Genomic DNA, 72,089 nt, shown 5'->3' with positions numbered 1-72,089 from the left:
CAAGCTCATTCTTATGAAGTCAGCATTATTTGATATCAAAGCCAAGCAAGGGCACAATAAAAAAAAAAAAAAAAAGAAGAAGACAACTGCAGGCTACTATTCCTGATGAACATAGATGCAGAAATCCTCAACAAAATATTTGCAGACTAAATCCAACAGCACATTAAAAAATTATACACCATAATCAAGTGGGATTTAGCCCCAGGAATGCAAGAGTGGTTCAACATATGCAACTCAATAAATGTGATACCTCACATCAACAGAATGAAGTACAAAACTTATATGAGTATCTCAATAGATGCAGAAAAAGGATTTGGTAAAATTCTACATCCCTTCATGAAAAATCTCCCAACAAATTAGGTACAAAAGGAACATACCTCAACTTAATAAAGGCCATATATGACAAACTGACAGCTAATATCATACTGAATGAGGAAAAGTTGAATGCTTTTCCTCTAAGCTTTTTGGAACAAGACAAGAATGCCCACTTTCACAAACTCTTATTTAACACAATACTTAGACAAGACAAAGAAACAAAGGCCATCCAAATTGGAGAAATGGAGGTCAAACTGTTCCTGTTTTCAGATAACTTGATCTTATAGATAGAAAAACCTGAAAACTTCACCAAAAAAAATCTCTTAGAACTAATAAACAAATTCACTAAGGTTGCAGGATAGAAAATCAACATATAAAAATTAGTAGTGTTTTTATACACCAATAACAAACTAGATAAAAATGAAATCAAAAAAGGAATTTTATTTGTAATAGTTAAAAAAAACTTAAGAATAAATTTAATGAAGAATGCGAAAAATCTCTACAATAAAAACTACAAAATACTGATGAAATAAATTGAAGAAGACACAAACAAGTGGAAAGACATTCCATGTTCACGGATTCAAAGAATTAATATTATCAAAATGGCCATACTACCTAAGCAATCTATGGATTCAGTGCAATTTCTATGTTCACAAAAATAGAGAAAAAAATCCTAAAGTTTGTATGGAATGACAAAAAAAAAAAATCTAAAGGAATTCTAAACAAAAGGAACAAAGCTAGTGACATCACACTTACTGGCATCAAAATATACTACAAAACTATATCAAAACCATATGTACTGGTATAGAAAGAGTCACATAGACCAAGGGAAAAATAGAGAACCCAGAAATAAATCCACAAACTTACAGAAAACTGATTTTGTAAAATGGTGCCAAGAACATGTATTGAGAAAAGGACACTGTTTTCAAAAAATGGTGCTGGGAAAACTGAATACCCATATCCAGAACCAAAAAAAAATTAAATGAAATGAAAATGATACCTTTTTCCACGCATAAAAATGGACTCAAAATGGATTAAAGATTTAAATGTAACCTCTGAAACTATGAAATTACTAGAGGAAAACATAGGGGACATGCTTTAGGACATTGGTCCAGGAAAATGTTTTATGAATAAGACTTCCAAAGCACAGGCAACAAAAGTCTATTTCAACCAGTGGATTCATGTCAAGTCAAAAGTTTCTGCACACCAAAGGAAGCAATCAACAGAGTGAAGAGATAACCTGAAGAATAGGGAAAAATATTTGTAAACTATTCCTGCAACAAGGGATCTAAAATATATAAGGAATTCAAATGACTCAACAGAAAAAAAGAAATCCCATTAAAAAAAAATGGGCAAATGATCTGAAAAGACATTTCTCAGAAAAAGACACACAAAGGACCAAGAAGTATATGAAAAAATGCACAATGTGACTAATAACCAGGGAACTGTAAATCAAAACCACAGCAAAATATTGTATTTCCCCAGATAGAATGGCTGTCAACAAAAAGACAAAAAGTAACAAGGGAACTTATGTATTGTTGGTTGGAATGTAAAGTAGTACAGCCATTATGAAAAACAATATGGAGGTTCCTCAAAAAACTACACATAGAACTTCCATATGAAACAGCACTTCCACTACTGGGTATTTATCTAAAGGAAGGAAAATCAGTATATTAAGGAGACATCTGTACTCCCATGTTTGTTGCAGCACTATTTACAATAGCCAAGATACAAAATCAACCTGTAGTGTCCATCAACTGATGAATGGATAAAGAAAATGTGATATGTATACACAATGGAATATTATTCATCCATAAAAAACAATGCAATCTTGTCATTCACGGCAACATGGAAGAACAAGGAGTGCATTATGTTAGTAAAATGAGCAAGGTACAGAAAGACTAGCATCACATGTTCTCATTCATATGTGGGAGCTGAAAACGTTGATCTCATAGAAGTAGAGTAGAATTGTGGTTACTAGAGGCTGGACAGGGTAGAGTAGGGATAAGAAAATGTTGGTTATGACTAGAGAATTACAGCTAGATAGAAAAAATAAGTTCCAGTGTTCTATAGCACTGAAGGATGACTGCAGTTAACAAGAATTTGTTGTATATTTTCAAACAGCTGGGAGAGAGGATTTTGAATGTTCCTATCACAAAGAAATGAAAAATGTTTGAAATCATGGGTATGTAAATTACCCTGGTTTAATCACTACATATTGTATACCTATATTAAAATATCACTCTGTACCCCATAAATAGGTCCAATTATTACATGTCAATTAAAAAAATTTTTTGGCGAGGCGCAGTGGCTCACACCTGTAATCCCAGCACTTTGGGAGGCCAAGGCAGGTGGATCACATGAGGTAAGGAGTTTGAGACCAGCCTGGCCAACATGGTGAAACACCGTCTCTACTAAAAATAACAAAAATTAGCCAGGCTTAGTGGCAGGTGCCTGTAATCCCAGCTACTCAGGAGGCTGAGACAGAAGAATCATTTGAACACAGGAGGTAGAGGAGGTTGCAGTGAGCTGAGATTGTGCCGTTGCACTCCAGCCTGGGCAACAAGAGCAAAACTCTGCCTCAAAAAAATAAATAAAAATAAAAAGTTTTCAAACCCTCCCAGATCTTGTAGGGGAAGTGCAAAATGGTCTTTTTCACTAGATTGATCGCTCCATGAAGGCCGAGGTCATGTCTTTATTTGTTGCTCTAACTCCAGGTCTTACCACAGAGCGTGGCACATAGAATGCAATACTTATATACATACCCACACACATATATACACATACATCCCCCCACATATACATATACACATACACGCACACACACATATATATATTTCATATACGTAAACTCTCCAGTCCCTAATCCCTGCTTCAGTTAGAGAATTTCTGTTTTTATCAGGCATCTGAATACGAGTCTTTCTGAAAAAAGAGTTCTGCTGTGCCACATAAATTTGACCGTCATTCACTGGACTAGATAATGCCTTAGTGCCCTTCCAGCTCTGACAGTCATCAAATTAACACCTGGTCTCATTTGTATAGGTGAAGGATCCACCGAGGATAGGTTTATAGTAATTTGTTATTTATATTATCTTGTGATATTCTTTTCCGATAGTCAAGTAATCCCAAAGAGATGACAAAAACTAAATGTATTTTATTTTCAATCTTCTCTTGAGCTCTTGAGCTTCTAAACTTGGAATCTGTGTGCTTGAAGCGGTAGAGAAATCTCCAAAGAGGCTCCTGTTTGGCCCGTGTTGATCTGTTCCGCTCCAGCTCAAAGGCAGTAGCAGCAGATAACAATCAGCAATGCTTGCAATTCATAGCCATTGCCACATGACTGTTGCCCTAACTGGCACCAGCGTTCAGGCTGTAAAACATCTCCATCCATTTTTCTGTAATGGAACAGACAAAAAATGTTATCTTCCTAATATTGACACCAGAATTCTTCTAAGGGAGGGAATAGCCTTTGTTTGAGAAAAGTATCTTTGTCAGTGTTTGTGAGAAGTTGAGGTGTTGAAAGTCAAAATATTGGCTGGCTGAAAGTTCCAGAGGCATGTGTATGTGTAAGTATAGAAAGTTGTTCTATATACGACAAGGAGTGAATTTGTTGCTCCAAAGTGGGAAGTTGGAGGGATGAGAGAAGAAAGAAGAAAGAAGTGGGGAGAACCAGGCGCTGTGGCTCATACTTATAATCTGAGCACTTTAAGAGGCCAAGGTAGGTGGATCACAAGGTCAGGAGTTCGAGACCAGCTAGGCCAATATGGTGAAACCCCATCTCTACTAAAGATACAAAAAATTAGCTGAGCTTGGTGGTGCACACCTGTAATCCCAGCTACTTGGGAGGCTGAGACAGGAGAATCGCTTGAACCTGGGAGGTGGAGGTTGCAGTGAGCCGAGGTCATGCCATTGCACTCCAGCCTGGATGCAAGGACAAGACTCTGTCTAAAAAAAAAAAAATCAAAAAAACAAAACTGGGGAGGAATGGTGGAATGGTACAAGCCAATAATATTGAGAACAACAGTGACTTACTGGTGTGATAAGTCACAGAAACACCCTCAGGAAATAAAGTGGTCAAAGCACCTTTTAAGAGCAAGGAAGCCTGCTGCTGTATTTGATGTGATTTGCCCTTCTGTGAGATAAACCCCTGCTTTGCATTCTCTCCCTGATCCATAAACACACACACAGGATGTTTTAAATAAATTCTACTGTTGTAACATTTTTGCACAGACTTTTCATTTGTGTGTGCTTTTTCTTTAAACTCAAAATTTCATCTTAAAAGGACGGAGTGCAGAACAGTGACAACATCCAAGGAGATAAAAACTCAAGGAAATGGAGGAGGATGAGGAGGAGATGCGAATTAAACCCTTAGTGATGAAGCTTTGGACTTCTACAGGCTCTGAAGAAAGAAAATTAGGACAAAAGATACCTGATTTTAAGGGAGCATGAAGAACTACCTGACTTCTAGGTTGCCTGTCCTCAAAACATTTCATCATCCCCATCTGGCATAGAAATAAACTGCAATGAGATGGTACCAGGGACACTCGAGGACTTCTCTTGAGGCCACATTACTTTTCCTTAGACTCTAAGTTTATTTGGTGCAGCCGAGAGTGTCTAATGGAGCTAAGGAGGATCACTGCACCAACCCCTCAAGCTAAAAGTTGATGGTTCTGGTCAGTAATTCCCTCAGACCCAGGCAATGGTGCCCTGCTCTGTACCCTGAACATCCCTTTATAGAACCTTACATGTAAAAGGATGCCAAAAAATTCCAGGTGCAGCGCATGCTCCAAACCCCTCAACATCCACTTCATTACGAACACCGTTCAGGCCCTTGGGAAAGGCTATTCCGTGTCTTTTGCCTTCTGTCCTTGAAACAAAAGGTAGACAGGTTCAAATGCTGGGAGCCTTTGTGCATTCCACCCTTATCAACACTGAGGTTGCCGCAGCTTCAAAGAGCAGAGAGCATGACAGCTGCAAGAGGGCTTGGGTAAGAGAAAAATAAATTAATATACTTGCCCAGTCGTTCTTCTTGGATACTATGAGTGTATGGTTCCACACAAAAAGGCCAAGTTTTCTGTTTTATTACTTGCTTTGCTTTCCAAATCAGGGACTGAGATGAATTTATGCACTGCCATAGGGTTTGCAACAGTTGCACGTGAAGGCCGAGGGACACTCTGCAATCTTAAGCAACCGGCTTTACACTCAAGTTTGTAGGTCTACATATAACATGCACGAAGCATGATACTGACTCCATTTCAGCAGCTAGGTGGATATTGAAGCAATTTCTTAAAATGTTTAAATGTGAAAATATTTAAAATGTTTAAAAATTCAGCCTTTTAAAGAAGGAAATTCTGGTACATGCTATGATATGGATGATCCTGGCACACTGTCTTAAGTGAAGTAAGCCAGCTGCAAAAACACAAGCACTGCGTGATTCTACTTCCATGAGGCAATTACAGTTGTCAGATCTGTAGGGACGGAAATTAGAACGGTGGTTGCCAGGGGCTGGGGGAAAAGGGGAATGAGGCGTTATTATTTAGTAAGTACAGAGTTTCAATTTTGTAAGATGAAGTGTTCTGGAGATAAATGCTGGTGATGGTGGTACAACAATGTGAATACACTTAATTACACTGAACTATATTTAAAAATGGTTAAAATGGGGCAAGCGCGGTGGCTTACACCTGTAATCCCAGCACTTTAGGAGGCTGAGGCGGGCAGATCACCTGAAGTCAGGAGTTCAAGAGCAGCCTGGCCAACGTGGCAAAACCTCACCTCTACTAAAAATACAGAAATTTAGCCAGGTGCGGTGGCGGGCGCCTGTAGTCCCAGCTACTCAGGAGGGAGGCAGGAGAATCACTTGAGCCCGGGAAGCAGAGGCTGCAGTGAGACAAGATCTCGCTACTGTACTCCAGCCTGGGTACAGAGTGAGACTCTGTCTCAAAAAAAAAAAAAAAAGAAAAGAAAGAAAAGAAAAATAAAATAAAATATGGTTAAAATGATAAATTTTATATTATATATGTTGCCGCAATTTTAAAATATATATATACACAAAATTAAATAAATCATATCTTAACATTCTGCTCTTAAAAATAATTCCGAATATTTTAGAAGAAATTTCTTTTTAGAAAAAAATATAATGGATTTTTTTTTTATCTTTTAGCTTTTTTTAGCTTTTTATTGTTTAGCTTTTTTCAGTGACTTTATATTTTTGATAAAATAGACCCACATTTTAAACACTTTGAGTAGAAATAGTTTACTTAACAGTTAAGCTGATTCTCAGCTTTTAAACGTTTAGACGCAGGATAAGCTGCCCTCCATCTGGCCTCTGTTCTGGGTCCTGTAGACAGAGGAGCCTCCTGCTGGTCTGATCATGGCCCTGCCTCAGGACCCAGCTGCTTCCCAGGCAGCCTGTTGATGTTGCTCTTGATATTTATAAGTCTTCCTGGGCATTCTCTGCCTCCTGAATGCCTAACCATACCTCAAAGCCCAGCTCTGATGTGACCTCCTCCAGGAAGCCCTCAGTCATTCCGACAGAATAAATGTGCCCATCTGTGTCACTGCATAATATGTCTACCCCTCTATTACTACACACATTTCATGCAAATATTTGCAAAGTTCAGAAAACTGTATTATTTTATTTTTGTTTTAGAGACAGGGCCTCATTCTGTCATTCAGTTTGGAGTGCAGTGATGTGATCATAGCTCAATGCAGCCTCATCCTTCCGAGTTCAAGCAATCCTCACACCTCAGCCTCTTGAGTAGCTGGGACTACAGGTGTTCACCACCACACCTGACTAATTTTTTAAAATTATTTTTAGTAGAGATGAGCTTTCTCTATGTTGCTCAGACTGGTCTCAAACTCCTGGGCTCAAGCAATCCTCCTACCTTGGCCTCCCAAAGTGCTGAGATTATAGGCGTGAGCCACTGCGCCCGGCCCAGAAGCTATATTCTTAGAAGTTACTGGAATGTAAGCTTTTGAAGAGAAAGTAGTATGTGGTACAACTTTGCCAAGGTGAATAATATGGGGTGGAATAAATGTGAGTCTGAAAAACAGTCTGTTTGCGACCTGAACTGACACACTTTTTCTTAGAGGTGTGTGAGGAATGCATTGCCCAGAGCTCGTTCAGGGACTACCACCCAACCACTGGGCCTCCTCCAAGCTCTCCTGGATGGATCTTTCCACTAACCCTCTCACGAGGGAGGAATCCTGCCAGCGGCTTCCTTTCCTGCCCACATTCCTCTGTGGTCTAATAAGCGCGTACCCTTTGATTCTTCTGTCGCTTTAAGGGATGAGGAGAGGGGAACGCTGAGGAAAACACCAATTCATACTGTACCTTTACAAAAGCAAAAAAGAAGAAAGAGGGAGCCATAATTAATCCCTGCCCCCAGGTCCTGACGGAGTGGTGAGTCCCTCAGACACTTTCAGTAGGCGCCACACATTGCGTAAGCTGACCTGGCGGCCTGCCTGGCCCAGATGACAGCCATATCTGATAATTTTGGCAAGGGGAGGTGGGGTGGCGAGGGGCCAGGACCCGGGAGGCAGAGAATGGGGCAAGGAAGGGGACGATAAAAGCCTAGCAGATGATGAATAAGAGGGACATGGGAATATTGATCCAATGGCATAGCAATATTGATCCCTATTCCAATTCCATGAGCTGGGGGCCCTTCTGCCTCGTGCCTTGCTCTGGGCTGCCTGGTGCAGCATGAGGCCGCTCGCCCATTGCCCTCATTCCCGGGCCGCAGTCTTCATGCTCTGCCTATGGAAAACTATGAATTACCCCTTCCCCTCTTGCTAGTAGGGCAGCGCCTCCCCCTTCTGAACTGGGATTTTGAAGATTCCTGCTTGCAGGGGTGGGTGGGGGACATGGGAGGCAAAACTGGGCAAAGGAGTCCAACACTAGCTCCTTCCCCCTCCTCTGTGCCAGATGTGTCCCCACACGGTCACATACTTTTTCCTTGTGTCATTCTTACCAGAACCGAAAGTGGTGATTTTCTATTGCTGTTTTGCACAGAAACACAGACGCTCACAGAACACAAAAAGGCCAGCTCAGCTTTGCCCGTGAGCAGCAGAGCTGGGGTCTGAACCCAGACACATCTGGGCCTCTCCAGAGGGTCCAGCACATGTTTAACCCTAGGTGCACAAAGGCCCTCTCGCCACACTCACCCTCCCCTCTTTCGATTTCTTGCCAGTTCTCATGTCCAAGCCTGGACTCATGCTGCCCCCTGCCCCACCCACTGCTCCTTCTCTACCTGTGGATTTCTAGGCTACCCCTCAAAGTCCAGTGCTAAGATTCTGTTCTCTGACCACTCCAGTCTCAAAGCTGCTAGTGTTTTCTTTTCCCTCAGCCCTTTGTATGTCAATGATGAGATACACTACGTTTTTTAATGCTAAGATAATTTTTCCATATTTTATCCTTTCTGATATCAGAATATGAACGTGTAACATACTAATGTATGTTCCCTAAAAAGATGCTTTTAAGTCAATCGCATTTCTCACAGTTGATGGGTCATAGTAGTGAAGACGGTTGGCTGCTGTGAAAGTTAGTCCCTCATGCATCTGTCTCCCTCCCACCTTGGTGAGCTTTCAGGCAGGAGCCTAAGTTTGGTCACCTTTGTGTCTCAGTAGCAGCCCAGGGCGGGAACCCTGGGCTTCTCAGTAAACGCACTTGGAAAGTAAAAATGCTTGCATGTGTTACTAACAGAAGGGTCTTATTTAATCCTTAGATAGACCTTGTGAAGCATCTATTATTATCCCCTAAGAAGGTCATTACTTTCCCCATTACGGATGGAAATGGAGGCTCAGAGAGCTTTAGTAATTTTCCCCAGGTCACATGGCTAGGAAGCAATGGAGTTTATTTGCACTTGCACAGTCTGAGCATGTTGGTGTTGGGAAACAAACTCTATATGATACGGAAAAAGGAAGAAAGAACACTCAAAGTAACTGTAAATTAAACAAGGCATATTGGAGCTCAATATAAGCTTCAAAGTCCATTTCTTGACTGTGATATTCATATATGTGTATTCGATTGTCTGCACAGACAACTACAACTACAATGATTTTACAGGTATAATTACAAGTACAGCGCCAGCTGGCTACATCTCATTAACAATAAAGAGACAATTATAGCCTTAATCTGGCTAATGCAGACCAAAATCCTGGCTTCTGGGGGGCAGAGGGGAAGAATTTTCTCTATCTCACTTCCAAGCCCAGAACTCTGCTTGGTTCCAAGGCAAACGTGCCAAATGTGCAGCTTTGCTTAGAATTGATGGCCCATTGGTTTGAAACTGTGCCAGGTACTGCTTCGTACTTTATATGTATTTTAATTTCCTGGTGTTCTTTGGCACTGTATCATTTCACTAAGGGGACTCTGCCACATTTTCAAATAGTTCAATAAAGGGCAGGTCATTGTGCTGACTGGTTGGAATTCCAGTGTTCACATCTGATCCTCTCCATGCAGCCAGGGTCAGGAGAAGTAGAACAGGTATTTCAAGGTTCTTATCTCCCAGGACAGTGAAAATGGACATATAATGAACATACAATGAACAGAGCCTGTTGCAGAGAGGGAGTCAAACAACTGCTGACCAATGCAAGAGAGCAAGCAAGAAAGAAAAAAAGAGAAGAAGGAAGGAAGGAAGGAAGGAAGGAAGGAAGGAAGGAAGGAAGGAAGGAAGGAAGGAAGGAAGGAAGGAAGGAAGGAGAAAAAGAAGAAAGAAAGAAAGAGAGAAAGAAAGAAAGAGAGAAAGAAAGAAAGAGAGAAAGAAAGAAAGAAAGAAAGAAAGAAAGAAAGAAAGAAAGAAAGAAAGAAAGAAAGAAAGAAAGAAAGAAAGAAAGAGAAAGAAAGAGAGAAAGCAAGCTGCCAATTTTATATGGACCTATACCAAGATGGAATAATGACCTGGATTTCAAAGAAAGAGTCTAGCACAGTGGTTAAATGGCCCGCATTCCGGAGTCAGGACAACCTGAGCTGGAAGATTGGATCTGGCTTCTCTTGTAAGAACTTGAGGGAAGCTCCTTCCTTAATCCTTGAAAGCCTCGATTGCTCCATTGATATAAGAAGATGATGATCACAGTACCTGCCTCCAAGGTTTATTTTGAGGACTAAAGGGAATCCAAAGTCCTCAAACCCTGCCTAGCTGATAGTGAGCCTTGGTAAATATGAACAATTATTACATTCTCATTTTCCTGTTTTTTTAATAGCCCTCATTTTTTTTAGAGCAGATTTAGGTTCAGACCAAAATTAAGCAGCAAGTACACAGATTCCCATATAGTCCCTGTCACAACACATGTACAACCTTTCCCACAATTAACATCCCACACCAGAGAGGACATCTGTTGTAACTGATGAGCCTACATTGTCACATCATTATCCCCCAGAGTCCACAGTTTACATTAAGATTCACTTTTAGTGTTGTACATTCTGTGGGGTTTGACAAATGAATGATGGCATGTATTCACGATTGCAGTATCATACAGGATAGTTTAACTGCCCTGAAAATTCTCCATGTTCCTCCAACTTATTCCTCCCCTACCCCATCTCTGGAAACCTCTGATCCTTTTACTGTCCCCATATTTTTTCCTTTCCAGAATTTCATTGAGCTGGATTCACAGTATGCAGCCTCTTCAGACTGGCTTCTTTCATTTAGTAAGAGGCGTTTAAGGTTCCTCCATATCTTTTCATGACTTGATAGCTCATTTCTTTTTAGTATTGAATAACATTCTGTTGTCTGGATGTTCCACAGCTTATTTATTCATTAACCTACTGAAGAACATCTTGGTTGATTCCAAGATTTGGCAATTATGGATAAAGTTGCTATAAACATCCTTATGTGGGTTCCTTTGTGGACATAAGTTTTCAACTCATTTGGGTAAATACCAAGGATTGTAATTGCTGAATCACATGGTAAGAGTGTGTTTAATTTAATAAGAAATGGTCCCATTTTCTTCCAAAGTGGCTGTACCTTCTTGCATTCCCATCAGCCATGAATGAGAGCTCCTACTGCTCCACATCCTTGCCAGCATTTGGTATTGCCAGTGTTTTGGATTGTGGCCATTCTAATAGGTGTGTAGTGGCATCTCATTGTTGTTTTAATTAGCAATTCCATAATGACATGCAATGTTGAGTCGTTTTTTATTGATTTTTATTATCCTATAAGGTTTCTGTAGGAATGAGATGAGCTGATAGAAAAGAGATTAGCACAGTGCTTGGTCCAAAATAATTGTTTAGTAACCTGGAAGTTTAAAATAGGAAGCATCATTATTGACCTGGAATATTGGGGTATCTTTTTCTCAGTTTGATGGATGTAGGGTCCATTTGGTGCCCATGATTACCTCCTACTCAATTACTATTCTTCTTCTTTTTTTTTTTAAGATGGAATCTCACTCTGTTGCCCAGGCTGGAGTGCAGTGGCATGATCTCTCACAGCAACCTCTGCCTCCTGGGTTCAAGCAATTTTCCTTCCTCAGTGTCCTGAGTACCTGGGATTACAGGCACCCACCACCATGCCCAGCTAATTTTTAATAGATATGGGGTTTCACCATGTTGACCAGGCTGGTCTTGAATTCCTGACCTCAAGTGATGCATCCACCTCGGCCTCCCAAACTCCTGTGATTACAATCGTGAGCCACCGTGCCTGGCCTCAGTTATTACTCTTGCTAGATACTCTTTACATACCCCAATCATCACACTCACCAGATTACATAATGATTATCTGTTTTTAAATCTGTCTCCTCTACTTCAGAGGAGCTCCTTGAGGACAAAGCTATATCTTCCTCATGTGTCCACCCTGGCAACTGGCACAGGGTAGGGGTATCCGGCAGCTGCCAGGTAAATTTTTTAAGCCAAACTGACAATCTCGTATGAACTGTCCTGTGCTGGACTTTGGCCCAGTGTAAGGACTTGAGTTTAGGAAAAGTGAGCCACAGAAAGTATCATGTGGCCTGTAGAACTGGTCACTCTCCCCTTGCATATCATCTGTACCTTCCATGGCCTCTGCCACTGCTTATCATTTGATGACAAATTAGAGTGAGCTCCTGTCTTTCCTATTGAAATGTGAGCACCTTGAGAGGTAGAGAATTATCCCCGTGTCCCTGTGCAGAGCAGGGCTGACGGACACCTGCAGCATTAAGTGAACGAGCAAGGCCCTGACTGGTCTGTGTGCTCGCCCTGAGCCTGAGTCTACACCTCTGCTTAGCCAAAAACCCAGAAAATCTAGACCTGGCTAGAGATGGCCAGCCCCTGAAGCAAGCTCAGACTCCCTTTCTCTGAGACATTAAACATAATGGAACACTAACTCCAACACCACTCCTGAGTCTGGATAGGATTCATTGTAGCTCTGCAGTGGTGACAGTGCCAGGGGGTTTATGGTTGATGGCAGATGTCAGGGATGCCTCTTTTGACCTCCTTTCTTATCTGCAGCCATGATGACTAGGTATGGAAATGAATACTAGAGGGTATTAAAATAAGAGTTTTTCCTGTATGCCCTGAAAATCCAGGTCCAGAGCCTCCTTCCTCCTTCCAGAACCACTCACTACTCCTCCCTCAATGAAATATAATAAAATGGGATTGGGGTGTGGGGAGAAGTGATGTCAGCAGGATGGTGAAGTAGAAGGTACCAGGCCTTGTACCCTACAAAAACAATGATTCCATAACTATCCACAAATAAAAGTAGTTATGGGAGAGCTCTGAAGCCCAGTTAAGAAGCTGTAGCAACACAGTGGAGGCAAAAAAAGAAAAATGAAACAAACAAACAAAAAAATCCTGAGGATTAGTAAATAGAAAAGCATAGGAAAAACAGTTGCATTGTAGGAAAACTATTTAGAGAGCCAGAAGACGCTAGAAGCTCTGGCTACTGAGGACCACAGCAGCCCAGAAGGCGGCACAGACTATGACAGCCTTTGTCAGCAAGGACCCCTGCAATCTTTACCAACATGGGCTCCACTTGCCAGAGTTGCTTAGAACTCACATTCCTGAGCCTCCCAAGCCAGATACACCATGACCCCCAGCTGAGACTGCCTAGTATCCTCCAGAGCTGGTGCTGCTACAACCTCCTCACAGCTAGCACCACTGGGCACACACCAGACCCAGCACTACTGCAACCTCATCAAACCCAGTGTTGCCATGCACTCACTAGACCTGGCTCTGCTGCACACCCACTGATCCCAGCTTCCACTGGACCCAGCACACCTATGCATCCTGAGACCTGATACCCTGACATTCTCCCGGAGCTAATGCCCATGCATACTCTGCCCACTTGATGCCCTTGTACCCATATTCAAGTGGAGGTCTTTCATCCCAAAGCCAGTCTATAACGCCTGGAAGAAGTGACTGCTTCTTCAAATGAGCAAACACCAATGCAAGGCTATATGGAACACAAAAAGTCAGGGAATGTGAAACCTTCGGAAGAACAAAATTAATTCCCAGAAACCAATTCCAAATAAATGGTCTATTAATTGTCTGACAAAAAAAATCAAAATAATTGTTTTAAAGAAATTCAGAGAGCTGCAAAAGAAGTAGATAGAGAACTCATTGAAATCAGGAAAACATATACAAACAAAACTAGCAGTTTGACAAAAAGATAAAAATCATAAAAAAGAACCAAACAAATTCTGAATCTGAAGAATACAATGATTGACATGAAAAATGCAGTATGGAGCTTCAACTACAGATTTGTTTGAGCACAAGAAAGAATTAGTGATCTCAAAGACAGGTGATTTGGAAATTATTTAGTCAGAGAAGCAAAAACGGGAAAAGAATAAAAAAGAGTGAAGAAAACTTAGACTTATGGGACACCATCAAGCAAATGAATATGTGCATTTTGGAAGTTACAGAAAGTTAAAAGAAAAAGAAAAGAACACAAAGTTTATTGAAAGAAATAATGACTGAGGTTGCTTCCAAGATGGCCGAATAGGAACAGCTCTGGTCTGCACCTCCCAGCAAGATTAAAGCAGAAGACGAGTGATTTCTCCAGTTCCAACTGAGGTACCTGGTTCATCTCATTGGTACTGGTTGGACAATGGGTACAGCCCATGGAAGGCGAGTCCAAGCAGGGCGGGGTATCACCTCACCCAGGAAGTGCAAGGAGTCAGGGGACTTCCCTTTCCTAGCCAAGGAAAGTTGTGAGTCACTGTACCTAGGGGAACAATACACTGTTGCCCAAATACTGCACTTTTCCCATGGTCTTTGCAACCAGCAGACCAGGAGATTCCATCCTGTGCCTGACTCAGCAGGTCCCATGCCCACGGAGCCTTGCTGGCTGCTAGCGCAGCAGTCTGAGGTGGACCTGGGACACTGGAGCTTGCTGGGGGAAGGGGCGTCCACCATTGCTGAGGCTTCAGTAGGTGGTTCTATGCCCACAGTATAAACAAAGTGGCAGGGAAGCTCGAACTGGGCAGAGTCTACCACAGCTCAGCAAGGCCTATTGCCTCTCTAGATTCCACCTCTGGGAGCAGGGCATAGCTAAATAAAAGGCAGCAGACAGCTTCTGCAGACTTAAATGTCACTGCCTGACAGCTCTGAAGAAAGCAGTGGTTCTCCCAGCACAGCGTTCGAGCTCCAATAATAGACAGACTGCCTCCTCAAGTGGGTCCCTGACCCCCGTGTAGCCTGACTGGGGGACAGCTCCCATTAGGCACCAACAGAAACCTCATACAGGCAGGTGCCCCTCTGGGATGAAGCTTCCAGAAGAAGGATCAGGCAGCAATATTTGCTGTTTGTTCTGCAGCCTCCCCTGTTGATACCCAAGCAAACAGGGTCTGGAGTGAACCTCCAGCAAACTGCGACAGACCTGCAGCTGAGGGGCCTATCTCTTAGAAGGAAAACTAACAAATAGAAAGGAGTAGCATCAACATCAACAAAAAGGACATCCACACCAAAATCCATCTGTAGGTCACCAACATCGAAGGCCAAAGGTAGATAAAACCACAAAGATGGGGAGAAATCAGAGCAGAAAGGCTGAAAATTCCAAAAATCAGAACTCCTCTTCTCTAAGGGAACACAGCTCCTCACCAGCAAGGGAACAAAACTGGACGGAGAATGAGTTTGACGAGTTGATAGAAGTAGGCTTCATAAGGTCAGCAATAAAAACTTCTCCGAGCTAACAGACCATGTTGTAACCCATCACAAGGAAGCTAAAAACCTTGAAAAGGGGTTAGAGGAATGGCTAACTAGAACAAACAATGTAGAGAAGAGCTTAAATGACATGATGGAGCTGAAAACCACAGTACGAGAACTGTGTGAAGCATACACAAGATTCAATAGCCAATTTGATCAAGCAAAAGAAAGGATATCAGTGACTGAACATTAAATAAATGAAATAAAGTGAGAAGACAAGATTAGAGAAAAAAGAGTGAAAAGAAATCAACAAAGCCTCCAAGAATTACGGTACTATGTGCAAAGACCAAATTTATGTCTGATTGGTGTACCTGAAAGTGACAGGGAGAATGGAACCAAGTTAGAAAACACTTTTCAGGATATTATCCAGGAGAACTTCCCCAACCTAGCAAGGCAGGCCAGCATTCGAATTCAGGAAATACAGAGAACACCACAAAGGTACTCCTCAAGAAGAGCAACTCCAAGACACATAATTGTCAGATTCACAAAGATTGAATTGAAGGGAAAAAGGTTAAGGGCAGCCAGAGAGAAAGGCCAGGTCACCTACAAAGGGAAACCCATCAGACTAACAGTGGATCTCTCGGCAGAAACCCTACAAGCCAGAAGAGAGTGAGGGCCAATATTCAACATTCTTAAAGAAAAGAATTTTCAACCCAGAATTTCATATCCAGCCAAACTAAGCTTCATAGGTGAAGGAGAAATAAAATCCTTTACAGACAAGCAAATGCGGAGAGATTTTGTCACCACCAGGTCTGCCTTACAAGAGCTCCTGAAGGAAGCACTAATCATGGAAAGGAATAACCAGTACCAGCCACTGCAAAAACATGCCAAATTGTAAAGGCCATTAATGCTATGAAGAAACTGCATCAATTAAAGGGTGAAAAAACCAGCTAACATCACAATGACAGGATCAATTTCATACATAACAATATCAGCCTTAAATATAAATGGGCTAAATGCCCCAATTAAAAGACACAGACTGGCAAATTGAATAGAGTCAAGACGCATTGGGTTGCTGTATTCAGGAGACACATCTCACATGCAAAGACACACATAAGCTCAAAATAAAGGGATAGAGGAAGATCTACCAAGCAAATGGAAAACAAAAAAAGGCAGGGGTTGCAATCCTAGTCTCCGATAAAACAAACTTTAAACCAACAAAGATCAAAAGAGACAAAGAAGGTCATTATATAATGATAAAGGGATCAATTCAACAAGAAGTGCTAACTATCCTAAATATATATGCACCCAATACAGGAGCACCCAGATTCATAAAGCAAATTCTTAGAGACCTACAAAGAGACTTAGCCTCCCACACAATAATAATGGGAGACTTTAATCCCCCACTGTCAACAATAGACAGATCAATGAGACAGAAAATTAACAAGGATAGCCAGGACTTGAACTCAGCTCTGGACCAAGCAGACCTAATAAACATATACAGAACTCTCCAACCCAAATCAGCAGAATATACATTCTTCTCAGTACCACATGGCACTTATTCTAAAATTGACCACATAATTGGAAGTAAAACACTCCTCAGCAAATGTAAAAGAACAGAAATCACAACAAACTCTTTCTCAGACCACAGTGCAATCAAATTAGAGTTCAGGATTAAGAAACTCACTCAAAACCGCGGAACTACATGGAAACTGAACAACCTGCTCCTGAATGACTACTGGGTAAATAACGAAATGAAGGCAGAAACACAGATGGTTCTTTGAAACCAATGAGAACAAAGACACAACGTACTGGAATCTCTGGGACACATTTAAAGCAGTATGTACAGAGAAATTTATAGCACTAAATGCCCACAAGAGAAAGCAGGAAAGATCTAAAATTGACACCCTAACATGACAATTAAAAGTATGAGAGAAGCAAGAGCAAACAAATTCAAAAGCTAACAGAAGACAAGAAATAAATAAGATCAGAGCAGAACTGAAGGAGATAGAGACACACACACAAAAAAAATCTTCAAAAAATCAATGACTCCAGGAGCTGGTTTTTTGAAAACATCAACAAAATAGACTGCTAAGAAGACTAATAAAGAAGAAAAGAGAGAAGAATCAAATAGACGCAACAAAAAAAAGATAAAGGGAATAGCACCACTGATCCCACAGAAATGCAAACTACCATCAGAGAATACTGTAAACACATCCATGCAAATAAATTAGAAAATCTAAAAGAAATGGATAAATTCCTGGACACATACACTGTCCCAAGACTAAACTAGGAAGAAGTTGAATCTCTGAATAGACAAATAACAGGTTCTGAAATTGAGGCAATAATTAATAGCCTACCAACCAAAAAAAGTCCAGGACCAGAAGGATTCAGAGCCGAATTTGGAGATACAAAGAGGAGCTGGTACCATTCCTTCTGAAACCATTCCAATGAATGGAGAAAGAGAGAATCCTCCCTAACTCATTTTATGAGGCCTGCATCATTCTGATACCAAAGCCTGGCAGAGACACAACAAAAAAAAAGAGAATTTTAGGCCAATATCCTTTATGAACATTGATGTGAAAATCCTCAATAAAATACTGGTAAACCAAATCCAGCAGCACATCAAAAAGCTTATCCACCACGACCAAGCTGGCTTCATCCCTGGAATGCAAAGATGGTTCAACATACACAAATAAATAAACATAATCCATCACATAAACAGGACCAATGACAAAAACCACACAATTATCTCAATAAATGCAGAAAATGCCTTCAACAAAATTCAACAGCCTTTCATGCTAAAAACTCTCAATAAACTAGGTATTGATGGAACATATCTCAAAATAATAAGAGTGATTTAGGACAAACCCACAGCCAATATCATACTGAATGGGCAAAAACTGGAAGCATTCCCTTTGAAAACTGGCACAAGACAGGGATGCCCTCTCTCACCACTCCTATTCAACATAGTATTGGAAGTTCTAGCCAGAATCAGGCAAGAGAAAGAAATAAAGAGTGTTCAATTAGGAAAAGAGGAAGTCAAATTGTCTCTGTTTGCAGATGACATGATTGTATATTTAGAAATCCCCATTGTCTCCTCCCAAAATCTCCTTAAGCTGATAAGCAGCTTCAGCAAAGTCTCAGGATACAAAATCAATGTGCAAAAATCACAAACATTCCTATACACCAAGAACAGACAGAGAGCCAAATCATGAGTGAACTCCCATTCACAATTACTACAAAGAGAATAAAATACCTAGGAAGCCAACTTACAAGGGATGTGAAGGACCTCTTCAAGGAGAACTACAAACTACTGCTTAACAAAATGAAAGAGGACACAAACAAATGAAAGAACATTCCATGCTCATGGGTAAGAAGAATCAATATTGTGAAAATGGCCATACTGCCCAAGGTAATTTGTAGATTCAATGCCATCCCCATCAAGCTACCAATGACTTTCTTCACAGAATTGGAAAAAACTACTTGAAATTTTATATGGAACCAAAAAAGAGCCCACATAGCCAAGGTAATCCTAAGCAAAAAGAACAAAGCTGGAGGCATCATGCTACCTGACTTCAAACTCTGCTACAAGGCTACAGTAACCAAAACAGCATGGTACTGGTACCAAAACAGATATATAGACCAATAGAACAGAACAGAGCCCTCAGAAATAATACTACACATCTACAATGATCTGATCTTTGACAAATCTGACAAAAACAAGCAATGGGGAAAGGATTCCCTATTTAATAAATGGTGCTGGGAAAACTGGCTAGCCATATGTAGATAGCTAAAACTGAATCCTTTCCTTATACCTTATACAAAAATTAATTCAAGATGGACTAAAGACTTAAATGTAAGATGTAAAACCATAAAAACCCTGGAAGAAAACCTAAGCAATACCATTCAGGACATAGGCATGAGCAAAGAATTCATGATTAAAACACCAAAAGCAATGGCAGCAAAAGCCAAAATAGACAAATGGGATCTAATTAAACTAAGGAGCTTCTGCACAGCAAAAGAAACTATCATCAGAGTGAACAGGCAACCTGCAGAATGGGAGAAAATTTTTTCAATCTATCCATCTGACAAAGGGTAATATTCAGAATCTACAAATAACTTAAACAAATTTACAAGAAAAAAACAAACAACCCCATCAAAAAGTGGGCAAAGGATATGAACAGACACTTCTCAAAAGAAGACATTTATGCAGCCAACAAGCATATGAAAAAATGCTCATCATCACTGGTCATCAGAGAAATGCAAATCAAAACCACAATGAGATACCATCTCATGCCCAGTTAGAATGGCGATCATTAAAAAGTCAGGAAACAACAAATGCTGGAGAGGGTGTGGAGAAATAGGAATGCTTTTACACTGTTGGTGGGAGTGTAAATTAGTTCAACCACTGTGGAAGACAATGTGGTGATTCCTCAAGGATCTAGAACTAGAAATACCATTTGACCCAGCCATCCCATTACTGGGTATATACCCAAATGATTGTAAATCATGCCACTATAAAGACACATGCACATATATGTTTATTGTGGCACTATTCACAACAGCAAAGACTTGGAACCAATCCAAATGTCCATCAATAATAGACTGGATAAAGAAAATGTAGCACATATACACCATGGAATACTATGCAGCCATAAAAAAGGATGAGTTCATGTCCTTTGTAGGGACATAGATGAAGCTGGAAACCATCATTCTCAGCAAAATATCACAAGGACTGAAAATGAAACACTGCATGTTCTCACTCATAAGTGGGAGTTCAACAAGGAAAACACATGGACACAGGAGGGGAGCATTACACACCGGGGCCTGTTGGGGGGTGGGGAGCTGGGGCAGGGATAGCCTTAGGAGAAATACCTAATGTAAATGACGAGTTGATGGGTGCAGCAAACCAACCTGGCACATCTATACCTATATAACAAACCTGCACGTTGTGCACATGTACCCTAGAACTTAAAGTATAATAATTCAAAATGATTATTGAAAAAGATAAAAGTAAAACATCTGTGGATTACAAGAGTCTTAGAACAGTCATGGTTAAAAACACATTTCACAAGGAAATTTGCTTACTTCTATGGCATACAACAATTTTACTTAATAATCATAATTACTACTAAAAGCATATGCTAAGACATATTAGAATAACAGGAATCTCATGCAATCCTGGAATACACACTAATAATACATTTGTATGAATGTAATCCAAATAAGGTTAAACCCCATTTCATATTTGACAATACTATCAGCCTGAAGTTCAAATGAGATGTATTCAGCTTTGTTATAGTAAAATTATTTTATTTGGTAATGATTTTATTATATCAAACAAGCCAAATGTGTCTCTCTTTTTTTTTTTTTTTTTTTTTTTTTTGAGACGGAGTCTCGCTGTGTCGCCCAGGCTGGAGTGCAGTGGCCGGGTCTCTGCTCACTGCAAGCTCCGCCTTCCGGGTTTACGCCATTCTGCTGCCTCCGCCTCCCGAGTAGCTGGGGCTACAGACGCCCGCCACCTTGCCCAGCTAGTTTTTTGTATTTTTTAGTAGAGATGGGGTTTCACCGTGTTAGCCAGGTTGGTCTTGATCTCCTGACCTCGTGATCCGCCCGTCTTGGCCTCCCAAAGTGCTGGGATTACAGGCTTGAAAATGTGTCTCTTTTGGACTTCAAGGGAACCTAATATCAAAAGTTAATGAGGATCAAAGCTAGAGTTTGATGTTGGAAAGTTTGTCAAATATAAAAAGCTTAAAACACTTGATTCCACAAAATAGAATCACAGGTTATTGTAAAATGAGTCATTCATTTAGCCAAAGTGATAACTCAAAGATTTTTTTTAAAGGCAAAAATTTTCATTCTTTGAGAGAGGAGACTTAATTTCCCAAACTATAAGCCCTAATAATAAACACAGCATGAGGCCAATTAAATGTGTTTCTCAAAATTTTGTAAATAAAATCTATTAAAGTTTAATCATCTTGGTCATAAGACATAATTTTCATAAATCTTTTTAAAATCTTTATAATTATTTATTAAGGAGTGGGTTAATGCTCCAAGAAAACCTTGTTAATCTGACACAAGGGGCCAAATGTTGGTTTTGTACCAGTGTGCCTTTGAAATTAAAAGTTAATTTATTTAAAAACGGAAAGAAAATGACTAAAAAATTTCTAAATCTGGGGAAAAAAATAGATATCTACATTCAAGAAGCCCGGAGGACCATAAATAGATTGAACATAAAAAGTTTTATACCAAGACACATTGTAATTAAATTTTCAAAACTCAAAGACAATCAGAATTTTTAAAGCCACAAGAGAAAAGTAACTCATCACATATAAGGGAACCCCTAAATGATTGTCAGTAAATTTATCACTAGAAACCTTGCAGTTCAAGACCGTGAGATGATATAACTAAAGTATTAAAAGGAAAAAAAAAGCTAACAACCAAGAGTACTATATACCCAGAAAAACTACCCTTTCAAAATGAAGGAAAGATAAAGTCTTTCCTAGGAAAACAAAAACTAAGGAAGTTGGTCACTACTAGATCTGTCTTACAAAATGACATGCCTAAGGGGATTCTTCAAATTGGAAGAAAACACACCAAACAACAATAGCAAATCATTTAATTAATTTATTTATTTTTAAGATGGAGTCTCACTCTGTTGCCCAGGCTGGAGTGCACTGGCATGATCTTGGCTCACTGCAACCTTCGCCTCCTGGGTTCAAGTAATTCTCCTGCCTCAACTTCCTGAATAGCTGGGATTACAGGCGCCCACCACCACACCCTGCTAAGTTTTGTATTTTTAGTAGAGACAGGGTTTCATCATGTTAAGCAGGCTGATCTCAATCTCCTGACCTTAGGTGATCCTCCCGCCTCAGCATGTCAAAGTGCTGGGATTACGGGCGTAAGCTACTGTGCCCAGCCCCAGAGCGTTTGAAAGCACAAATCTTACCAGTAAAAGTAAATATACAGGCCAGGTGCTCACGCCTGTAATCCCAGCACTCTGGAAGCTGAGACGGGCGGATCATGAGGTCAGGAGATGGAGACCAACCTGGCTAACATGGTGAAACCCCGTCTCTACTAAAAAATATACAAAAATTAGCCAGGCATGGTAGTGGGTGCCTGTAATCCCAGCTACTCAGGAGGCTGAGGCAGGAGAATGGCGTGAACCCGGGAGGCGGAGCTTGCAGTGAGCCGAGATTGCACCACTGCCCTCCAGCCTTGGCAACAGAGTGAGACTCCATCTCCAAAAAAAAAAAGAAGTAAATATACCGAGTAATGCATAATAATATAACACTTTAATAGTGGTGCATAAATTATAGTCAACTAATATAAAAGTAAAAAATATTTAGAATAAGCATAACTGCAAATATTTGTTAGTGGATTCATAACATTAAAAGAAGTAAACGTTGGCCAGGCACGGTGGCTCATGTCTGTAATCCCAGCACTTTGGGAGGTCAAGGTGGGCGGATCACCTGAGGTCAGGAGTTCAAGACCAGCCTGGCCAACATGGTGAAACCCCATCTCTACTAAAAAATAAAAATTAGCCAGGCATAGTAGTGGGTGCCTGTAATCCCAGCTACTCAGGAGGCTGAGGCAGGAGAATCACTTGAACCCAGGAGACAAGTGTTGCAGTGAGCCGAGATCATGCCACTGCACTCTAGCCTGGGCAACAGAGCAAGACTCCGTCTCAAAAAATAAAAAAAAGAAGAAGTAAATGCTGGCTTTAAGAATACAAAGTATGTGTGGGGAGGAGTAAAAGTGTAAAGTTTTTGTATATGATTAAAATTAAAGTATTATCAACTTAAAGTAGATGGCTATAACTACAATTTAGTTAATGCAAGCCTTGTGCTATCACAAAGAAACAATTATAATAGATACACAAAAGGTAAACAAAAGGCAAATCACTCCAAAAAATAACAAATATTAAAGGAAGACAGTAAGACAGAAAAGAAGAATAAAATAATTTTAAAAAGACAAAAAACAATTAGCAAAATGGCAACAGTAAGTCTTTATTAATAACGTTAAATGTAAATGGATTAAACTTCCCATTGGAAAGACATAGAGTTGCTGAGTGGATTTAACACACAGACACATGCACACACACACACACACACACACAAGATCTAGCAGTATGCTGTCTATAAGAGACTCAGTTTAGATTTAAGGACACACACAGCCTGAAAGTGAAGGGATGGAAAAATATATCCATGCAAATGGTAGCCAAAAAGGAAGCAAGGGTGACTATATTTACGTGAGAAAAAATAGACTTCGAGTCAAAAACTGTCACAAGAGACAAAAAGGGACACTATATAATAATAAAAGGGTCAATCCACCAGGAAGAAATAACAATTATAAATAGATGTGCACCCAACACCAGAGCACTAAAATATGTAATCAAACTATTGATATATCTGAAGGAAGAAATTGACAGCAATACAATAATAGTAGGAGACTTCACTACATAACTTGCAATCATACCCAGAACAACCAGATATAAAATCAATAAAGAAACTGACTTGAACAACTTTATAGTTCGAATGGATCTAACAGACATATACAAAGCTTTCCATCAAAAAGCAAAGAATACATATTCTCCAGTGCACATAAATGTTCTCTAGGATAGATCATATTTTAGGTCACAAAATAACTCTTAACAAATATAAGAAGATCAAAATTATACCAAGTATCTTTTCTGATCACAATGAAATAAAACTAAAAATCAATAACAATAAGAAACTGGGAAAATTTACAAATACATTGAAACTAAACAAACCAATTGAACAACCATTGGGTCAAAAAAATACAAAGGGAACATTAAAATATGCAGAGACAAACAAAACTGAAGGAATAGCACACCAAAACTGATGGGATACAGTAAAAGCAGTAGTAAAAGGACGTTCATAGTGACAAATGCCTACATTTAAAAAAGAAGAAAGATTGCAAATAAACTAATTTTACACCTCCAGGAACCAGAAAAAGAACAAAACAAGTCCCATATTTGCAGAAGGAAGGAAATGGTAACAATGAGAGTAGAAATAAATAAAAGAGGGAATAAAAAACAGTAGAAAAGAAATCGAGGAAACAAGATTTGGTTTCTTGAAAACACAAACAAATTTGACAAACTCCATAGCTAAACTAACTTAGAAAAAAAGAAAGAAGTCTCAAGTAAATAAAATAAAAAATGAGAGACACTACAGCAGATGAGTCAGAAATAAAAAAGGATCATAAACGATCATTATGAACAATTATTCATTAACAAATTGGATAACTTGGAAGAAATAGATAAATTCCTAGAAATATGCAACCTACCAAGACTGAATTAAGAAGAACAGACACATTTTACCACTGAGATTGAATCAATAATTAAAACCTTCCCAACAAAGAAAAGCCCAGGATTAGATGGCTTAATGGGTAAATTCTGCCAAATATTTAAAGAAGAATTAGTACCAATTCTTACACCTTTTTCAAATAATTGAACTCATGTTTAGGCCAGGATCACCCTGATGTCAAAACTTAGCAAAAACACCACAAGAAAAAAAAAAAAAAAAAAAACAACTACAGGGCAATATCCCTGATTAACATAAACATAAAAATCCCCAATAAAATACTAACAAACCAAATTCAAAAGCACATTGAAAGGATCATACACCATGACCAAGTAGGATTTATCCCTGAGATGGAAGGATGGTTCAACATATCAAATCAATCAGTGTAATATACCACATTACCACAGCGAAAGATAAAAACACATGATTATCTCAAAAGATTCAGATGTTGTTTACAATATTTTACATCCATTTATTATTTAAAACTCTCAAAAAAAAAAAGGAACGAAGAAACTTACTTCAACATAGTAAAGACCATATATGAAAACCCCACAGCTAACATAATAATGGACAGGGAAAATTTGAAAGTTTTTTCTCTCAGATATGAAGCAAAGCAAGGATGATCAATCTTACCACTTCTATTCAACATGGTACTAGAAGTTCTAGGCAGAACAATCAGACAAGAAAAAGAAATAAAAGCTATCCAAATTGAAGAGAAATAAGTAAAACTGTCTTCCCTTAAAGGTGACATGATCATATATGTAGAAAATCCTAAAGACTCCATACAAAATATTATTAAAACTAATAAACAAATTCAGTAAATCTGCAGTATAAAAAATCAACTTGCAAAAATCAGTGGCATTTCTATATGCTAATAACAAACTATCCAAAAACGAAATTAAGAAAACAATTCTATTTACAATAGCAACAAAAAGAATAAAATACTTAGGATAAATTTAACTAAAGAAGTGAAAGACTTGTACACTGAAAGTTATAAACCATTGAGGGAAGAAACTAAGGGAGACATAGAAATGGATAGACATCCCATGTTCATGGATTAGAAGAATTAAAATATTTAAAATGTCCACAGTGCCCAAAGAAACATACAGACTTAATGCAACCTCTATCAAAACCCCAATGGCATTTTTACATTAATTTTAAAAAGCAATCATAAAATTCAAATGGAACCACAAAAGACTACCATATCCAAAGCAATCTTGAGGGACCAAAAAAAAAAAAAAAAAAAAAAAAAAAAGCCAGAGTCATCACACTTCTTCATTTCAAAATATATTACAAAGCTATAGTAATCAAAACAATGTGGTACCGACATAAAAACAGACATGTAAACAAATGTAACAGAATAAAGAGACCAGAAACAAATCCATATATTTACAGCTAACTGAACTTTGACAAGGATGCCAAGAGGACACAATGGGGAAAGGATAGTATCTTCAAAAAATGTCATTAGAAAAACTGGATAGTCATACACAGAATAAAATTAGACCCTTATCTCACATCATATACAAAAATTAACTCAAATAGATTAAAGACTTTGACATGAAGACATGAAACTGTAAAACTACTAGAAGAAATTATAGAAAAAAGGCCTCGACATTGGTGCTGGCAATGATTTTTTGGACATAACACCAACAGAAGAGGAAACAAAACCAAAAATAAACAAATGGTATTATATCAAACTAAAAAGCTTCGGTCACATGGTGGCTCATTACTTGCTTTGAGGCAGGTGCGGTGAGTCTACTGTGGGCTGGTCCGGATTCCTCAGGTTCCGCCCCCCAACCACTACCCAGCCAGTTCGTGGAGAGGAGAGGTACCCTTTACAGGTCCTTGATGAACCAAGAGAACACTCCACCATATCCAGGCCCTGGTCCATCAGCCCCATACCCACCTTATCCACAAAAGCAAATGGGCCCAGGACTATGGGAGGGGGCCCTACCCACCTTTTCAAGGGTACCCTATCAAGGATACAAGGATACCCACAGTACGGTTGGCAGGGCAGACCTCAGGAGCCTCCTAAAACCACAGTGTATATGGTAGAAGACCAAAGAAGAGATGAGTTGAAACCATCCACCTACCTCACAGCCTACTGGACTGCTTTCTGTTGCTGCTGTCTCTGGGTCATGCTCACCTGACCAGCCCAGTCATCCTGTTCTGCCAGCTCTGCCACACCTCTGATAGGTGTACCTGCCCCTGTCTCTTCTGATTGCTGTAATAAATGACTAGCTCTGCACAGACACCTATACCTTCGGCACTATGGGATTCTAGATTCGTGAGGGCTGCTGCGGTTTAATTCAGTGACTTGATCTCTTTAATGTCCAAAATACATTTCTTATTGATCTTTGAAAATGTGCTAAGTGACTTTTTTTTGGCCAAAGGCTTAGTTGTGGAAAATATATTTATAATTTTGTAATTATACATTCACGGTAGTGGCAAAATGTAACACACCATGAATGATTTCTCTGTTTACAACTTGTATGTTTCAATAAATTTGTTCAAACCTCAAAAAAAAAAAAAAAAAAAAAAAAAAGAAAGAAAGAAAAGAATCAACAAAGTGGAAAGGCTACCTATGAAATGGGAGAAAATATTTGCAAATCATATATCTGATAAGGAGTTAATATGCAAAATACATAGGGAACTCATACAACTCAGTAGCAAGAAAACAAATAACCAATTTGAAAATGAGCAAAAGATCTAAATAGATATTTCCCATTTGTTTATTTTTGCTTTTGTTTCCTGTTCTGTTGGTGTCATATCCAAAAATTCATTGCCATCAGCAATGTCAAGAAGGCTTTTTTCCATGCTTTCTTCTAGTAGTTTTACAGTTTCAGGTCAAAACTTCATTTTGAGTTTATTTTTGTGTATGATGCAGTGTATTTGTATGACTCAACAGAAGGCATACAAATGGTCAGCATGGAAATGAAAATGTACTCAACATCAGGAAAATGCAAATCATAACACAATGACATATCACCTCACACCTGCAAGGATGGCTCTACTATCAAAAAAGACAAAAGTGTTGATGAGGATGTGGAGAAAAGAGAACCCTTGTACATTTTTGATGGGGATTTAAAGTGGCACAACCACTATAAAAAACAGTATGGAGATTTCTCCAAAAGTTAGCAATAAAACTACCATATGATCCCACTTCTGGGTGTACATCCAAAAATAATGAAATCAGGATCTCAGAGATACCTGCACTTCTTTGCTCATTGCAGCATTGTTCACAATCACCAAGATATGGGAACAACCCAAATGCCCATGGATGGCTGAATGGATAAAAAAAAATTGTGGTATATTTCTACTATGGGATATTATTTAGCCTTTAAAAAGAAGGAAATTTTGCCACTTGTGACAACATGGATGAACTTAGAGAACATCATGTGAAATGAAGTAAGCCAGACACAGAAAGACAAATATTATATGATCCCACTTACATGTGGAATCCAAAAAAGTGAAACTCATAGGAACAGAGAGTCAGATGGTAGTTGCCAGGGGCTGAAAGGCGGGGGAGATGTTGGTCAAAGTGTAATTACAGTTCTGCAGGATAGATAAGTTCTGGGGATCTAATGTACAGTGTGGTGACTATAGTTATAATACTGTACTGTATACTTGAAATTTGCTAAGGGGGTCGATCTTAGGTATCCTCACCTTAAAGAAGGGAAAGAAGGAAGGAAACAAGAAAGGAAGGAAGGGAAGGAGGAAGGGAGGAAGGGAAGAAAGAAGGAAGGAAGGAAGGAAGGAAGGAAGGAAGGAAGGAAGGAAGGAAGGAAGGAAGGAAGGAAGGAAGGAAGGAAGGAAGGAAAAATAGAAAAAGGGAATTAGTGAGGTGATGGGTGTGTTAATTGTCATGATTGTGGTGATTATTTCCCAATGTGTGTGTGTGTGTGTATATATTCACATCAGTTTGTACACATTAAGCATATATAACTTTTGTTAATTAAACCTTAAAAACTGTTAAATATAAAATAAATCAACGTATTAAAATAAAATATTAAAATAAACACTGCCCTCTTTCTCCAATGAGGAACTTGGCTTTTGATGGTAGCAAAAATTCAGAGAAGAAAGCCAAATGCCACTAAGGAAAAAGTTGTTGAGAAATTATTCATTATATATTTGCTATATTTGCTAGTATTTTACTATATGTATTTGCTATAAATATATATATTTGCTAGTATTTATTTTTGCTATGTATTTGTTAGTATTTTAGTCATTCATTAATCAAACCATCTCAGGGTCCCTTGATGGGAAATGACAGTGAACGCAGTTCTGTCCATTTCAGAGGTAGAGTAATTTGGGTCACTCGGGGTCCAGGTTACAGTTTCAATGTTAACAGGATTAACAGAGATAAAGGAAGCCTGTCTCAAGGCAAAGCTTAGGAAGAAAGATGATGCCCCCATTCCCAGTATCGTCACTAATATCATGTACTTCCCACCGTTTACTCCCCAGCACATTTTGATCAGACATCTTAGTCCACATTTGATTTATTGTTCAGTTGACATGAAACCCAACAATGGTATAATTAGAAGGCTCGCATGAGGGTGCCTGCAGGGAGAGTAATTATTTGCCAAGAGATGAACTTCGATAAAGGAGTAGCGTGGGTGCAGGTTTCCTGTTGTGCCCAGAACCAGCTGTTCATACATTGTTGAGACCAAAATATAAAGGTGACTGCACTCTTTTTCCTTAGAATATGCAATTTATATTTTATCTGCTTGAGACTAGGTTTGCAGGACTGTGCCTAACTCCTTTCCCTCCCTCCCACGTTCCACAGAGAGAGAGCTGTGAGTGAGCCTCTTGGGACTAAAACTTGTTAGGAGGCCCTGCCATCTCCACGGTTCCTTCCTCCCAGGACAGCACCTGCCTGCCCAGGATGTTACTGCCCTTCCCAATGGACCCTAGACTTGCTGCTGGAATCTAGCTGGAGAGCTTCTGGGAAGGATGGTGCTCTGCAGGCAGGCTCTTGGGGAATGGATAAAATAAGGGAAATTGACACTTATTGAGCATCTACTCCATTGCCTGCACTAATCCGTTTGATCCACATGGCATGTTGTGATTCATACCCGCATCTTACAGATAAGGAAACCAAAGCTTGGGGAGGTGAAAAAGTGCATCCAAGACAACTCAGCCAGTAGGTAAGGAAGGCCAGGATTTGAACCCAGGGATGTTTGGTGCTGACGCCCTGCTGTTTCCTCAGGTTCGATCTGCCTCCCCACAATGGGAGGAGAGCCCCCAGAGGGTCCAGGGAGAACAGATCAAAATGCTGTTCCCTTCCACGCTGTTGACGTCCTCCCTGTACTAGTCCTTGGTTAGATCCTGGTTAAAAGACTGCTGGTTTTGTAATCGTGATTCCTTGTCCTGGCTTGTGTTGACCTTATAGAGTATTCTGGCCCAGGTCACGGTGACCCTGTTGCTCTCTGGCTGTAGGTGTGGTCCCTCCAGAGAAAAAAGACCTAGCTGTGGGATTGAGGTGTGTCTAGGAATGGGCTGAGTTTCCAGTAGACGCCAGGTCAGGGCTTTGTGCTACTCCAGCTGAGGCCCAACCTCTCTCCGTTACACTGCAGTGAAGAGGCCTGGATTGCTAACATTAGCCCATGCAGCATTGTGTCAGACACAGTCTACTGGGGCCCCTGTCTTTTTTAATGATCTCACTCAACCCTCAAATGTGCTCTTCCAGGTGGAGATCAGCAGCCCCATTTTACAGACGAGGAAGCTGTGGCTCAGAAAATCCAAGTGACTGGTTGTGCCTGGTAGTGGAATGGGATGTGGTGTCAGGGAGACCTGGCTTTGAATGCCAATCCTGTTTCTTTAGAGCTTTGTGCCTCGGGAAATGCCACTTCAACTCTGTGATATATGATTATCTTGTCTGTAAACCAAGGTAAAGAAGAAAACTGTCTCCTCAATTTGTTGGGACAATTAAGTATATTTTTATTTAAAATACCTCGCATAGTAGGAACTCAAAGAATAATGGTTAGTGTAACTACAGGAATAGTCACTGAGTTTAATATCACATGTCATTTCTCGTGGTTGTCAAGAGACCTGTGCTGAAATATATTCTGAGCTCACATCTGGGAAAAAAAAATGCTGGTATTGATGAGCCACATTTGCTTTGGCAGGGGAGGGTGAGTGGCTGCATATGTATTTCCCATGCTGGTTTAATATTATTGCCCAAGGTCATATCAGGAGGGATTTGATTTGAGTTCTACTTTTATCCAAAGCACTCACTCTTTCTGCTATATCCATTTTAGCCTTCTCTACTGTAATTTCCTAGTTATTTTAATTTCTTATGGTTTCTGTAACATATTACTACAAACGAGGTGGCTTAAAACAATACAAATGTATTCTCTTGTAGTTATGGAGCCCTGAAGTCCAAAATCAGTTTCACTAGGCTGAAGTCAAGAGCTTCCAAAGGCCCTAGGGGTGAATCCATTCCTCACTTCTTCCAGCTTCTGTAGCTGCCAGCATTCCTTGGCTTGTGGCTGCAGCACTCTCCCATCTTGGCCTCCATCGTCACATGGCTTCCTCTGTGTGTGTCATCCACCTCTTCCTCTCTCTTAGAAGGACGCTTGAGATTGCGTTTAGGGCCCATCTGGATAATCTCTCCATCTGAAAATCTTTAAGTTAATCATATCCTCAAAGATCCTCTATTTCCCTATAAGGTAACATTTATAGGTTCCAGGGATTAGGACTTGATGTGTTTAGGGGGCTACTTTCCAGCCTTCCACATTAGGCTTTATATCCCTATTCCCAAAAACCTTTTTAGCTGAGCAACTCAACAGCCACTGAAAGGTTATGTTTCATCTTAGAAAGGTAAATTATAAGAAATTCTGAAATAGAGGGTCAGCCTGACTCTTGCTGTCACTCGGATTTTAGACCCCAGACTTAGTACCTAAGCTTTAGCCTTTTCTCTCAAGACCAAGTCCCAGCCAGGCATTTATGCCCACATTTCTTTTCTTTTCTTTCTTTTTTTTTTTTTTTTTTTTTTTTCTGAGATGGAGTTTCACTCTTGTGGCCCAGGCTGGAGTGCAGTGGCATAATGTTGGTTCACTGCAACCTCAGCCTCCTGAGGCTCAAGCGATTCTCCTGCCTCAGCCTCCTGAGCAGCTGGGATTATAGGTGCCCTCCACCACACCCAGCTAATTTCTGTATTTTTAGTAGAGATGGGGTTTCGCCATGTTGGCCAGGTTGGTCTTGAACTCCTGACCTCAGGTAATCCACCCACCTCAGCTTCATTTCAAGCCTGCAGTTTAAACTTCCCATCTTAAAACACTCCTCTGGATCCTGCATGGAGTGCATGCCCCTAATCCTGGTTTCAAGTCTTGTGTACCCTCTGCAGTCTGGCTTCTTGAATAGTAAGGTTCAAGTAAGGCAGAGCTGCTGTAACACTAGACCTTAGCACATAATGGCTCATCACTGTAGAAATTTCCTTGCTGATGTATATGAGCAGAGTAACTGACTCTCCTCTACATGATCTTTAGGGAATTAAACTACTTTCACTTTGTGGCTCCATCTCCTCCTACCAGGGTGAGTAGAAGCATGAATAGTGTGTAATTGCTCTTCTCACATTTAATGTCAGTTCTTGGAGCAGGTTTGGTCAATCAGATGTCCCTGCCTAGGATTTTGACTTTTAAGGGAGTGTGACCTGAAGATACTGGACTAATTAAGATGAATTCTGGCAACATCACCAGCGCCATTCAGTGGTCTGTGGCAGCAACGTCTTAACCAGGCTGTTTCTATAAAAACTTTGTGAGGTCGTGCCACTCCTAGTTTCCTATAGTCCCTCCTTTTCCATGCCAGGCTGTCCAGTCTTGCCATTGACATTGTGAGCTCTGAATATCACTCCATTTCCTTGTCTGCTTGAATTCATTGAATTCATAAGTATCAGTTTCTGGTTCCTGAGCCAAGAACTCTGCTGGATTCACCTACCTCACAAGGGCTCCTGTGCAGATTCAAATAAATAAGAGATGGTGAAAAAGAAATGCTTTTTTCATTTAAATGTTATGTCAGGGAAAAGAGATTAAAAATAACTGCAACACATAAGATCCAGCAATCCTACTTCTAGGTATTTACCTAAATGATTTGAAAACTTAACCAAAACCTGAACACATATGTTTGAAGCAACTTCTGTAATCATTACCAAATTTTGGCAAGAATCAAGGTGTCCATCATTAGGTGAATGGATAAGCAAACTGTGGTACACCCATGCAATGGGATACTATTCAGCAATTCACAGGAATTAGCTATTAAGTTATGCAAAGACATGGATGACTCTTAAAGGTATATTATTTAGGTAAAAAAAAACTAAAAAGGCTACATACTATATGATTCCATTTATAAACATTATAGAAAAGAGAAACTATAGAAATGATAAGCAGATCAGTTGTTCGGGGGCTTGAGAGGATTGAATAGACAAAGCATGGGGGACTTTTTAGAGAGGTGAAACTGTTCTATATAGCACTTCAAGGATGGACACATCACATTGTGCATTTGTCAAAAGCTTCAACTGGGCGCACTGGCTCACGCCTGTAATCTCAGCACTTTGGGAGGCCGAGGCCAGTGGATCACATGAGGTCAGGAGTTCAAGAGTAGCCTGACCAACATGGAGAAACCCCGTCTCTATTAAAAATACAAAATTAGCCGGGTGTGATGGTGCATGCCTGTAATTCCAGCTACTCGGGAGGCTGAAGCGGGAGAATCGCTTGAACCCGGGAGGCAGAGGTTGCAGTGAGCCGAGATCATGCCATTGCACTCTAGCCAGGACAACAAGAGCAAAACTTCATCTCAAAAAAGAAAGAAAGAAAGAGAGAAAGAAAAGAAAGAAAAGGAAGGAAGGAAGGAAGGAAGGAAGGAAGGAAGGAAGGAAGGAAGGAAGGAAGGAAGGAAGGAAGGAAGGAAGGAAACTTTGTAACAGAAACAGTGAACCTTAATGCATGTAAGTTTAAAAAAAAATCATTCAGGAGGTTTGACAATCCTGGAATGGAATGCAGATTGTGACAAAAGAATCTAACTGTGTTTTAAATGTATGAAACGATCTGACTGAAGAGGGTGGGGAAATAAAGGCACTGATTTATGTAACTTCAGAAATGAGTTGGCAAAAGGAACGAATGGCAAAAGGAACTGCACATAAGCACTGTACTCTAGTTAATAAATCGTTTCCCATGGAGGTACGGGCTGACAGTTCTGAAGCCACTCTGCACATGGACCTGAATTGGACAATTAAGTAAATGGATGGTGGATGATGGTAGGTTTCTCACTATTGAGTGTGAGGTTATAGATAAGCAGACCGATAATCTCCTCTCAAGGAGGAGGGGTATAACTCTCACTCCTTTAGTGTCCGTGTCACATAGTCACTTCCTTCCAAAGACTGTGGTACAGAAGGGGAGGAAAGACGGCAGGTGACTCCACCGTGGAGGAACTTGACAAATCGCACCTCGGCCGGATGATTGAGGTCAACATCCACAGTGATAAATCATGTTGATAGTGCATGCCCTTGATATGATGTAATGAAAATGGCACTTCACTTCCAGGGACTTCCCCCAAAACTCACAATTTAACTTTAACAATGAGAAAACATCAGCTAAACCCCAATCAAGTGACATTCTGCAAAATACCTGACCAGTACTCTTGAAAATTGTCAAGATCACCACAAATGAGGAAAGTCTGAGAAACTACCATGTCCAAGAAAAACCTAAGGAGACAGATGATTAAATGTAATGTGGTATCTCTAAATGAGATCCTGGAATAGAAAAAGGACATTAGATAAAAACTGAAGAAATGTGAATAAAGTAGAGGCGTGAATTACTAATAAAGTATCAATGTCAGCCCCTTGGTTGTGACAATTGTGCCATACTAAGTTAGGTAATACACTACTAATAAGAGAAACTGGCTGTGGAGTCTATGGGAATATTCTGTACTGTCTCTGCAATTTTTCTGTAAATCTAGATCTATTCCACTTTTTTGTTATTGTTGTTTTTTAAAAGTATTTAAAAAAATAGCCCAGAAACTGTGGCTTACGCCTGTAATCCCAACACTTTGGGAGGCAGAGGCGGGCGGATCACAAGGTCAGGAGTTCAAGACAGACCAGCCTGGCCAATATGGTGAAACCCCGTCTCTACTAAAAATACAAAACTTAGCCAGGCATGGTGGTGTGTGCCTGTAGTCCTAGCTACTCAGGAAGTTGAGGCAGGAGAATCGCTTGAACCCAGGAGGTGGAGGTTGCAGTGAGCCAAGATTGTGCCACTGCACTCCAGCCCTGGGCAACAGAGTAAGACTCCGTTTCAAAAAAAAATAATAATAAAGAAAGTTGCAACTTCAGACTCAGGAAGGTTGCCCAGGAGCCAATGTCTAAAATAGAACTATTACTGCAGTATCTCAAGGTATAAATTTGAACCCTACTATACAGATGACAAGACTGAGCTCTGAGAGAAACAGTAGGCTTCCCAAGGCCACAGGATGAGCAGAGCTGGGCTGTGAACCCAGCATGACAGCCATGGATTCCCACATTCTTTACTGTATCAACAGCACATCCACCTGCCTCTGGCTGCTGTGTTTGTATAGGCAAGACTCTTGCATACACACACACACACACACACACACACACACACACACACACACACACACACACACATAGTCTTCAGCTCCAGTCCAGTGGGCCTCGCAAATCACCTTCAAGCAGCCTCAGACCTACAGGATTTGCATTGGCTTTTCTTCCATTCCCAGTATGCCTCCATCTCGCCTCTTGGCAGGCTGGGCCGCCATTTCCCAGCCAGCTTCCCCTAAGAGCCTGGTGTGCTGCAAAGACACCCTGAAGCCTTTGTCTACATCCTTGCTGTCCTTGGCCAACTTCCACCCTGCAGCGGTAGGAAGGAGGATGGTGCAGGAGGCGCTTGGCCAGGAGTAAAGGGGTAGAGGGAATGGGTGAAAGTGCTTCAACCTGGCAGGCGTGGCTAGGAAATTTATCTCCCTAAGTGTGATACACACACAGCACTTAGCATGGCATCTGGCATGAGGGATGTGCTACAATTTTAGAGGTAGACATTTTATAGACATTATGTGACTGCTGATAGGAGCCTACACTTAGATGCCTACCCTATCTGCTCCATAAGCCAAGCTCACTTATTTTTATGCCATTTGAGAGCATTTATTCATTTATTCATTGAATATTTTCTGAACGCATCCTATGTGCTGGGAACCTGTCTGGGTAATATTACAGACACAAAGACATCAGGGATGCCAGAGGCCAGCAGGCTGGGTTTCTATTAGATCAGAGTTCATTGGCCAGTGTTTCCAGGGAATAAGTGACTTCTGAGTGAATAGATCTCAGGACTCAGGGAAAGACCCTAAGCGCTCCTTTTCAGGTTACTGTGGGCTATGGTTCCACTATCTTAGCTCCAGGTTGTTGAATGTTGTCCTTGAGCTATAGAAAAGGTATTGCAAAGAGAGGTACGAGCCCCAGGGACTCAAAATATCACCCAACACCTGGCGGCTGGCCTGATGCTGAGCATGGTGGAAAGGCCTAGTTGCAAATGCCTTTCCTGAACTTTCGAAATCATTTGCAAATGACCCTTCCCATCTTATGCCTCCAGTCCTAATTTTGTAGACTATCATCATAAACCGGGCAAGGAGTCTCTATGACAGGATTTGTTAAATCCAAGGCTTAAATTAACAATAGCTACCATTGGCCACGCATCTACTGTGTGTGAGATGCTGCATGGTGAACTTTCTTGTATGCAGTTTCGTTTCATTTTATCCTCACAAGACGGTGATGTCAAGCTAGAAATATCAGACATGAGGCACATACCCTTTGATTTGTGCATAAGGCCCAAATCCTAAATGATCTGACCCTGACATACCTCATTTTTGCCCTGATGGAGACAAAGAGGAAACTGGTGGATATTGAGATAACCAGGCCTGAGCGAGGACTCAGTAGAGAAAATTCTCAGGAGGACAGAGAGACAGAGGTGTTGGCACCGTGAAGCTGTTGGAATTGCAGCTGCAGAGGCACAGAATCTTGGCCCCAGTGTAGGGGTCCCCCTCTATTGGAATCAGCTGGGGAGTCCCATAAATGCAGACGGCAGCTGGCCTGAGTCAATGAATGGCAATGTCCACTGGGATAGTGACACCTGCAGAGGCAGCAGCAGGGCTGAGGGAGCCTGCCAAGGAAAAACCTTCTAACAAGAAAAAGCATGTGTGCTGCTCAGGTGAGGCAGAAGGCTTGGGGAGGTCACCTCCCTGCCCTCTCAGTGATCCCAACTTAAGTCTGGCTCTCAAGGCCAGACGATGTGTCTCATTCCTGATGTTGCTTAAAACTTCAAATCTATTCAACCAATGACAATTTAGAACCTCAACATTTAATTCACTTTGTCATTTTCACATGGGGAAAAAAAAAAAAAAAAAACATAAGGCCACCCTGACTTTCAATCAGTGGGACACACATTTGAGATTTGTTTTTTTTTCTTATAGACGGGGTCTTGCTCTGTTGCCCAGGCTGGAGTGCAATAATGCAATCATAGCTCACTGCAGCCTCCAACTCTTGCGCTCACGCAATCCTCCTGCCTCAGCCTCCTCAGTAGCTGAGATTACAGGCATAAACCACCACACCAGGCTCCATATTGGAGATTTATTTTTCCCCCAGAAGCCATATGATGGATAGGTGCCAAAGACAGTTCTACAATGTGAGGAATGACCCTTCCACTTCTGTCCTTTTCACAAAAGTCATCCAGGCAACAGGTGAGAATGAGGAAGTAGATGTAACCACAGGAACAGAAAGAGAATGGGTCCCTGTTGCTTATAACTCACTGAAGGGCCTGCTGGCTATGTGGAAATAGAGGCCCATCGGCAGGGAAAGTTTATGGGAACTGACATAGCAGCAAGAGAGACAGGACATAGGAACACTGTGTGACACAGGAATGAGGCAGTGTGGTCCTTGCACCAACAGCACTGTATCCTACGTGCATTAACCAGCCCTATCTCCTTCCCTTCGCATCTCCCTGTATGCTTTAGATGCATACCAGAAGCTCCACGGTTTGAGCATCTTCATTTGGTCCATCAGCCTTTCTATTTGGTGGCCTCTCAGAGAGCCTGTCAGGCATCATACGCGAAGGCTACCATTGCATCATCGAATTTCTCTTCACAACACTTAAAAACAGGAACTGGATGAAGTGGCTCCCCTGTTTAGACACTTCTGGTGGTGCCCATTGTATTCATTGTAAAAGGTAACCTTCTTCATGTGGTGGTGAAGGCATGAACAAGCTCGCTGCCTGCCTCTCAGCCTCACCTCTTGCTGTGCCCTCTGTTGCTCAATGCCTATTAACACCCTCTGAGCTAACCCCTTCCTGCCCCTTCCAGTTCCAGACATTTGCAGCAGCCATCCTCCTTTGCAGAAAGCACCCCTCCCACCTTCACCTGGTTCTTCCTGCTCCTCTTTGGTCAGGGAGTCCTGACCCATCTGGGTCAGGCTGCAGAGGGTTGTGTTCTCATTGCAGCATTTAGCACAATTGATCATTTCTATATTTGCCTGTTTAATGTCTCTCTCCCCTACTAGATTTAAGCTCAAGTGAGACCAGAGACCATGCCTACTTTTTTCTGGCATGGTCCCCAGCACATAGCATAGCATGTGCTGTGATAGGCACTCAATAAGTATCTATTGCATTAACAAATACGTAAGCAAGCCCCTGCCATCTACTATCTGCAAAGCACTTTACATGCATGTTCTCAAATCTCAGCGTTGGAAGCTCAGCTGCACGTCTCCCAGCCGGTAAACAAAAGAACCAGGATTCTAACCTAGGTATTTCGGACCCCAAGGCCTTGTGCTTAACCATGGCCATCCCCATTTAGAAAGGGTCAGAGCTGCTGGGAGCCTGAGACCTGATCAGCTTGTGGAACAGGAAGCCGTGAGGCTGAGTCAACAGAGAATGCCTCTGTCCTCTGAAACACTCTCTCCAGATCTTCCCATGGCTGGCTGCGGCTCAACATTCAGGTCTGTTATGTGTATTTCTTGCACTAATAAGAACATTCAATTTTGATTTACTGAGAATAAAAAAAAAAAAAGAAATAAGGTGGTGGGGTGAAACTAAATAAGAATAGTAAGTAAGCAAGAAGCTCATGAGTTATGTTAGACAAAGCTGAAGTGAGTAGAGCATCTGTGTGTGACTGGGGGAGAAAAGGGTAAAGGGACGCAAGAGCAACCAATCGTAAATATCCATGGGCACTCAATGTCCACACGGTTTTAAATTGCCCACCATTAGTGACACCCTTTCTGGCCAAATGTATCCTGTGTCCAAAACTGTCAGATAGAAACACCAACTTCCACTGGCAAGCCACAGCTCAGGCCAGGTGGCCTGGTCTGCCACCTGTCAGGAAGAACAAGTGTGCTGGCTCCAGGCACCTCCCACCTGCCAAGCCCCCTAGCTCGCCCTCAGTTCTGGTGTTCACAACCTCACCATCAGCAGAGTAGGCTGACAAGACAGAAAGAGGGGCAGAGAAAAAGACAGGATGTAAAAGCATTGCGTAGCCCAGGACTCAGACAGTGTGGGCTTCTGTCCCGTGGCATCCTGTCCCAAGTGTATTAACCAACCTCCTTTCTTCCCCTTGTTTCTCACTGTGTATTTTAGATGCATTTATTAAACCATTTGGTTGAGCATCATTGTTTGGTCCATGAGTCTTTCTGTCCGGTGGCCTCTGGGAGAGCCTGCATGGAGTACACCTGACATTGCACCAAGGATGCTCCCCCATGACAAGGTCTCAGCTCAAATGTCACTATCTCGGTGAGGCTTCCCCAGCCTCCCTAGCTCCTCTCCTCCTACCTCATTCACTACTCCATTGCTTGCTTTATTTTCTTGGTGCCACTCACCACTCTCTAACATCTTCTCTATGGAGTGAACGTATGCATTTCCTTGCGTTTTGCTGCCCAACCACCCTAGAAAGTAGGCTCCAGGAGAGCAAGAGGTTTGCCTTCTGACTGCTGGATCCACAGAGCCCAAACTCAACCTGGCACACAGGAGATGCTCCACGTAGAAGTGGCCACTCAATGCACTCAGCAAGGAGGCCCTAGCACTTCCCATGCGCCATGACTGTGCCAGGGTAGGGCACTAACATGAATAAGCTATTCTCGGCCCTAGGGGACTTGAGGTTGAGAGGTGGTGAGAAGAGACCCACACGCCACAAGCAGATGATAATTCCGTCACAGAAGGAGAAGAAGGGGCCTGGAGGAAGGCTTGTCTCATCCTGGCAACCAACGGTTTTCTTTCCCGGTGTGGCCCAGGAAAGCGAGAAGACATTTCCTCCCAGCTATAGTCATGGAGCCACAGAGTCCGGATTCAAGGCAAATTAGGCTGCTGATTTGTACGTTAAACAAGGTTAATTCCATCCATTAGCCAAAGATGTTTTCAAAGCGCCTGGCACAAGAGTGCAGAGCAATTAGTGTCTTTGTATTAGTGGATGTGGGCGTGGGGCCAGGATGTAAAGGGGAGGGGGATGCAATTTCTGCCCTCTTCATGATATCATCAAAAGTAAATGAATTATGAAAACAAAAGAGGCAATATGAGGCTGCCAGTACTAATTACTGGGTAGGACAGAAAGTTCACAGCGAAGGAGGAAAGAATGATCAGAGAAGGACAAGGGTGCGGATCATCTGGCCTGCAGGTGTCTTTAGACAAGGTGGGGCTTCCGCGACTCCACCTTCCAATCGCAGGGAAATAGCTCTGCTTTTGCTCCAAATAAAGAAGCTGGATCATGAGGAGTGATTTCAGCTGTTTTTCGGTTTTGGTTTTGGTTTTTAGTTTTCTTTCTGATCTTAGCCTTAACAATGCTGCACAAACTAATCAACTTGATTCAGAGGCGACTTTAGGCCTTCAGAGAAGTTCACTAATAACAGCCCTGGAGCTGGTTGCTTTGGGAAATGACCACAGAGCTGGTTGCTTTGGTAATCATATTTCCCCTCAACAAAGGGCTGGCCACTCTCTGCCACGCACTGCAGGGTAGGATCTGATGCAGTCCACAGAGCCAGTCCCGGGGTAGATGGAGGCAGTGGGCTCACATTGATATGGAAAAGATGGTAGTACGGGTGCTAAGGTGCATTCATGTGACTTTAAAGGACATCAAACTTACCCAACAGAAAATTACTTCTCTTTCATTTTCCTTCCAGTTCTTCTGATTAGATCAAGGAAAAGGATTCAGTTAGGTGCTAGCCTGTCTTAACACCTCCCTCAGCTACGGATAGGCATATTTTTAAACAGAAGTCTGGTAGACAACGGCATCAAACTAAAATGTAATATCCTTTTGTTTTTAATGTTTTTTTTTTTTTTGAGAGGGAGTCTCGCTCTGCCGCCCAGGCTGGAGTGCAATGGCCGGATCTCAGCTCACTGCAAGCTCCGCCTCCCGGGTTCACGCCATTCTCCTGCCTCAGCCTCCCAAGTAGCTGGGACTACAGGCACCCGCCACCATACCCGGCTAGTTTTTTGTATTTTTTAGTAGAGACAGGGTTTCACCATGTTAGCCAGGATGGTCTCGATCTCCTGACCTCATGATCCGCCCGTCTCGGCCTCCCAAAGTGCTGGGATTACATGTTTTTAATGTATTAATTTGTGCAATTGCCTTCTGTTAACATGAAATGATTATGTTTTTCCATTTATGATGATACAGTTTTATGCAAAAATAGTGAATTGGTTTTTTAAAAATTTTTAAGTACATAATTCTCTGAATGATACAACAATACAGCAGAAATTATGAAAGTGGTGCTTGAATAACTGATGTCTGAAAAACACTCGTGTAAGGGAAGGAGTACTGGCCAGAGGGACAAGGGGGACAAATTCTTAGGTCCTGTTCCACTACTGTGTAATCTTGGGCAAGTCCTACAACTTCTCTGGACCTCAGTTTCCCCAAACATGCAATGCCAGTTGAACAAGATGCTGCCTCAGAGATGAAAGAGCCGTGATAGAATATTCCTTCTATCCTCGGAGTTTAGTTGAGAAAACTGAGGCTCAGAAAGGGCCAGAACAGTCCTGGGACATAGTAGGTGACTGACAAGCTGGTCACTTCCTCCCTTTCTGCTCTCCCTCCCTCCCCTCCCGATCTTGCCCGTCACTAGAGAGAGAACTCTGACTGTGTTACCCATGGATAGAAGTTCCACAAACACTGACAAGGGAAAACTAAGGGGCAGTTTCATTGAAACAACAAGTTATTTTGAAAACTATTGGTCCCTGTTACAGTTGATTGTTTGGAAACCAAGAGATGTGTGACCCACACAGAAAATTTCTGGGAAATGTTACCAGTCTTTAAAAACATTTGGTAACAGTAACTGTTTTCAAAATAATTGGCTGTACTACAGGCAGAGGGGGAGAAGAAGTCAAGAGAAGTACACTGTATGTAGAAAATTGGTAACAAGGGGCATGAAGTCTCACAGCTGGGGATTGGAGTGACATTTTACGTTTTGATTACATTTTCATATATTAGTTTTTGTAATTGAAGGAAAAGACCCAACAACATAGACATACATATTTTTATATATTTCTAATGTTTGGGGAATAGTTTGGGTGGTACGGTATCTTCAATAGGGATAAAAACTCGAATATTTCTGAGGTTCACATAGAAAATGTAATGAATAAGCCTAAATAAATAAAGCAGGCAGATAGAAATGGGGGAATTGAGGGGACCAGCAAGCTTCAAACAATTGCAATATTTGGATTGTGGGCCCAGAGATGTCAGCTCATTCCATTGTTCCCCTACTCAAAAAAAAAAAAAAAAATAGAAATCCAAATTTTAATGTGAAACCTTCCATTCTTTTACTGGTAGCTTATATCTTAAAGACTGGATGAAAATTAAACAAACTGACCTGAAGATCACCAGTTGGCAGTGTCTCCAAATCCCTTTAAATCCATTCGGAGGCTCCACTTTGGGTCCCTGGGGAGGTGGAGCGTGGCTCAATCTCTCTGTGGACTTCCTGGCTTGTTCAATTTATGGCGGGGTAGGGGAATGTCTAGTGATTATCCAGAAGTGTCCTCCTCTGTGTGTCCCCAGATTTCTAGTCCCCAGCTTCCAAACTAGCCCCTTTCACCCTGGGGTGCCCCTTTCACCCTGGGGTGCCATTGCTGTCCTACTCTCTATTCCCCTCTCGGGCTGTGAGTGCCACAAGGACTGAGCCTTGAGGGCGCATCTCTGTCTCCTGGCATCTGCACACAGTAGGTGCATAGTAAAGCTCTGCAGAATTCATGAGCAAATAAATAAAGAGAATAAATGAGTTGCTTAAGAGGAACTTCATTGAACTCAGATTAACATAGTGGATGAAGGACAAAAAATAAATCATGAAATTACGGGTGTGTCTGTCTTCATGTCTGGGCCATGTGTCTTTCTTAATAGGCCTACTTAGTGTTTCACCTTTGAATGCCTCTAGAATTCCCCTAAACATAGTCTGTAGATGTTACATGGAAAAAGACCCATTCTCACAGAAGTTTTGAAAATCTTGGGTTTAGCTACATTAGACATGCTTTTTAAATTGCGGGACTTCTCTGAGCCCTTAAATGCTAATGATTTCCCAGCCTTATTTCATCTTTTGATTGAGGAGTAACTAATGGGACAAGTGTTCCAGGGTAAACAATTTCTAAAATGCTGTTCTAGGAAATGATAAGTCTAAGATCGAAAAATATATGCTTGTGTTATTCTCAGCTCTTAATCAAACTGCCAGCTCTCACTTGTCAAAGCCAAGGCCTCGAGTTTGGCTGGAATGGCATGGCAGGGCCAGGAAGAAGACACCAGCTCCCAACTTTTTTTTTTAATTTATTTTAGAATCAGGGGTTACATGTGCAGGTTTGTTACATGCGTGTATTGTGTGATGCTGAGGTTTGGGCTTCTATGGATCCCATCACACAAGTAGTGAACATAGCACCTAATAGTTTTTTAACACTTACTCCTGACTGGTTCCTGTCCAGGGATGTTCCTCCAGCATTATTTCATGGAGCCTCATAACAGGCTAAGTGTACATTCTTACTACCATTTGTGGGTGAGACAACTGAGGCTCTGGGAAATCAAGAAGTAACCATTTTTCTAAATTGTGGTAAAATAAATATACCCTGAAATTTACCATTGTAACCATTTTTCAGTGTACAATTTAGTGGCATTAACTCCACTTATGATGTTGCGTAACCATCACCACTATCCATTTCCAGAACTTCCCATTATCCCCAAAAGAATCCCAAATTCTGTATCCTTTAAATAATAACTCCCCTTTCACACCTCCTCCAGCTCCTGATAACCGCTAATTTACTTTCCTCTTTATAAATTGACTATTCTAGGCTAGGCACTTCATATACAGCATTTGTCCTTTTGTGTCTGGCTTATTCCACTTAGCAAATTGTTTCAAAGATTCATCCATGTTGTAGCATGTATCAGAATTTCATTCCTTTTTACAGCTGAATAACATTCTGTTGCATGGCTATAGCATAGTGTGTTTATCCACTTATCCCTTAATGAACATTCGGGTTGTTTTCACCTTTTAGCTGTTGTGAATACTACTGCTATGAACATTGGTGTACAAGTATTTGTTCAAGTCCCTGCTAGTAATTCTTTTGAATATATATCTAGGAGTGGAATTGCTGGTCATGTGTTTAATTTCTTGAAGAATTGCCACACCTTTTTCCACAAGGGCTACATTGTTTTACATTCCCACCAGCAATGCATTAGGGCTCCAATTTTTTCATGTCTTCATCAACACTTTGTGTTTTCTGTTTTGTTGGTTTTTTTTTTTTTCAATTTATTATAGCCTTAGGTATGAAGGGGTATCTTCTTGCAGTTTTGATTTGCAATTTTATAAGGATTCGTGATGCTAAGCATCTTTTCATGTGTGATATGGTTTTGTTCTGTGCCCCAACCAAATCTCATCTTGAATTCTACTTCCATAATTCCCACATGTTGTGGGAATTAATTGTGGGAATATCTCCAGTGGGAGATAATTGAATCATGGGGGCAGTTTCCCCCATACTGCTCTCATGGTAGCAAATAAGTCTCATGAGATCTGATGGTTTGGTAAGGGGTTTCCACTTTCACTTCTCTCTCATTCTCTCTTTCCACCACCATGTAAGAGGTGCCTTTTGTCTTCTGCTATGATTGTGAGGCCGCCCCAGCCATGTAGAACTGTGAGTCCATTAAATCTATTTTTCTTCCCAGTCTCAGGTGTGTCTTTACCAGCAGCATAAAAGTGGACTAATACAGTAAATTGGTACCAGGAGTGGGGTGCTGCTGAAAAGATACCCAAAAATGTGGAAGTGACTTTGGAACTGGGTAACAGGCAGGGATTGGAAGAGTTTGGAGGGCTCAGAAGAAGACAGGAAAATGTAGGAAAGTTTGGAACTTCCTAGAGACTTGTTGAATGGCTTTGCCCCAAATGCTGGTAGTGATATGGACAATAAAGTCCAGGCGGAGGTGATCTCAGATGGAAATGAGGAACTTGTTGGGAACTGGAGCAAAGGTGACTCTTGCTATGTTTTAGCAAAGAAATTGGCGGCATTTTGCCACTGCCCTAGAGATTTGTGGGACTTTGATCTTGAGAGAGATGATTTGGGGTATCTGGCGGAAGAAATTTCTAGGTAGCAAAGCATTCAAGAGGTGACTCGGGTGCTGTTAAAGGCATTCAACTTTATAAGGGAAGCAGAGCTTAAAAATTCAGAAAATGTGCAGCCTGACCATGCAATAGAAAAGAAAATCCCATTTTCTAAGGAGAAATTCAAGCTGGCTGCAGAAATTTGCATAAGTAATGAGGAGCTGAATGTCAATCCCCCAGACAACAGGGAAACTGCCTCCAGGGCATGTCAGAGGTCTTCGCACAGCAGCCCCTTCCATCACAGGCCCTGAGGCCTAGGAGGAAAAAATGGTTTTGTGGGCCAGACCCAGGGTCCCCATGCTGTGTGCAGCCTAGGGACTTGGTGCCCTGCATCCCAGTTGCTCCAGTTGTTGCTGAAAGGGGCCTACATAGAGCTCAGGCCGTGGCTTTAGAGGGTGCAAGCCCCAAGTCTCGGCAGCTTCCATGTGATGTTGAGCCTGTGAGTGCACAGAAGTCAAGAATTGGGATTTGGAAACCTCCACCTGGATTTCAGAGGATGTATGAAAACGCCTGGATGCCCAGGCAGAAGTTTGCTGCAGGGGTAGAGAACCTCTTCTAAGGCAGTGTGGAAGGGAAATATGAGATCAGAGACCCACACAGAGTCCCTACTGGGGCACCACTTAGTGGAACTGTGAGAAGAGGGCCACTGTCCTCCAGACCCCAGAATGGTAGATCCACCAACAGCTTGCACCATTTACCTGGAAAAGCCACAGACACTCAATGCCAGCCTGTGAAAGCAGCCAGGAGGGAGGCTGTATCTTGTGAAGCCACACAGGCAGAGCTGCCCAAGACTATGGGAACCCAGCTCCTGCATCAGCATGACCTGGATGTGAGACATGGAGTCAAAGAGATCATTTTGGAGCTTTAAAATTTGACTGTCCTACTGGATTTCAGACTTCCATGGGACCTGTAACCTCTTCATTTTGGTCAATTTCTCCCATTTGGAATGGCTGTATTTACCAATGCCTGTACCCCCATTGTATCTAGGAAGTAACTAACTTGCTTTTGATTTTACAGGCTCATAGGTGGGAGGGACTTGTCTCAGATGAGACTTTGAACTGTGGACTTTTGAGTTGATGCTAAAATGAGTTAAGACATTGCGAGACCGTTGGGAAGACAAGATTGGTTTTGAAATGTGAGGACATGAGATTTGGGAGGAGCCAGGGGGCAGAAAGATATGGTTTGACTCTGTGTCCCGACCCAAATCTCATCTTGAATTCTACTCCCATAATTCCCACATGCTGTTGGAGGAACACACTGGGAGATAGTTGAATCATGGGGGCATTTTCCCACCTGCTGTTATCGTGGTAGTGAATAAGTCTCACGAGATGTGATGGTTTTGTAACAGGTTTCCACTTTTGCTTTTCTCATTCTCTCTTGCTGCCCCCATGCAAGAGCTGCCTTTTGCCTTCTCTCATGATTGTGAGACCTCCCCAGCCACGTGAAACTGTGAGTCCATTAAACCTGTTTTTCTTCCTACTCTTGGATATGTCTTTATCAGCAGCATGAATATGAACTAATACAATGTGCTTATTGCTCATCTGAATATCTTCTTTTGAAAAATGTCTGTTTGAATCCTTTGCACACTTTTGAATTGGATTGTTTGTTTCTATGCTGTGGAGTTATAGGAGTTCTCTATATATTTTTGATATTATTAGATTACTTGATACTCTGATATTAGTTAATAATCTGATAATATCCAAAATATGTAGAGAACTCCTATAACTCCTATATCAAGCAATTATGTAATTTGCAAATATTTTCTCCCTTTCTGTGAATTGTCTTTCCTGCCTCTTGCTAGTGTCTTCTGATGCACAAAGGGTTTCAATTCTATGAAGCCCAGTTTATATATATTTTTTCTTTTATTGCCTGTGCTTTTCATGTCATAGCTAAGAAATCATTACCAAATCCAATATCATGAAGATATTCTCCTATCTTTTTCTTAAGAGCTTTAGCTCTTACATTTAGGTCTTTGACCCATTTTGAAGTAAATTTTGTAGGTGGTATGAGGTATACAACTTCATTCTTTTGCATATGGATAGCCAATTCTTAAAACATCATTTGTTGAAGAGACTGTCTTTTCCCCCATTGTGTGGTCTTGGCACCCTTGTTGAAAATCAATTGACCAAATCTGCGAAGATACTGTTACTTTTAGAGACCCTGGAGCATAATAGGTGTGATGCCAGGTGTCTGCAAGTGGTGATAATGTATTCGAGGTTACACAGCTGGCAGAAGCAGAACTCGTAACAATAACACCCATGACAAGGACAATGACGATAATGAAACAATAACAGTGCCTATTTAGCACTGGCTCTGTGTCAGGCACGTTGCCAAGAGCTCTTGCTTGCATACTCTTATTGAATCTTCCTGAAAACCTCATTATTATTTTACTGATAGGAAAACAAATTATCAGAGAGGCAAAGTAACTTGTCCAAGGTCACACAGCAGGCAGATAGAAGCAGAGGCTAATTCCATAGCCTGTGCTGGCAACCACTGGGCTGTTCTGTCTTGGACCTAGACTTCCCACTAGCGCCATTCTTGGGCCATATAATAATGATGATTTAGAACAACCACAGTCTCCGTTTGTGTCTAGTCCTGCTGAAGTCTTACCAGGGCCAGTTCCATAATTTGCAAGACCCAGTTAAAAATAAAAATACAGGGCCCTTGTTCAAAAATCTTGGGAAAAGCTTATTTTCTTTCTTCCACCATCTCTCTTGACCTGTCACGGTGTTTTTAGTTTGTTTTTTAATGCCACATTCACTTGGGCACGGGGATACTCATGAAGTGAGTAAAGACCCTATAGATGCCAGGACCATGTCTCCACTACCCCATCCTTCCCTGCTTCTGTGCCCAGGCTCCTTCCAGAGTCAGAGGATGGCAGTGGTCACTGGGTGGAGACAGAGAAGTGGACAGTTAAGGAACCATCCCAGGTAGGCAAGGAGGCAGCAGGAGGTGGGACCAGGAGGGAGATGAGGTTTCAAGTTTCCAAGTCTTCCTTGTCCCATCAGACTTCACTTACAAAACACAAATCCAAAGACAAAGCTACTGAAAGTTGCAGGACAATGACCATGAGCATTAAACTCCAAGTGGGGGGCCCAACTGAGTACCAGCTACACTGATTACACACCCATGTTTCTTCAGTAGTAAAATAGGAAATGAGGCTTCTCCAATTCTCTTCCCTCCCAGCACACAGGATTTTAATTCTGATGAAGAACCGTTGTTCTATTTTCGGAAGTGTGATTCTCCCATGGTCTGATTCCATCACCTTCAGAAGCCCTTTATCATGGGAATGTTGCCAGCCTGGGATCCAGAGAGACTACCTAATCCCATGGCTGGGAGCCACACAAGGCCAGGATGTGAAAGGGAAGTCAAAGCCTTTTGCCTCCAATTAACTAGTAACTAAGACTGATTCATCTGCTTGTGAGGAAAAGAGTCCTAAAAAACTCAGCTAAGGCACACTCACCTTCCTAAAAAATCCAGGGACAGGGGATCTGGCACATGTCTGGAGTCATCCCATAAGCAGAAGGTGGAGGGCTGGCTCCACTTTTTATTCCTGAAGGCCTGGAGTGACGGGAAAGGCTCTAGACCTAGTGCGTGGCCCAGAGTAGTTGTATGAAAACTGTCTCTTCACTTCCCCTCATAGAGCCTTCAGTTTTTCCTTATAACTTGGGGTGATAATGTAGTAATTCCCACAACAAGGCTTCCTGTGACCCTGTGAAAGGGAGATTATTTGAAAGCTGTTACTTATGGCATAAAAATTGGTTATTACCACTACTCTTCTTCATTTAGCAAAGACTGATCGGGCACTCGTTGCTGGACCCGGGGCAGTGCCAAGCATGGGAGTGAACACTAGAGGTTTCTGGGGAGACACTAAAAGAGCATGGGCTTTGGAGGCTGGAGGCTGTCTACTCCCACCCCCTTCCACCCTCCCCTACCACGTGTGCCCCTGACCAGCTCGCCTCTTACCACCCGTGACTTGATGGGACGAACACAATTGGGCTTGCAGATGCCACTTTATTCCTCCACTCAAGGAAAAAGCAAGAACGCTCTCACAAAGGACATGTTCGATTCTTCCAACTTGGTTCTCGAAGGCAGAGCAGGGAGGTGAACAGAGGTGGGTGTTCACCATTACAACATGGCATGTCCTTCCCTCACATTCTGTGACAGTTACCTTGACATATGTCTGTCCCCTCACTAAGCTGTCAACTCTGGGGTCCAAGACTCTGATGTGAATTATCTTGTATCACCTCCACATTGCCAATCCTGATCTGCTTTCTTCTTTCCTCTCATTCACTCGTTCATACAATCAATTAACAATATGTAAGTGAGCCCTGCTCTGGGTACCAGGGAAGCTCAATGAGTGATGATGATTATAAGATGAAGAAGAAGGAGAAGAAGAAGTTGGATAAGGAAAAGGAGGAAGATGAGAAGGAAGAGGAGGACAGGAAGAATCACTAACATTTATTGACTACTTTGTGCCAACCATTTGGCACATATTTTCTCAATTAATTCTCCTGGGGCTCTGCGACATGCATATTGTTATTTTCATTTTACAGATGAGAAAACTGAGGCTCAGAGAGGCCAGGTTTCCATAATAAATACCATCTGAGCTGAGATCCAAAGACAGGTGTGTCTGTTTCTAAAGCGATACACTCTTACCCTCTTTACCACCAGACTCTGGAGACAGCAATAAATAATGACGGTGGTAGTATGTGGAAAATGCAATGCTTGGTATCCAGTAGGTGCTCGATAAATGCTTCTTTAAATTGGGTTGTGTTGGTTTAAATACTGGCATTCCAAGATTTGTAGACCTATGGGGACCAAGCTAGATCCTTTCCAACTTCCCTCTGGGAACCTAGGCCTTGAGGGGGACAAGAGAGGATGGGCCTTGAAGCCCCCAGACCTAGCCAGGAGGCAGCTCTCACTCCTCCCACCCGGACAGAGTACCCTTTGTTTATTGTGCCTCTGCATCCTACCCAGTAATTAGCATTGGCAGCTTCATATTGAGCTTTTGTTTTCATAATTCATTTGCCTGCGATGACATAATAAAGGGAATATTGATTCAATCCCAACTCCTCTTGGCCAGAAGCCCACATCAACCAATAAAAAAGAATTGCTAATTGCAGAGTGCACTTGCCCAGCTGAGGCATTGGAGCAGGGCATTTTGATAGCGGCTGGAGGGCAGGCAGCTCAACCTCTAAACCCCCCTGGTCTGGGCACCAAGTCCTGTCCTGGGCACGGGGCACCATCCTCCAGTAAGACCAAACCCAGCTTCTCTACAGCACCAAGAAGAAGGCAAGTTGGGCCATTAGGGCGTGGCCCAGGAAGGAAAATCCTCCACCGTCCTGTTGACAGATGTGGTATCAAATGAATTGTTCTCTGCTTAGACACGACTTTGATATTTATTGGTTCAAATTGCTCGGCTGACTCAGTCTTGCGTAAGTCTCCCTGGTCCGTTTTAATCTTGACGTTTTGGGAAGCCACACTGATGTGGGTAATGACTGGGTTTACCTGGGATCAAAATGAAAAGGGAGAAGGGGGGTCTGGAATAATTACAGTGGGGCAATGCATATTTTTGTGTCATCTAGAAAGGCGATTTATGAGGCCGATAAAAATGATAATGTGTTCTGGGTGGAGCCAGCATGGATTAGCTGCAACAGAGCTTTCTTTGCAGGAAATGAAGGGGGTGGTGGCTGCTGTTTACTAGACAAATAGTTGTTCTGAATCTCATTTTTTTTTTTTTCACTTCTCTTCTGAAATTACTGGGATAAGGCACATTGGAATATAGATTGTGGTCCTCCTTCGGTTACTGTGAATTAGAATTTGTTTCCGGAGTGCAGGGAGGTAGGAGTGGGATTTGTGTAATTAAGACCAGAAAAATGGGCCGGGCGCGGTGGCTCAAGCCTGTAATCCCAGCACTTTGGGAGGCCGAGATGGGCGGATCACGAGGTCAGGAGATCGAGACCATCCTGGCTAACACGGTGAAACCCCGTCTCTACTAAAAAATACAAAAAACTAGCCGGGCATGGTGGCGGCGCCTGTAGTCCCAGCTACTCCGGAGGCTGAGGCAGGAGAATGGCGTGAACCCGGGAGGCGGAGCTTGCAGTGAGCTGAGATTGTGCCGCTGCACTCCAGCCTGGGTGACAGAGCGAGACTCCGTCTCAAAAAAAAAAAAAAGACCAGAAAAATGATGGGGAGGGATGGGAATCCCCCAATCCCCATTCCCGCTCTATCTTTAGAATCCAAGCACGGCCCCCGCTGATTTTGTTAAGCTTGGCTGGAATGAGGATTCCTGGTTCCGGGAGGAAGCTTACATAACTTCCTGGGCGGTCTCTTCCCAACCAATGCCCATTTTGCTGACCCAACTGTAAATGAATCAGAAACATTTCACTTCCATTCCTCTGAATTTGTAGTTCATAATCTCACGGGAAAATAGTAGTAAAAAAAGCTCCCAAGAATTTGCTCAACTCAAGATGGAAAGAAAATTGCCATAGAGGTTTAGTTGTACTCAATGTCTTCACCCTCCTTCAAAGTGTTCCTTACCTCCTCATCTCCAGGAGGGCCCACTAAGCAACAGGCCCTCCCTGGCCCCGCTCTGCACCAGGTGGGACACAGTGACCATGGAGGCGGCACCTGTAAGACTCATGCAAAGCCACCGCCACCATGCACCATGCACTTGCCCCAGCCAGCAGATGCATTCATCTGGGCTCAGTCAGCTTCCACGCTGGCCCTAACGGTGACGCCTTGGACTCTCCTGGTGTCCAGTCTCTCTGACCCACCACTTTCCCTGCTTTGCTCCTCTGACCTTGATTAAGGAACATTCATTTTCCTAAGCGGTGGCCCTCATTCCTCCCAGACTTTGGAGGGAATTTAAATGGGGGGAAGAAATGCTTTCTCTAAAGGTGTTTAAAGGGTCTCCAAAGGGTGACATTTTTGAAAACTCAGGGCTGGTGTGGACTCAGCAACCACTGCTCATCCTCCCGTCCACCTTGACAGAGAGATTGCTGTCCTTCTTCCTCATGAGACCAAATGTGGTCCCAGAAAACTTGACAGAACATAGACTCATCACCCCATCAGAGTTGGCCCTTGGGCAAAACCCTCTCCCTTTCCTTGCCAGAAGCCATGAGGTGCATGAAAGCCCCTGAGCACATGTCCCTGGTACCGGTACCTGGTGCCTGATACCTGACACCTGCCTCTGGGGTGATGTTAGATACTTGGCACCTTTGATCCACCCAACTTTCACAGCACCCCCAAGGTTAAAAATTTGTTCTGTTTTACAGGTAAGGAAAATGAGGCACAGAGAGATAAAATCACTTGCTCAACTTCACACAGGCAGTAAATGGTGGCACTGGGAATCATGTTCAAGTCTAGTGTTGCTTTAAGTTCACAGATACCAACTCTTCCTCCCCCAAGGTGTTAGATGGGCTTGTGTCCGTGTGGGGTGCTGTGGGATGATCATGGAAAGAATAGAAAGAAAGTTTTTAAAATGATCTCATTGACCTACTAAAACACTCACATGACAAACCTGGAAGTCATCCAGGTACAAGGAGTCTTATAAGTCACCTGGCTGGGGAGAGAAGCAGTGAAATTGGAAGCTACTTCCACTGAATCAATCAACAGGGTTCTGAGGCTTTCCCCTTAGGTGAAGTTTTTACGAGTTCCCAGTAGATTGCTGGTGGGATTATGGTATTGGATGGACAGAGGTACATTAGATCTGAGGCGCAGCCCATCTCTTCTCGCCAAGGGGAAAATGAAGGACCGTGGATGTATTCATGCTTATGATCATAAAAAGGCAACAAACTATTTTTAAAAATCATAAAATTTTATCCAGCAACAAGGAAAGTATTACGGACATGTAGGCTTTCTAGAAAATGAAATGCAAAAGGTCTTGTTCCCTTTAGGGCCAAAAATTATTTATTTATGTATTACTTACTGTAGTGTTGTAATAAAGAGTTATTATAACAGTAGAAATATCTATGCATGAGATAATGCATCTTAATGCCCTGAGCCCTGAGCCTGCCATCGTGTGAATGCTCCTTAAGGATTAGGTTCATTCACTGAATGAACGTTGCTTTGTGTTTACTACCTGCCAGGCCCAGTGCTAGGCTCTGGGGGATACAATCACAGGACGTGGTCCTTGTCCTGAGGGAGGGAGGGGGGAGTGTTGGAGGCAAACAGAAGCACATGCCCAAGGTCTAAAGCAACTGAGGCCAGGCCTCTCACACAGCAAGAGGGAAGCTGGGGTGCAGAGGGGGTCAGTAAGGGCCAGGTGGGCAAGGGAGGCAGGTCCAGATAGGACAGCCTTTCCAGAAGGTCACAGAGGCTTCTGAAGAAGGTGATATGATTAGACCCTTTTGGCTGAAATGGAGAAATTGAATTGGAAAGGGACAAAAGTGGAAGTAGAAAAAGAACAGAAAGAGGCTGTTGCAAGAATCCAGATAAGAACAATGGTGGCTGGGCGTGGTGGCTCACGCCTGTAACCCCAGCACCTTGGCAGGCCAAGGCAGGTGGATCATCTGAGGTCAGGAGTTCGAGACCAACCTGACCAACATGGTGAAACCCCATCTCTACTAAAAGTACAAGAATTAGTTGGGTTTGGTGGTGTGCGCCTGTAATCTCAGCTACTCAGGAAGCTGAGGCAAGAGAATCACTTGAACCCGGGAGGCAGAGGTTGCAGTGAGCCGAGATCATGCCATTGCACTCCAGCCTGGGTGACAGAGCGAGACTCTGTCAAAAAAAAAAAAAAAAGAACAATGGTGGCTGGACCTAAGGCAGGGCAATGAAAGGGAGCTCATCACTACTGTAATAACACCTTAGAGCTACACACTCCTGTTCAGTTCACACTGTGCTTTCAGACACATTATCTTATCTAATTTGTGTGACCTCTACAAAAAAAGAACTATTATGCCTCATTTGCTGATAAGGAAGTTGAAGCTTATGAAAGTTAAGGGGCAGGCCCAGGGCTCACAGCTGAGCCAGGCTTCAAATCCACATCATCTTATTCCCGTTTTAAGTTCATGCAACTGAGACTCAAGTCGCTGCTATGAGAAAGCGGTACCGCCTTGAATGTTATGTTTTCTGGAGGGAAAAAGAGATCTTGGGCAAGTGACTTTATCAGCTTTTCCACTCCTTGCCTTTGTTCTTTTGCTGGCTATTGCAATTCCTTGAGGTCTTATTTTTCCCCCTTTTATTTTATTTTTTATTTCCATGGGTTATTGGGGAACCGGTGGTATTGGTTACATGAGTAAGTTCTTTAGTGGTGATATGTGAAATTTTGGTGCACCCATCACCCAGGCAGTATACACTGCACCTTATTTGTGGTCTTTTATCCCTCACCCGCTTCCCACCCTTTCTCCCTGAGTCCCCAGAGTCCACTGTGTTATTCTTAAACCTTTGCATCCTCGTAGCTTAGTTCCCATTTATGAATGAGAACATATGATGTTTGGTTTTCTATTCTTGAGTTACTTCACTTAGAATTTGTCTCTAATTTGCAGAAAAGAAAAAGCAAGAGCTTGGAGAGATTAGGTGGCTGGCCCAAGATCACACATAGCAGGGAAGAGTCAAACCTTAGAGTCAGATCTTTTGACGCGTGCTCACCTTGCCGGAGTGTCATTCAAATTAACTCTAGAAAGGGGTACGAGTTGGCCAGGTGGAGGAGCATCCCAGATAAAAGGTGAAGCACAAGCAAAGGCATGCTGTGAAAGGGATGTGATGGTGTCCTCGGGTATCAGGAAGCAGTGCAGAATGCATCCGGAGGGCCAGAAACTGGCTCCCATTGGGAAGAGTTGGTCCATGAGGTAAGGAAAATTGACCTGGGTTCCTTTGCCTCTATCCAGTAGTGAGACTGTTTCCTCTCTCTGCCTTTCCTTTCTTTGCCATATGCCATGACTCCCAAAACCAAGTGACTGTAGGCTGGTAACATTAAAAAGTGAAGCAGGGAGCTGGCGGTGGTTTAGACTGGGAAGGGTCATGAAGAAATTTCCTGGTATATATTTCCAGAAAACCAATAACCAATGATGCAACAACAGTTACATTAAATGCCTATTGTATGCCAGATACTGTGCTAAGCCAGTATTGCCACATTTAAGGTTCACTTTAGCCTACTGATATAGGCTCCATTTTTAGCTCCATTTTACAGATGAAAAAAGAGGCACCCAGAGGTGAGATGCCTGCCCAAGGCCTCATTGCTGGACGGAGTTGGTACCAGGACCAGAAGACAGTCTGATCACAAAACATGTGCTCCAAATCAGCTTTGCTTTGTGGCAGAAGTAACACACTGGAGTCCCCCTGCAAATATTTCTCTTGGTCATTGGCATAAATTGATTCTTGACATTTAAACATCAGAAGACGTCATGTAAAAATGAGAATATCTGGCAACACCAATAACATCTGATTGCATCACACTCCAATAACAATTAAAGCCAAGTAGGAGAGACCTATGCCCCTGAGTTCACTGCAGTCCCCACTACTCCCTATTGTCTTAGCACTAGATTCCTAATTCACACTTCTCCCCAGCATTATGAAAAATGCTGAGCATACAGAAAAGTTGAAAGAATTGTACAGTGAACACTAAATACCTAGATTCTACCATTAACATTTTACTCTACTTGTTTTATTACTTACCTGCTTATCTTTCCATCTCTCCATTCACTCATGTTCTTTTTGATGCATTTCAAAGTCATTAACACCAGTACACTTTGCCTCTCAACACTTCTGCATGCCTGTGTCCATCTGTGTCATTCATCAGAGCTCAACATTTGCTTAGTTTCTTTTCTTGAGATGAGTTGTTATATAGTGAATTGCACAATCTTCAGTGTTACCATCCTATGAGTGTTGATGAATGCAAACACTGCTAAGCCCAGACCCTTCCATGATATAGAACATTTGCCTCCCCCAGAAGTTTCTTCATGGCCCTTCCTGCTCCATCCCACTCCCACCTGGAGCTCCCTTGGCCTGCCTAGCGTAAGCAGAGGCATCGTGCCCTTCTCTAAATGCCCCCACTGCTGGGCTCCCTGGAGAGAGAACACAGGTTACAGAGAGTGTGATGCAATCAGCCAGTGTGTGGGGCGATGCTGGGGGTCCTTGAGCAAGGAGGGAAGGCAGCTCTGCGCCCCCACCCGGACATCCACTGGAAATCTAGCTGAATGACCATCAAGTCATGTGTGAACCATGGGAGGCCTCTGAGCGGGGCTCTCCTCCCTTCAGAATATAAGAATTTCTACAATTTCCCTCAACAGACATTTCTAATCTTCTTGGCTTTTTTCAGCGCCTTCTTTTAGTCATGCAGGTTTGATTCAAATGTTTTGAGTGGTACCACTTATTTGCCCCAAGCACATGCTTTAACCCAGCCCACCCGGACGCAGCATCCTCTCATTGCCCTTTGAGCCACTGAACATTTTCTATGTGTGGAAGAAGGGTCCCAGATGCTGGCTCACCACCATCATGCCCGTGCTCAGCCCTGGGAGGCCTGGCTGACCCCTATGGTGTTAAGCCTCATCCCGGCTGGGGACGTGAGACGAGCGGTGGTCCCACACATCACCAGGGAGCTCAGAGCAAGGCCAGAGAGACCAGGGAGCATCTGAACCACACTCTGGACTTTTGGGACAACAGTTTCTGATGTCCCAAGTCCATGGACATTTCTCTATGCAAGATACTGGCCAAAGACAGGTTCACAGGTATCAGAGATGGAGACACAAAAACAATGATGAGGTGCCTCAGGAGCCTTAAGGTATTCCCCCTCCCCATCTCCAACATCTTCCCCAAGTCATCCTTGATAAAAAGAAAATCCAGGTAAAATCAGCATGCGTACATAATAAGTATAAAACAATTCCTCCAACCCCCACTCCCATTCAGCTGCTCATTTCTAAAACCCTCCTAGAAAGAAATTCTAGAGTCACCTCCGTGAAAGACCCTTGCTGGTTTTTGAGACCAGAGTATGAAAATTCCCCAAAACAAAATACTTCATATTAGGCAGACAATATTAATGATGAAAGCTGATGGGTTCTTCCTATAGTGAATTTCATATTCTATAAGTTGTCATCCATATAGATGCTTGCTTCATTCATTCATTTCTTCATTCATTCATTCATTTCTACATGTTAAACACACAGGAATGCTCTTTGTTTAAAAAAAATGCCCCTGAGATTTGTCTTTAAAGATACAACTCTCTGGGTCTAGGTTTTGTTATCCTCTTTTGATAGGCAGTAGATACAATAAATATTTCATTTCCCTCTTAGTTATAACACAAGTGTGATGCCTCATGACAGAGGACAAGTGGTGGCGGCACAGCTTAGTGAAAGCCACTACAGAGTGGTGAGAAGTGCAGTGAACCAGAGCTTGTGTGTCTGTCCAGGGAAGCAGCTGCTACCCACACCCAGACGGTTGCTGCCGTTGGAGTATTCAGTCCAGTAGTGCTACATCTTCTTCTGTTTATTTTTCCCACAAGAGAAACCAGAAGTAAAGATAGTTTATGGGCCAGGCATGGTGGCTCATGCCTGTAATCCCAGCACTCTGGGAGGCTGAGATGGGTGGATTGCTTGAACTCAGGAGTTTGGGACCAAACATGGCAAAACCCTGTCTCTACTAAAAATACCAAAAATCATCCAGACATAGTGGTGTGTGTATCTGTGATCCCAGCTACTTGGGAGGCTGAGCTGGAAGGACTGCTTGAGCCTGGGAGGTGGAGGTTGCAGTGAGCCGAGATCATACCACTGTACTCCAGCCTGGGCAAGAGAGCAAGACCCTGTCTCAAAAAACAAAAAAAAAGGTCAAATCTTCTTGTTTTTAAATTTGTCAACTATTTTAAATTAAAATTTAAAAAAGAAAACACTATGAAGCTAAAATAAACAATGTCTGCAGGCCACATCTAGCCTGTGGGCCACCACTGTAGTTCATTTTGTAACACTTGACAGTGTTCAAGTGGATTCACTGGATTGTTGACTTGCTTACCTAGCACCCCGTTTGATTTTAAGGAGCCACAACTCCCAGTTTTAATCCTTTCTCTGCCATCACTCATGGGAGAGGGAGGTCTTGATTAACTCCTTATGCCTGTCAAGGCCTTAGGGTTCCCATTTGTAAGGGAGAAAAAAACAAGATTAGGTTAGTCTGACTTTTCCAAACTTTCGTAATCAAAAGAATCACTGAGTCACACAGAAAAGGGGTTCCAAATTGCTCTTAAATATGTGAAAAAATGCTCAGCCTCATCATTATGAGGAAACACACGTTAGCTTGGTAGAGATAGCTAAAAGTTGATAACGTGGAGGGTGTGAGAGCAGCGGTGCGTCTCATCTGTTGCTGTGGAATGGGCATGGTTCCCGCCTCTCAGAGGCAATGTGGCAATACCACTCAAAACAACAAAGGCACAGGCTTTTGACCCAGTCAGGCCACTTCTAGGAATGTTTCTTAATCATGTACACATGTGAAGTGATGTAGGTACAAAACTGCTTCTTTCAGCATTGTTTGCATTGGCACAGGATCAGAAACAACCTAAATGTCCATCAACAGGGGGTTGATTAAATAAACTATTGTTCATCTATACAATAGATTACTACACAGCCGCTAAAAAAATGTGAAGAGGGTAAATCTTTTGTATTCTTGTATTCTTGCCACAAACATGAAATGAAATGAAATGAAATGAAATAGAATACAATAAAATAAAAAAGAGAGTACTATATCTAGTGGTGTGCTGGTAAATGTTTAACATCCAGTTCTCTGGTTGGAGAGGCTGGGTTGGGGTTAACTCCGACTGCAGCATTTGCTTGTGATTTTAATACTTCCACCATGCTCAACTTCAAGCAACCAACATGAGGTCACTGAACTTGGACTTGAGAAAAGATTCATCTCTGTTGACTCTAGCCCATCACTGCCTTTATTAACTGATACGAAAAGATCTCCAAGATGTATTGAATGAAAGAAAAGGCAAAACACAGAGCAGCATGCATAGTAGGTATTATTTACATAAAAAAGAGAAGAGGATAAAAAATATATACATATACATATACTGGCCTGTGTACCACAGATTTCGCTGGAAGAATACACACACACACACACAAGTACACACACAGAGAGTCACTAATTTTGTGATTAGGGATGGGAACCAAGAGGCTGGGGGCATGGGGGCAAAGTGGATGGAAATGCTTTATTATTACCCATGTATACTCTGTCAAAGATCTACGATATGAATGTCTCACAGCTAAAAGATTGTTAAGACTGCCATGGATCACCTGGAAGATTTATTGAGTGCTAATTCCATGGCCTCTCCCAGGAGATTTTAACCTGCCATCCTTGGTATAATGCTGGAAAAATCAGTTTTTAGCAAGTTTCTCATATGAGTCTTAAGATTAGGCAAATTTGGGTGGCACTGTCTAGCCCAACCTTTCTGTTTGATGGAAAATGTAGTAAGTGTGGGCATTTTACATGACCCACAGAGGGGAAGGGCCTGACCTCTGGGCACTGGGGGAGTCAGGGCTGAAGCCAGGGCTGATCCTCAGCCTCAGCCCCTCGCCTGGGCCATGCTGTCTGGAGCTGGAGCCTGGGCGTGATCTTAGATGCAGCACTGAGACCCAGAAAGGGATGTGGCTTGTCTGGGCTCACACAGCCACAGCCCAGGAAAATTCTACCCAATATACACCCACAAGAACAATCCATAGGAGCTCTCTGCTCCTCCCGTTCAACAGACAGCCACACTTCATGCATCGCCAGCCGCATCCCTGAGACACCATGGTGAAGGTGAAGGCCGGAGTCAATGGATCTGGTCGTATTGAACACCTGGTCACAAAGGCTGCTTTTAACTCGGTAAAGTGGATATTGTCACCATCAATGACCCCTTCATTGACCTCAACTACATGGTCTACATGTTCCAGTATGATTCCATTCGTGGCAAATTCCGTGGCACTGTCAAAGCTGAGAACGGGAAGCTTGTCATCAGTGGACATCCCATCACCATCTTCCAGGAGCGAGATCTCTCCAAAATCAAATGGGGCAATGCTGGCACTCAGTGCATTGTGGAGTCCACTGGCGTCTTCACCACCATGGAGAAGGTTGGCGCTCACTTGCAGGGAGGAGCCAAAAGGGTCATCATCTCTGCCCCTTCTGCTAACGCCCCCTAGTTTGTGATGGAAGTGAACCGTAAGACGTATGACAACAGCCTCAAGATCGTCAGCAATGCCTCCCGCACCACCAACTGCTTAGCGCCCCTGGCCAAGGTCATCCATGACAACTTTGGTATCATGGAAGGACTCATGACCACAGTCCACGCTATCACTGCCACCCAGAAGATTGTAGATGGCCCCCACGGTGTAATGGCCGTGGGGCCCTCCAGAACATCATCCCTGCCTCTGCTGGCATTGCCAAGGCTGTGGGCAAGGTCATCCCTGAGCTGAATGGGAAGTTCACCGGCATGGGATTCCGTGTCCCCACTGTTAATGTGTCGGTCATGGACCTGACCTGCCGTCTGGAGCCTGCCACATACAATGACATCAAGAAGGTGGCGAAGCAGGTGTCAGAGCGCCCCCTCAAGGGCATCCTGGGCTACACTGAGCACCAGGTTGTCTTCTCCGACTTCAACAGCAACCCCCACTCTTCCACCTTCAATGCTGGGGCTGGCACTGCCCTCAACGGCCACTTTGTCAAGCTCATTTCCTGGTATGACAATGAATTTGGCTACAGCAACAAGGTGGTGAACTTCATGGTCCACGTGGCCTCCAAGGAGTTAAGACCCCCTGACCACCAGCCCCAGCAAGAGCACGAGAGAAAGAGAGAGACTCTCACTGCTGGGGAGTCCCTGCCACACTCAGTCCCCACCACAGTCAGAATCTCCCCTCCTCACAGTTTCCATACAGGACCCCTGAAGAGGGAGGGGCCTAGGGTGCCCCATCTTGTCGTGTACCATCAGTAAAGTCCCCTGTACTCAGTCAAAAAAAAAACCGCAAAACAAACCAAACAAACAAACAAACAACAATCCACAGGTCTCCAATCTACAGCCTGAGAAACTGGACTCAAACTCACTAGTCAGTGTCAATCAAGGCTTTATCCTCAGAGGATGAGAGGACAACACTGCCCCAGCACCCTGGCAATCCCTTCAGATGAGTGACCTGGGACAGGGCAGAAGACCCTTTTGTGTTAGCTCTGGCATGTGAAGTATCGTCTCTTACCTTCCTGGTATTGATCACCAGCTACTGTTTCATAAAGATGAGAGGTGGGATGGGGAGGGGACAGAGAAAAGAAAGAAAGAAAGAAAAGCCATTTCTCCCCAAGTGCTTTGCCATTGATATCTGATATGCTTGGCTGCCATTCAGTCCCTCAGTGTCTCCTGTATCGCTGTACCTGCCTTATGCACACATAATTAACTGTGTGTTTTCAAAAATGGCAAATCATTCCTCCATATAAAACAACAAACTCAGTCCAGAGACAAATTGAATCAAGTTCTCTGGGTGTTTTTTTTTTTTTTTTTACTTCAATTAACACGAAGACTGGCATATATCAGAGGTGCAAATCTCCTAGCGTTATGTGACCACAAGCAGGGATGCAGCAGAATGTACACCCCGAATTATGTCTTTAAGTGCTCGTTGGAGACACTTGTAATCATGTTTTATTACTGGTCTCCTCCCCAGCATAATGAACTTTGATGAAATAATGAAACAGCCCTGGCGCCTGAGCAGTCAGGCTGGCGGCCTTGCCAGCTAAGACCTCCCGTGAGTACAATAGCCTGAGCGGGGCACCCGGCTCCAGTGGCAGTGGGGCGGAAAACCTGGCTCCCCGCCCTCAGCTCCCCACCTCCTGGCTGCTGGGCCTGCCCCCTTGAGTCACAAAAATGCCACGGCCAATTGGAAATGGGGAGCAGGCCAGGAAAGCCGGGGCTCACAGAGTCTCAGAACGGAAGTACTGGACAGGAGATAGGTGGAGGACATCTCTTCCACCCCACCTTGTCAAGATGGGGAAACTGAGTCCCAGAGAGGGAAAATATTCTCACCGAGGCCACACAGTGGCGGAGAAGGGACTCAAAGAGGGGACTCGAAAGACCTCTCCAAATCCTAGGTCTTTCTTTAGTCTCTACAGGATTCTCTTAACCAGTGTCTCCTAGCCCCAAAGAAGCTTTGAGAAATCTCAGATTCCATGGGCCCACCCGGGAAATACGAATTCAGTAGGCCTATTGGCAAAGCCAGGCCTCTGTGCTTCCCGAGCAATTCTGAACATCAGCAGATGTGGTTGGGAAGTTGAGATTGACAGGAAGTTTAAAGTCCTCCTGGATGAAGATTGCTATTTCTCCTTGCAACTCAAAGTAGGGGCACGGCCTAACAGCACTGGCATCTCCAAGAGGTCCTCAATTGGAATCTGCATTTAGCATGATCTCCAGTTTGAGGAGCGCCTCTATATCCCCTCAGTGCATCCCAGAGGGTCTCCTGAGGATCCGACTCCATCATGATAGATAACCAACACCTCTCCTCAGAGAGCCTGGGCAATAGCACCGCCTGCCATGAGTCCAGCTGCTGATGCCCCACAAAGAGCCTGTATTATCCCCATTTTGCAGTTGAAGGAACCAGGGCTCAAGAACTGACATCAAACTTTAAATCCAAGGCCTTCTACAGCTTTCTTTTTTTTTTTTTTCTTCCTAAGCCCCTTCCCTGTTGTATATGTGTAGATAGGGGAAGGTAACACATGTAAAATCCCGCCTACAAGTTGTATTTTCTGGCGGGATTTGTCTAGATGTCTTTTGAGGAAAATCCCAAGCTTCTCTGGTATCGTGATTGAATAAATTTATTATTTTAAAAGCTCAAATAGAAGGTTGGACACAGTGGCTCACACCTGTAATCCCAGCACTTAGGGAGTCCAAGTTTTGGGAGTCCAAGTTGGCTTGAGTCTAGGAGTTTGAGACCCTATCTCAAAAGAAAAAGCACAAAAGGTAGATGAAAGTGTTTAAACCTCCTTGGGAAAGAAACTATTTATTTGTGTTTATTTGTCTATAAGTTATTTTTAAATGCCTTATAAGTAGTGTGATGCATATAGATGTGTTAATTTTTTATTTTATAAATAACTGTATTGAGGCACATTTTACACATCATTCCCCCGTTTAAAGTGCACAATTCAATGACATTTTAGTAAATCTACAAAGTTGCATACCATCACAGTAAATCAATCAAGGAACATTTTCATCACCCCAATAATATCCCTCATGCATGTTTACTATAATCCTTCACCCCATCCCAGGTAACTCTAATTTTCTTTCTATCTCTATAGATTTAATTTTTCTGGACATCCCATCTGAGTGGAGTGGTCTCTTATGTCTGGCCTCTTTCACTGAAGAGTGATGTTTTCGAGGTTCATCCATGTGGTTGCTTGTATCTGTGATTCATTCCTTTTTATTCCTGTATAGTATTCCATTGTATGGATATACCATATTTTGTCTATCCATTATATGTGAATTAATTTTATCTACACCCAGAAGAAGTTAAAATTCAAATTAGGAATCCATGTCCACAGCTTCAAATATTCAGTTGGTTATCTAGAATAAAGAATGTTGGAGACCATTTTTCTTTGGTGAAATGAGTGTTGCTCAAGAACTGAGGTGGGGCAGACAGACTGTCCAGGCACTGAGGTCCTCTCTGTCTGGTGCATTTCCAGCCTGGACTCGGCCACCTGGTTGTCCTGTAAGGTCAGTTAAATTTGCCATGAGAATATGCTGCATCCACTGTGGAGTAAACCTTTCCAAAAAAATACTTCTCATGACAGACAGCCAGGACTTCACTTATTTTATAGGCATTCAAAACCATTTGTGTCTGCTTGTTATTAAGTGAAACCCTCCCCCAATCCATTTGCTAACAAATGGTGTACATGTAGCAAAATTCAATCTGCGACTCATTTTCCTTATACCCTACTATCCAGCAGTGAAGCTGTGGAGGGAGAAATACACCGTTCCCACCTCCCCAACCTCCCCGCTGATAGTTACCAAAAGAAACTTGTAATTGGTGAATGGTCAAATTACCTTAGATCAGTTTGCAACACTTCCAAAAGTATGCATTGCATCCTTCAGTACTGGGTTCCAGATACTAAGTGTGGAAGACTTTACTACCAGCAGCCTTTGACGTTTGGCACGGCCGTGTGACTGGTGTGACTGGTTCCGGCCAAGGAGTTGTGAGGAGGAGTGGCAGGTGTCACTTCCATTCCAAAGGAGTTCATTGCTGGTCTCAACACTCCACCCGTCCTGTAGTGATGCCTGAAGCACTACATTGAGAAGCTGCCTAAGGAGGCAGGTCCATCAGCCTGGGTGCCTGACTGAGCTCCCCAGCCCACCTATGATGGACACATGAAGCTTGAGCAAGGAATAAACTTTGATTAAGTCACTGGGACTGGGAGGTTGCTTGTGGTTGTAGCATAATTCAGGCTGTCCTGCTTGACTGCAAAGGTAAGCACCTTCAAACATGGCCCTCGACTCAGAATTGCCAGTCAAGTGGGGAAGTTCAGCCTTAATTAGACCATTAAAACAAAAATAAAAAGAACAATTGCAAACTGATTGCAAACTGATAATAATGCATGGTCTGGGTAAGTCAGAGAAAATTTGAATTCACGTGAAAACCCCCAAAAGAGATGGTGCTTTCTCTGGCAGAAGCAACACCAGTGCAACGGCCTGGGAGGGCAAAGGCCCTGTGGGGTGTTCATCCACCAATCACTGGGTGCCTCTGCCCTTCCAGCCCCACTAAAGTGAGGAAACAAGGGCCATAGGAGAGGCCGCATCTGCCTGGGACCCCTGCTCTCTGGGGTCCTGGGTGCCTGGGCTCTAGACAGCCCACTCCCTTTGAGCAGCCCGTGGCCTGAGAGGCGGCCCCAAAGCCCTCGCACACCTAGTCCCACAGGATCCTGCTCCTGCAAGTTTACACTGAGGGAACTCTGCCAATGTAATAGTTTTAACTACAACAGAAAGTTGTTATACATATATGAAAATAATAGTACTTTCCTTTGTGCTTTCAAGCTTACAAAACACTTCCACCCATTTTAAAAACACTTTTGCCTGTATTAAATACCCTCCAGCAGCTTCCTAGCTCGTTTGGAATAAAATGCACATTCCTTAGCATGAAGCAGGAGGCCCTGTGTGATGTGGGCTCTGCACCTCCCCTCCCCCACGTCCCCTGCTAAGACAGGGCAGCCTTGCTGTCCCTCACCCACCCGCCCACCCCATGTGTCCCCCCAGAGCCTTCCTACCACATCCATTCCGTACACATTGCAGGATGCTCCTTGCTCTTCTCCTTTGACTCAAACCTTATTTCTTCAAAGAGATATTTCCTTGCCATGAAATTAAGTTATTCCTCCTTTCCAATAGCCCTGTCTACAAATCCCCTATTTCATCATTTTCATCACAGGTGCCACCATTTAGTGTGAATCATTTACTTCTTGATTGGCTGCTTCCTTGACAGAGCTGGGAAATAATGAAGACTTATTATTATTATTAATTTTTTTTTTGAGACAGAGTCTCGCTCTGTCGCCCAGGCTGGAGTGCAGTGGTGTGATCTTGGTGCACTGTAAGCTCTACCTCCTGGGTTCATGCCATTCTCCTGCCTCAGCCTCCTGAGTAGGTGGGACTACAGGCGCCAGACACCATGCCCGGCTATTTTTTTTTTTTTTTTTTTTAGTAGAGACAGGGTTTCACCGTGTTAGCCAGGATGGTCTCGATCTCCTGACCTTGTGATCCATCTGCCTCAGCCTCCCAAAGTGCTGGAATTACAGGTGTGAGCCACCACACCCAGACTATTATTATTATTATTATTATTATTATTATTATTATTATTATTTTGAGACAGAGTCTTGCTCTGTTGCCCAGGCTGGAGTGCAGTGGTGAGGTCTCAGCTCACTGTATGCAACCTCCGCCTCCCGGGTTCCAGCAAGTCTCCTGCCTCAGCCTCCCAAGTAGCTGGGATCACAGGTGCCCACCACCATGCCTGGCTAATTTTTGTAATTTTAATAGAGACACGGTTTCGCCATGTTGACCAGGCTGGTCTCGAACTCCTGATGTCAAGTGATCCACCTGCCCCGGCCTCCCAAAGTGCTGGGATTACAGGCGTGAGCCACTGCACTTGGCTGGAGATTTATTCTTATAAACTCAATGCCTAGGATAGCTCATTGGACTGTCACCCTTTGAGGGATACATTTATTTCCATTTTTGCTTGTGGAGAAAGTGGAGTGAAGAAGTTTGAGCAAGGTCCTAGGGCTAATAGTAGAGTGGAAGTGATTCCAGATCTTCAGCCCCGGAGTCTGTGGCTTTTCCCCACCCAGCCAAGCCAAGCCGAGCCTTGCTATCCAATGTGCTTCTGTGTCATGGAGAACAGCAGACGGCCACACTGCAACGGGGCTGATGAACTCACTAATTCACACTCAAAGGTGACTGTCTAAAGGTCGATTTTCTGCAGCCCTTCCCGGGGGAACTGGGATTTTAGCAAAGGAGTGAGAGGAGCAGTGTGGGCCTCAGCATAGGGGACTTTAAGCCGAGTTCTGACAAAGTCACCTTCAAAGTGAGGGTCATTGTTACCTGGAAGCCATTTCATGGGACTTTAATCAGTGCTCAGGTCAGAACAGTGACATCCTGGCCTGTCCCCAAAAAGCCTGGGTGGCCTCAAGACCCAGACTGTTCACCCACCAAAGGCCTCCAATTTAGACTCCTCAGCAAACACAGTACCTGTGTCATGTGGATTATACGAAGAGAACGCCCACTTCAAAGCTTTCATTCAGCATCCCCCACCTGGATCACGCTTCAAATTTCCAAAAATAAATCCATTCCTTATCTTATGCATGGCACAACTTGATTACATTGCAATACTCTTGGCTATTAGCATGCATTGTTCCATATAGATCAATATCACTGTATTTGTAACTCTGACTTGGCATTTCTTCACTTTTTAATATGCCCAGACTTTTAAAAAGTCACTCCTTTTCTGCAAGGACCAAAAAGAAAATGGAAAAGTGGAATATGAAATGATTTGGGGTGCCCCGTTTTAGTCTTTGTGAAAAATCCCTGAGCATCTGGAGTGAGAAATGAGGATGCATTTTATAGAGGGGCGGTCAGGCAGGCCCCACCCAACAAGGGCTTGTTTTACATCACGGGTGACCAAGGGTCAGGATTAGAACTCGGCCTCACTTGAACCCTTTCAAGCATCTTTGAGATCTCTTTCCTACAGTCCCGAGAACCCAACAGGAGATGAGAACAAAGGTTTGTTTGGTTGACCCTGTCTCAAATCCCGCCCACTGAGAGGTGACCGTCCCTCCTCTCCCCGCCTCTCCCTGAGCCCCGGCTCTCAGCGGCAGGATCTGAGCCCTCTCCCGCTGGACTTGTGGTACTTACTGAACAATCTCGTGCTGTTGTCTGCCGCTGGGAGAGAACACTGATAAGAGAGCAGATTAGGTGACTAAATCTGCTGGCTGCCCTTACACAATGCCAGCAGGTAACTCATTGGAAGCTTAATAGCTGGATTTAGTCATAAAGGAGACCTGCAGAGGGAGTGATGTCAGAAGCGCAGGAGATTGGAGGCGATATCACGGCTTCCAGCCGATAGATGGAAAAAGATTGTCAGCAAGATGTAGACATGTGTGTGTGTGTAAGAAATGTGTGTGTAAGACACAGAAAACCAAAGAACCCAAGGGCTGAAAAACCCTTGGTGATTCTAGTTCCAGCTACCTGATTTTATAGATGGGGAAACTGAGGAAAGGGCTTGTCCAAGATCCGGCTTCTGGGAGTCTTGTTCTCTATCACAGCAGGAAGTGGAATTATTCTGGTGTTGTTTACTGGCCACTTTTCATCTCCAGGAGTCGTAGCCATTTTTATCTCTCCCTGTATATCTGTTTGCCCCTGGGAGTAGCAGTGTGCCTGAGGTCTGGCTGCTGAGAAATGAAACATTCCTAACGTGCGGATGGAGGCACAGTCACCGCAGGGCCAGGCAGTAAGATGTATCACTGAGTAGGGAAGCCCACAGGGTGTGCAACGTTTGGGAATGGTGGGAACTGTGGCTTGTAGGCAAGAACACACTGGGTTTCAGAGGAACAGCTGCCACTTAGTGCCACGCAGATTTAGCCTTGGAAAATGCAAGCCCAGTTTTGCTAGACCTTAGGAGTTTCAAGAGAATCTTGTTCAAGTGAGGAACAAGATTTTCTTTTTTCTAGGCAAAGTCTCTAACTTTTTTTTAACGTAGGTACATGTTTAAATCTTTTGTTTTTCAATACAAAATCGATCTTTTGGATCAATCAACACATATGCAGTCAGGATGGGGCCCATAGCCCTCAATTGGTGACCACTGATCATTTTATCGATGAGAACACTGAGGTCCAGAGAGAAGAACCAAAACTTGGGTCTCATGCCTCCCTGTACTGGGTAATTTTTTTTCTACTGCATCGCACAGTATGTGTGTGTGTGTGTATGTGTGTGTGTGTGTGTGTGTGAGAGAGAGAGAGAGAAGAGAGAGAGAGAGTGTGTGTGTGTGTGTACATATATATGGAGGCACAATCTGATGAAAACCCAGAGCTCTACATATCAATACTTCCGGCCATTCATGGTACAGTGTGATCTTTATCCACATAATCTGCACAGCAGCCACTGGACATAAACGTTTCTGTGTTTGCTCACTCCTCACTGCAGACTGTATGTGCATCTGTTATTCATCACTTCACAGGCTCCTTTACATATATTTTATCCTTTGTATCCCTAACACTGGGACAAGGAGCCTTAAGTAATACTGTTCTACCCATTGGGCAGATGAGAAGACTGAGGTCTACAGTGGTACATGGACCAGCCCAAGGTCACATGGGGAGTTAAAGGCAGAGATGGAATTCAGACCCCAGTCTCTCAGGCAGGTACTCTCCTTCCCATAGCACTCTGCATCTTTGTTTTTCCGCTTCCTAACAAACAGGGCCTGTTTCTTCTCCTTCCTGTTTTTGGTTCTTTCGAACATCCTGAGCACATGAGCCTGGGATCCTCCTTAAGCCCCAGGGAGACAAAAACTCCCTTGGAGAAACTGGGAGGCAGCAGTACTGAGAGAGAATGAAGAGAAAATCCAGGTCTTTTCCTTTTCATGGCCTTGGAGCACAGTTTCAGCATTCTCCATCGTCTTCCTGGAGGAGTAGGACCTGGTTGAAGAAAAAGAGACCCTAATTTTAACTCTTTAATGCCTCCTCACTTCTCTATGGACCTAAAGCTGAAGCTGAACTTCAATAGCATATATTTTCCACAAAATTCTAAATATTTTCAAAATCTGTGCAAAATCTCAGCATGAAGTCCCCAAGGACAGGCACCTGGCCATCTCACTCTTAGTATATTCTCAGAATCTTGGACAGAGCCTGGCACATAACAGGTGCTCAATAAATATAAAAGAGGAAGAAGGAAGGATGGAAATAATTAAAGAAAAGAGAAGAGGGAAGGGGGGAAGGAAGGAAGGAAGGAAGAAGGCATAGAGAAAGAAGGAAAGGAAATATACATATGTCAGCCCAATCCTTAGAACTAAACCTTCCAAAGTTAAGACAGCAACTGGGTGCCTGCAAGTGTCTAGAGTGCTGTAGGTAATTCATTGCAAAGAATTCCAGCTTCAGTTATGGGCCATACAGAGGTGGCAGTGGAGAGCAACGAAGAGTTAAGATTTTATGACTTCAATCCTAACTGTGCCGCTGACCTTGGATGAGCTATTTTATCTTTCTGAGCTTCAATTAAGCAACTGTGTTTGTTTTCTATTGTTGCCATTAAAAAATTATCACAAAGTTAGTGGTTTAAAACAATACACATTTATACACTTACAGTTCTGGAGCTCAGAAGTCTGAAATGGTAAGCATTCCTCCTGGAGGCTGTAGGGGAGAATGTGTTCTCTTGCCTTTTCCAGCTTCTAGAAGCTGCCTATGTTGTTTGTCTTATAACCCTGCATATCTCCAAACTTTGCTTTCATTGTCACATCTTTGACTCTGCCCCTCCTGCCTGCCTCTTATAGGGACTCTGTGATTACATTGGACCTATCCAAGATCCAAGATAATCAACTCATCTCAAAATCCTTAAGTTGACCACAGCAGCATCGTCCCTTTTGCAGTGTAAGATAATGTATTCTCAGGTTTTAAATCATTTTCTGCCTACTACATCCACCAAAAAAATAAAAGATACCATTTACTTTATGGGATTGTTCTGAATGTCAAAATTTTTTAAAATGCATGTTCAGCACTAGACATGCAGGAGGAGATTTATACCTATAACTTCTTACCAGGTCTCAGAAATACAGATTTGGCCCTGCCTTGGGGGCCATATAATCCCATCTTTATCATAGAGATAAGTGGGAAACAGTATCAAAGGAATACTTGGAAAATAAGCTCTCCCACATCTCACTCCCTGAGAATGACTCTATTGACTGTTGCCCGCTTCCTTCTCATCTTCGCCCCAAAGCAGACACACTTGGCAGAGCTGCAATCACAGTGTGCACGGCTTTTTATCAAACTTGTGTTCCCCTCACTTCTCACAGACCTACTGACCTTGTTCCACGTTGCTACACCGCCATGAAGTCATAACACAAAGTGTCATGTGTAGAGAGGTCTTCACTTTCTATCACGCTGTACCATCATTTTTTTGGCCATCCCCTAGAGTTGGACAAGCTCAAGGTTATTCTAGTTTGTTTTTATAAAATTGTGTTTTTGCTGTTTGCAATAATGTTGCTGAGAATATCTTTATTGAGCCGGGAGTGGTGGCTCATGCCTGTAATCCCAGCACTTGGGAGGCCGAGGCAGGTGGATCACTTGAGGTCAGGAGTTTGAGACCAACCTGGCCAGCATGGTGAAACTCCATCTCTACTAAGAAAATACAAAAATTAGCTGGGCATGGTGGCTGGTGCCTGTAAGCCCAGCTACTTGGGAGGCTGAGGCAAGAGAATTGCTTGAACCTGGGAGGCTGAGGTTGCAGTGAGCCAACACACACCATTGCACTCCAGCCTGGGCAAAAGAGTGAAACTCCATCTCAAAAGAAAAAAAAAAAGACTATCTTCATTGAGCTCACAATAAATTTGCTGCATATACACACATATACATATAAAAAGTTTGTTGAGTAAATGAATAAATAAACAGAATACATGAATAAGAGTTAATATATAAATGAAGTTAATTGATAGATAAATTTCTGAATCATTCATTTATTCATTTCACGAATATTTGAGTAATAAGAATAAACACCAGATAGGAATCCTGCCCTCATGAAGCTTACATTCTAATGGAGAGGGAGAAAAAATGCACAAATAAGTAAATGAACAAGGTAATTTTAGATTGCGATAGATTGTGTAAAAACAAAAAATAAACTAGGGAAGAGGATTACAGACAGAGAGTGAATTGCTGTAGATACGGTGGTTTGTAAAGTTCATCTGACGGGTGCTCTGAGCTGATGCTTCTATGATAAAAGGGAACCAGCCTTGCAAAGATCCAAGGGAGCAGGATTTCAGATAGAGACCAAAATAAGTGCAATAGTACTCTAAGCCAGGAAAGAGTTTGGTGTGTCCCAAGGAAAGGAAGAAACCAGGGTGACTGCAGCACAGTGAGTGAGCGTAAAGGTCTTATCCAGCAAGTGCTCAGAGGTGTCAGGGCCCACACCGTGAAGGGTTCGAAGTGCCAAGAGAAGCCATTGGAGAGTTCTCAGCAGAGGAGATGCACTCAATGACTGAGTCAGTAAGTGGAGCCCAGAGACAAGAGAGCATAAACGAGTGACTATATTAAAGGATGTATGTGGTGAATGCTACGATGTGCTACCCAGATGTCCCACCCAGATGTCCCTTTGGGAATAAAAGACCTATTATCCCCGAAGCTGGCAGTG

At 42.7% G+C, this 72,089-nt stretch overlaps 2 pseudogenes; both read left to right on the top strand.

Annotated features, from left to right (window-relative positions):
- The first annotated feature begins 26,538 nt into the window (after positions 1-26,538).
- On the top strand, positions 26,539-26,840 carry LOC126956391 (cysteine-rich and transmembrane domain-containing protein 1-like; annotated as a pseudogene).
- A 32,958-nt stretch (positions 26,841-59,798) lies between these two features.
- Positions 59,799-61,187, top strand: LOC126956080 (glyceraldehyde-3-phosphate dehydrogenase-like; annotated as a pseudogene).
- Positions 61,188-72,089: the final 10,902 nt, after the last annotated feature.

This window comes from Macaca thibetana, chromosome 6 (assembly GCF_024542745.1).
Source record: "Macaca thibetana thibetana isolate TM-01 chromosome 6, ASM2454274v1, whole genome shotgun sequence".
In the NCBI taxonomy this organism is placed as follows: Eukaryota; Metazoa; Chordata; class Mammalia; order Primates; family Cercopithecidae; genus Macaca; species Macaca thibetana.
The sequence above is the reverse complement of the archived record's forward strand: the minus strand, read 5'-3'. Positions and strand labels throughout refer to the sequence as shown.